The 63,312-nt window shown below is 41.3% G+C and overlaps 1 protein-coding gene across 2 annotated transcripts; it reads left to right on the top strand.

The window, feature by feature from the left end:
• Nucleotides 1-5,271: 5,271 nt before the first annotated feature.
• Nucleotides 5,272-35,339, top strand: HECTD2 (HECT domain E3 ubiquitin protein ligase 2). Of its 2 annotated transcripts, XM_060274865.1 has the most exons (20): nucleotides 5,272-6,684; nucleotides 9,153-9,291; nucleotides 10,855-10,957; nucleotides 14,386-14,475; nucleotides 15,369-15,433; nucleotides 17,671-17,716; nucleotides 19,753-19,862; nucleotides 20,343-20,491; nucleotides 21,375-21,498; nucleotides 23,044-23,140; nucleotides 23,943-24,050; nucleotides 24,988-25,120; nucleotides 26,277-26,365; nucleotides 26,762-26,920; nucleotides 28,013-28,087; nucleotides 28,945-29,032; nucleotides 29,223-29,329; nucleotides 30,130-30,245; nucleotides 30,350-30,493; nucleotides 32,386-35,339. In XM_060274865.1, exons 2-20 carry the CDS (start codon nucleotides 9,227-9,229, stop codon nucleotides 32,504-32,506), a joined length of 1,989 nt encoding a protein of 662 aa, XP_060130848.1. In that variant the 5' UTR covers nucleotides 5,272-6,684; nucleotides 9,153-9,226; the 3' UTR covers nucleotides 32,507-35,339. The 2 variants fall into 2 exon arrangements, with proteins under 2 accessions (XP_060130848.1, XP_060130849.1); XM_060274866.1 differs by lacking the exon at nucleotides 5,272-6,684 and having other exon boundaries at nucleotides 9,174-10,957; nucleotides 14,386-15,433; nucleotides 17,651-17,716.
• Nucleotides 35,340-63,312: the final 27,973 nt, after the last annotated feature.

The following is a 63,312-nucleotide window of genomic DNA, read 5'->3' as shown; positions in this document are numbered from 1 at the left end:
TACACTGTGAATGAAAGCTTGAGGTCATTAATCAGGTAGCAGGACAAATTAGGGGAAGCACCCAACACCCTTTGAAAAGTAACTCCAGGGGGTTGTGTTTTGAACTAGTGTTTTACCATTCTAACGGGGCACAATTATGGTATGTACTTGTATTTAGAATGCATTAATGCTTACAACATTCTCACCTTTTAACCTTATTTTCTCAGCTATAGTTTCATAGTTTGATAGCCTTGAGAGACTGGAGATTGCTTTTGTTGTTGTTTAGTCGTATCTGACTCTTCGTGACCCCATGGACCAGAGCACGCCAGGACACTCCTGTTTTCCACTGCCTCCCGCAGTTTGGTCAGACTCATGTTGGTGGCTTCGAGAACACTGTCCAACCATCTCGTCCTCTGTCATCCCCTTCTCCTTGTGCCCTCCATTCTTTCCCAACATCAGGGTCTTTTCCAGGGAGTCTTCTCTTCTCATGAGGTGGCCAAAGTATTGGAGCCTCAGCTTCACGATCTGTGCTTCCAATGATCACTCAGGGCTGATTTCCTTAAGAATGGATAGGTTTGATCTTCTTGCAGTCCATGGGACTCTCAAGAGTCTCCTCCAGCACCATAATTCAAAAGCATAAATTCTTCGGTGATCAGCCTTCTTTATGGTCCAGCTTAGAATAAATGCTTAGAATTGCCTAACTACAAACAAAATCATTGGTCAAATCTTGGGGGGATCGATAAATCCAGGTTAAAACACCCACCCATGCCATTCACACATGAAAACAAAGACCGCCACAGCCAATCACAAATGAACAACCACACCCTATGCCAACCCCAACCTTTCTCACCACCAAAGGAACACAAGCAAACAAAAGAGAACCTACACAAGCAACACTGACAACAAACTCTACATATATTAAGTAAAATAGAAGCATCGTCACCCAACCCCATCCAACCTCCCCTGCCCGTCTACCTCTCTTCCCCTCTTCTGCCCTATGTCTCAACAAATGAAACTGATTTGTAAAAATGATAAATGGAAAAAATATGAGAGAGAGACATTGCACATACTTTTGTAAATCAAAAAAACCTTTAATAAAAATACTTTTTTTTTTTAAAGTGCCTAATAAGGGCCTGGAATGTCCCCCAAGATCTTCCATGTATTAAATGACATCTAGCCACATTTCCATATACTTTATCCTGATTATACTGCATCACAAACAGTGAATGAGGCACCCTATACTTATTGGGGTAGGAAATACATGATCCACTGGATCTTAAATGTACACCTGTCAAAAAACATTAACAGCAACAAAGAAGGGGCAAAAGGAAAGGAAAGTAGACACTTTTTAGAGAAGGAGAGGGTTATCTTTTTATTATGCATCACTCATTTGTGTTCAAAAAGCTATCTCCCTCACTTGAATGGTAGAGTGGGAGGGAGTGCTCAGCACCTAGAACTTTTTCAGAATGACTAAAAGAAAACTTTTTAGACGTGCAAAATGGCACATGCAGGAAGAAAAGTTGTTAACCAAAGATGGGCACTGATATTTTGGCAGCCTCGTTCTATGGAAGATTTTATGATCCCAATAGAATCACTAGCTTATGGAACAACATCCTGTATTTAAAGTGTCAGAATATTGTGGTTTATTGCTGAGAACTTTACTTCATTCCAACAGATGCCCTACAAGGTGAAAAAGGCATATGGATCTTCACAGCAATTGAGTTACAGTGTGTATTTGCCAAATCTAACTGAGCACATTATGGTACTGCAGAAGAGCCTGTTCTAAATATCTTAATAGGCCAAAAGGCTCATCTGAGGAGAATTTGAAAAGCTATATTCCATGTATCCATGGCCCCTGTGCTGCATGGCAGCAAATCTCATTCTGCTTCCTGCTTTCTGTTCTTCTCCTACTAGTGGAAAGTGCAATTTGCCATCTGGAGGAAAAAGCAGCAGGGGGTGAGAGTCAGCCCTTCAGCTAATACCAAGCATCCTTTTTCTTCCTAGCAAATAATTCTAGAACATTCATAGTAAATGTAGACCAGAGTAGAAAATTATAATCAAGCACATTTGTGGAGATGATGACTCAAGTCCTAATTGAGTGAAAGTCTTTTGTAAACTCATATTGAAGTTAGGTGCCTAAAAATTAAGAACATAAGTGCCCTGCTCAGATCAGGCCAGTGGCATTTCTAATCCAGCATCATGTTCTCACAGTGGCCAATTGGAGGCCAAATTAACTGCACCATCCCAAGAGGCCAATATTGAGGCTAGATTCTTAACATTTGAGGCCAACTGTAACTTTTAAAAGATGTTTTAAGCTAATGGTTTTCAGAATGTTTTCACTCTGTTTTTCTTTCATTTTTAAATTCTGGATGTGTTTGCCCTGGGATTCCTTCAGGAGGGATACAAATTCAATACATAAATACCGGTAGTACTTGGGATCAGGGCTGTCTTTATCAAGGGTGCAAGGGGTGCGGAGCACCCGGGTGCTGAATTCTGGGGGGTGCCGGGGCGCCCGCCACTGAAGCCGCCTAAGCTCTTATCTACTTGTTATGAAATAATAAATAATTTTGATCAAGCTAGAAAAATAAGATACATATATACCTAGGTATTACTGAAATGTATACCTATTGTTTCACTAAAGGACTTTCGACTTTGTGTGCTCATTTACCAAAGATGTGCCGCGCCAGTGGTGGTGCTTGTCAGACTCAATGACGGCATTTGTCATTCACAACGGCGCCATGCACACAAAATTAACTCTTACATCAAAATATTATGTTATGTATTGTATTGAGCTGCTATGTGTCAGCGGGGTCAGCAGCACCTTTGACACGACTGATGTTTCTCCTAAGTAGGTGCCTAAACAATACTTATAAATTTAAGTGTGGTGGTATTGTATACTTAAGTATAAGTAATTAAATGAGCAAATAAAAAAGTTTGATTCTTTTCCTCCCTTCTTTCGTAAACAAGAGATAAGGCGTAAGCGTGGTATCTGACATAAGCATAATAAAAGTTAATTTGGGGGCTAAACTAAATTTGGGGGCGCTGGGCAGATCTTTGCACCCCGGCAGCCTATATGCTAAAGATAGCACAGCTTGGGATTGTTTACAGTTGTGTACAATGAAAGTTATGTGCTGAAGCTCGAATAATTAAAAGGCTTACCTATGCATTTAACACTGAAATCTTTGTTGATTGTCTTGTTTTGTGTGTTACAGATATCTGTAACGTAAGGAAAGCCAGTACATCTATTTTAGAAGAATAACAATTGTACGTCTATATTTATTTATCTGAATGGCTTGGGTGGAGCAAGTAAAAAAGGATGTGTTAAAAATATAACTACCGTATGTTACAGAGATGCTTCATTGTATCTAGGGAAAGTAACAGATGGAGAAGAACACAATGATATTTTGGTAACAAATGTCAAGGCTTATAAAACATTTTGAAATGAGAAAAGAAGAAAGAGCTATTGAAGTGGAGCCCATTTATCACAAAGGAGTTTTTATTTAGTGTTCTAAATAAGAATTTATGCCTTAATTGTTTAATGTATAGCAACAACCACTCAAGCGGTAGATCTTTGAATTAATAGACAGGCATGTATTTGACATAATTCTGTGGAAGCACAGAAGAACCATAGAATGTGGTTATGAGTAGAAAATCAATTTCTTGAGAATCTCTGCTTTTTAAAATAAAAGACATGTTTGTAGCCCTTATGGATGCAGATATATGTGGGGAACTGGAGTAGAGCTTCCTGAGAGCCCTGTAACTAAATACTGTGGTACATTGGAACTTAATCCGTTCCAAAGTCCGTTCTTAAACTAAAGCATTCTTAAACCAAGGCGTGCTTTCCCATAGCAGCGGGGGACTCAAATTTACAAATTGAACACACTCAACAGGAAGCAAAACATGTTCTTATTCCAAGGCAAAGTTCACAAACCAAAACACCTACTTCCGGGTTTGCAGCGTTCTTAATCCAAGTTGTTCATAAACTAAGCTGTTCTTAAACCAAGGTACCACTGTACAGGGTGGATTTGATTTAAATCATAGTTGATTTAAATCATAAAGACTAATTCTTGCTGGTATAACTTTATTATGCAAGTAGATGAAGATTTTTAGAATAACAACTTTTCATATTAGTTTTTTTATCCCCAGTTTAATAGGTTAATCATTCATATTTGGACAACTTTACTGTTGTACTTAGGAAGGAGAAAAATAATCATTACCTTAATAATAACAATTTTAATAGATTTATTCAACTGAAACAATAACATTTCAGCAAATGTTATTTGCTTAAACAAACATCCATGTTTGTTAACTAATTTGGCTAAACAAAAACAAAATATATATATTTTAAGAAACTTAGACTGTCAGCCCAGCCTACACATGAAAAACTTAAATACTGTCCAAACAATCAGAAAAATATTGTTTCTATTCTATTCACTGAACTTCTTGAAACTTAGCACTGAAGGGGTTGCTTCTGTATTCATAGGTTTGTAGAACAATAGGATTAAGGTCTTTTTCTCAACTCTGTTCATGTTATAACATTTTTGCTGTGAAGAAGAGGCACGTGTGATCTCTGTTGAGTCAAATTCAGTTTTGAGAACTGCAAAAGTAAACCAAGCACCTGTGATAATATCTTGTGGGCAGAGAAACTGCCCAATAATCTTACAGAAACCTCTGGAAGAGGTGAATGGATTAATGGAATTTATTTACCCCAAAAATTAAACATATACAACCTTATACTACATAATTAAAAAAACTAATCTTTATTTCATGATGGAATAACCTTTGGATGGTAATATGTTTTCCTCAAAAAGCATTTTATTTTAAAAAATCCAATTTAAATCAAAAAAATCGATTTAAATCAAAAAAATCCGATTTTTTTGATTTTTTTAAAAAAATCATTGATTTTTATCCACCCTGCCACTGTATGCTTAAAATATGTGAGCAATGACTGCTGAAGTCTTGGGAGCAGTAAAGATGGCTAAATAAGATTTTCAGTAGTTTGGATGTGGGGATTTGCCTGTTCTAATTGTACTTTGCAAGTACTTTGGCCACAATATGTAGGACAATTTCTTTCTCATGAGTTCCTTCTTTTGGTGACTGGACCCAGATGCACTACTTTTCATCATCTTCCTCTGATCCTGCCGGTTCTCTCCTTTCTCTGATATAACAACTTCAGATGCAGCTTTGGCCAAGCTGTTTCTAGAACCTGAATAGCTTTCACAAGAGTATAAAAACATGTATTGTGCATTCTGTAGATACTCCAGACCCACACATTTCAGCATCCTATATTTGGCTCAGAGGCACTGAATTAAGAGAGGACAGGGAAGTGCCATATGGCATGCTCTAAACCATTTTTAAGTATGCGGGGTACAATTCTATTTTTTGTACCAAAGCAATCCTTTTGTAATTAGTATATGAGAATCCAGGCTACTAATATTGGCTAAATAGCTCTTAATTTGTTATAAAATCAAATTGATAGGTGTTGCACTGTAGTTTTTGAGAAAGAAAGTACATTTATTTTTGTAGCTATTTTTAATGGTGGGTGATGTTATTGCAGAGCTTGTGCAAGTATTCCCTCTGCCCAATATATAGGTGTTTTTTTTCTGTCTAAGAACAGCTATCTTGAGTATATTACCGTACATTCTTTTTCTGTCATGCTTTATCACTGTACTAATTATCTGCCCTAATTCTTAAGTAGTTGCATACAGCAAATGATATGGTTTTATTCTAACCAGATTCCTTGGTGGCAAGGGAAAGGATATCAAGAATACTGTCAGCACAATATAGGATAAATGATAGTCACTAACATTTTATTTCTACCGGTAAGTAGATTGTCAGCAGGTGGTGGGATGAGTCATTGGCTATTTGATTAGATAGTGACAATATTGTCATCAAAAAGCTCACATACAATTATTTACTACGTGGAAATACTACAAAAAAAATATTCAGCTCTAAAAATACATTCCAAGTTGAAATATGAGATATCTGTTATTCAAGCTTTATGCAAAAGAATGTTCTTGGGAAATACAACTTCAATACAGAACAAAGCAGTTATGATTAGAGTATGCCATTCAAAGTATATGCTCCCTTTCTGGTTAAAACAAAGCAAATGGTTAATGAACTAGTCAGCCAAGTATCCCAAGTTTAGAGAGTGGCATGTTGTGTGCAATATTTTTGCAAATGACGTTAATCTGGGCTCATCTAGTTCTCATGGTTCCACCTTTAGCTGTGCTTTAGGAGGAGAGTTCTGGTCCAGGGGTTCTTCCATAGGTGGTCTCTTGCACATCCAGGCTCCAGATAATCCTCAATGAGTTTGAGGACTTAAGATTTTCATATAGATTTTAACAACTACCTTTAGAGAGAAAAGTGTTTGCATATACTACTTTAGGGTAGAACCCGGATAAAATTTGGTGTACCTCATAACTCCACTTGTCACATTTTTAGTGTATATGCACTAATAAAATATTACAGATAAAGCAATTTGGAAAGAGAGGTATATGAACGTAAACATGTGTCAACACTGTGTCAATGGAACTTGCATGTCACAGTATTGAATTGTTTTTTTCTAATTGCAGAGCTTGGAGACGGGACCAAAAAATGATATTTCACCATTCAGCAGTTTCATTTCGACCATCAGCCAGAAACAAGAAGATACTGGAAGTGGAAGCTCACCTACAGAATTTGTTATTGCAGATATAAAAAACGGTAAGAGAACAAAAGCTTCATTATTTAGCCATTTGTGACTGCAGGAGCTACTTGGTGTACTATTGTTAGAAGATGTATTGTTTTTTGTTTGTGTTGTGACAGTGCCTTGGTGCTTGCTAGTAGAACTGTGTTCGTGCAAAGTACTCTAAAGTCATAATAAATGACACAGCACAGTAAGAGCTAACAGTCTAACAAATGCAAGTTAGAACAGATAAATAAGTCAGTAGGGAGTTTGAGGATGAAATAGCTCCAATGAGTGTAACATTGACAGTGTGCACTTTGTGCATGTAGTAAGCTTTTCAGTGGCAGTAATCATAGCCTGCTCCCTGCTTAGCTGTTCTTAAATGTCAGGATTTTTTTTCCTATTGGCAATATAGAAGAAGTGGGATTGTTGAAAGGGCTTGAGTAAACATAGTTTGGATGCTTTGGAAGGCCTTTTTTTGGAAAAGTGTGTAAGAATAGTCAGGGTTGAGTTGCCATCACAGGCAGAGAGCAGTGGCGGGGGAAGCCGCTCAGGCGCCTGGGGCCGCATGCCCAGGGGCAGCACAGGCTGCCCGTAGGGGCTGGGCACATTGTGGGGCCCCCCACTCAGCCGCCCTACAGCTGGGGGGGGGGGAGGCAGCGGTCGGATCACTTGGGCAGTACAGAGCCTACCTGCGCACAAGCCACATCTTTCCCAGGAGAGACATGTGGCTCGGGCGCGCTGCAGGCCCCGCAGTGAGTGCTGCCCGGCATTTTGTACCCCCCCCCTCAGTGATGATACCCAGGGTGGTCTGCACCCACCACACACCCCTTCCTCCATCCCTGGCAGAGAGGACTATTAAATTTAAAATCAGAACAGTATGGGTGAATATGACTAACATTGGGGCAAGTTATTATTTTTTTATCCAACAGGATCTGTACTGCTAGTTAATGTTAAATACTATACATATTTGCTGTTGCTGGATATGCACTTACGTGTCTAACATAATGTGAACCTGTCAGTGATGAAAGGACAGCTGAAAAAACTGCCACAGGAATTGCAACTGTGTTTATGATAACACAGGTTTTATGACAGCTTTGCCCATTTTGAGTGTAGAGCAAAACTGGAAATTGACCCTTAGAATTCTGAACTAGAATTGTACCATGTCACATTGTGACATTTGTATCAGTCATTGAAGAAATGGCACTGTTTCATACCCATTCTTCATTTCCAGTTTAATGCTCTAATAATCTAGTCTCTTTTCTCTTATCATAAATGCTTTGTTCATCAGATTTTTCATTAACATTCTTGCCTCTCATACATTGGTTAAGTGATTTTTGCATAATGTAACCAAGCAACATTCTCAAAACCATTATTCAGCACTTTACAAATCTTACCATCTCTTAAACAGTTCCAAGTATTTTTAGAACAGAGTTCAGGAAGGATTGTAATTATTTTTATAATCAATAGTTTTCAGTGTATATAGACTTTTTTAAGGTGCTGTTGTAAACTGCACCACTGATACAGCTATTTAAAGTTTCTTAAAGTTTTTACTAGTTAATTTAGTATGTTACTGTTTGGTGCTTATTTCTAGATTGTTCAAAGATAATGCTAGAAAGGGTGTTGCCGTGTTTAAAATCAGTGACACTGATGTTCAGAAGCATAAGGATCTTGAAACATATTATTTATTATTTTAAGTCACATGAACAAAACCTTTCTTTCCTTTTAAAAATTGTATTATCCCACTCAGATTAGTGATTTATTCAAACTTTTAATAAGCTCCCATTTAAATTGGTCTAGTAGAAGGTTTCTTTTACATTTTTGGTCTTAGAATATGAAAGAGAGCAACAGCTCCAGTTTGAAAGGAATTTGAATGTTACTGTGTGCCTCAGGTGCTGGAACTTCATAAGTGTTAACTCTATGACTGGGTTTAGACATAACACTAACCTATGGTTTAACATTATGAGAACAAGCCTCAGACACATGCACTCCTCTCTCCTCCTGAATAGCCACAGGAAGGATATTGGAAGCTTTTATTTCTGTAGCTTGTCATTATTTCAATACTGGGACAAACTGTGATTAATTATAACTATGGTGTAGGAAAAAACACCAGATTCAAGAACTACATGGAAACCACCTGGCTCATGGAAAGTGCTTCTGATCAGTTTTTGGTGACTTCTTTCCTCCTCAGCTCATCCCACCCCACCCCATTGCATCCCATTCAGACAAGGTTTTGGAGAAAGAGCATCAGTCCCTTCCTGGTAGTGCTCCTCTAGATCCAAACAAATTATATATTTTTAATGTATCTTTTATGACTTGCACAAATGTATGAGCATGAGGTATCACTGCAACCTAATCCTAGCTGTGTTTACTTGGAATGCCAATGGTAGTTCCTTTCAAATATGCAGATAGGTTCAGGTAGACATAGTGTCTATATTTTAAGATTACTTTCGAATTAATTATTTTTGCAGTTTATGATTTTTTAAAACTTTTGCTTCTGAATCAGCAAAAGAGCTTCCATCCCTTGGCCATGATGTTAGGCAAAAACAGCGCACCTCTGTAGATATACTTACAGCAGAAATGAAAGTTTCAGTCCCACCAGAACATCCTCTTCCCATCCAAACAAAAACTCTAATAGACTTCCGGTAAGTAGCATTATTTTGTGTATATGTACTGCTAATAGATTTATTGATATGTTCTATTTAATTATTCTAATTAAAAATTTAGATGTTGTATCCAGCAACCAAACAAAGCTTCTAATATTTATACTAAACTCCCAAATGGGTCACCTTCTATTGGAAAATACATATTTTTCCATACTCGTAATTTCCTGCAGCTATATAACCTGTGAATGCATGCAAATAAATAAATAATTCACCTCAAAAATTTACTTAAAATGAAGGTATTTTTATCTGGAGGCAGATGCAGGAGATGCTAGAAGGGAGCAAATATGTTACATGCCTTCCTCCCAGTTCCCAGGGATTCCAGCTGCCACTTTGCTGGAGAATCTCTGGGCCACAGCAGGTGAAGTAGGAAATAATCCCATCTCAGACATGACTGCCTGGGTGGCTGCTGCTGTCTCTCACAGCCTGGTGGCAGATGGAGGTGGTGCTGGGGGTGTAGGGGAGCAAAGACATGACATGCCTTTCTAGCTGTTCTCAGATGTTACAACATTAGGCAGACACCTTGGGCACATTGTGATTGAATGCTTCATGGATTAGCTATGTTTGGTGCCTGCTGTTGATGCTACTTCCTCGACTGTGCTCCCTTTTGTGATCATGTGGCTTGTCCCATCGCAATGGATGTCAGGTCTGGCACTCTGCCTCTGCTACTGACCCATTATGACCTCGCCTGGATAACATGCAACTTAGGGACAGGAGGCCTGGCATGCATTCTCTGCTTCTGTGATCTTGTTTCCTAATGCAGATGGTTCATGAGGTAGCTGGCTGGCTCACTTGCTCAGTGGCTGTCTGCTGTGGCATGCAACCTCTGCTGCTGTCTTGCTAAGGTGACATGGCATGGCACACAGTTGCCATCTTGCTGCTACACATGGATTACCGGTATGTTCAGGTTGGAATGAAAGGCCAGCTACACTGGTGTGCTCCTTGTGCCAGACTGGTGGGTAAAAGATGAAGAAATGGCAATCTGCTCCCAAGCACTCTGGAGTGAGCACTGGAGAAGATGGATCACTGCTTTGAGCATATCAATTTGTACCTAAAGAACTAGCTTAGGTTTTCAAAGGGCAGAAGCTTAACTTTTAGCATTTTTCTTTTTAAAGAACTGACAGTGTGTTGAATCACAAGCTGCTTGTGAAATTTTCCTTACTAATAAAAGCAGCTTGCTATGTAACATGGGGAGCTTTTGTTCTAGCAAAACAGAGCTGCCTTGGAATATGTGGAAGAAGCAGTGCATTTCTTTGGATCTCAGCTCCTTAGTCCCTCATTATTTCATGCCTAGCCCTAATGATCCAAAGTATGTAAGGTTCTCTGCTTTTAACTACATTTATGAATGCTATTTTTACATGAATATAATTACACCTACATTTGAATGTAATTTGGATTTTTAAAATTTATGAAAAAGAAATTAAATACAACTATGGGATACAACTTAGTATTTATATTTCTGGGTGTCTAAAATGTATTGAAAGCTGTTTGTGTAAAATATTCTGCTAGATGTATAATTGGTTGCATTTTGTGCTTTCTGTTTAGGGAAGACATAGAAAAAGCTAAATTATCAGGAGACTGGAAAACAGTGTATGATTTTTATTCAAAAACGTTTGATTCTTTTCCAGAAATCAATACTGCGTTTAAGGTAAAAACCACCATTATCACCACAAACACATCTTAATTCGCTTAAACATTAACTAGCAATAATGCAAATATGTGTTTTATCTAATATATATAATTAAAACAAAGCAACCAAAAGTGGAAGCTAGATCAATTAAGGAAAATGGCATGTTTAAAATCTAATTTTGTATAAGAAAATAGTAAAACTGGCTTTTTATATTGGTACATGAAACTGATTGTTAGACCATTTTCACATTGATTAGCAGTGATATACTGCATTTTTCATCTATGACAAAATGACTGAAACCCTACAAACACCGCAATCCAGGAAGAGTAATATATATGAAAACAGCATGTACGCTACACGCAAGGTTTGAAAACTGTACCTACACCACTAGATAGTGCTGTTACCAATCTTTTTGGGCTTACAGGCACAATTAGAATCTGGAATGTGTGTTGTGGGAACACAGCCTGCTCTGGTTGCTTCTTTCCCCCCTGGGTCACCCCACTCCAGATAAACAACAAAGTTCACACACAAACCCTTTTTGCCTTTGAATGTGATCTGGGCAAAAGTTTAATTCAGTAGAATTCATACAGTTCCTCTTGAATTTGCATGATTTTACACAGGGTCTCCCAAAAAATCCACCATAAAATTAAAGTTTATATTGATACAGTAAAAAAAAATAATCTGCCTCTGTCAAGCACTACAGAAAACTTTAGTGAAGGTGTTGCAGGCACAGATCCTGATGGAAAATCACAGAATCCATCTGTAACACATGTGATCTATGATTTGACGGTGATTTTCAGGGGATCTCATGGAAAAATTATGATAATCCATGTATTGGATCCCTGTTCTTCTAACACAGCAACACTGGAAAGCACCAGATTTGTAATAGTTATTGTTCAATCAATGGTGGCATCTGTGATTTGATGGATGTGGGCTTGGGGAAACCCATGAAAAATCAGGCAATTAAAAGTTATCAATTGTATTGGTTGTGATATGAGTATGTACCCATGCTTTCTTTCACTCTAACCCCCCATAGCTCTCCAATTTCCCCCAGTGTCCCAGACTGTATCTCTTTCCTTTGTATGCTTTCAGTCACTCTACTTTCTGTTCAACTGCTCAGCTGGTTTTGAAAGGCACATAGAACTGAAGGTGGGCGTAGGAGAGAGCATTACTCTCCCTACTCTATATAGTGTTTCATGCACCCCAGTCTCCACTGGCAAGAGACTCCAGTGGTTCCTGCCCTTACCCAACCAAGGTTTGGTTTCCTTGGAATGAAGGTCAATGGAGACTGTGGTGTCTTTAGGATATATGGTTTATTTACACATGTATACAACCTGAGCATAGGATGGAACTGCTCTCAGCATTCTCCAACAGATCTTGCTTCCCTGTTAGGTTTCCAGGGAAATCCCTCCAAAGCCATAGCTTTGGTATTCTGCCTGCAGAAAAAGTCAAGCCTCTGTGTCTCCAGCATCCAAGGCAGCTGAAAAACTCACACATGTGAGTTGGCCTTTTGTTCTTTGTCCTATGATGACATAGCATCCAGCCATGTGAGGTTGGAAAAGATTCACCCATTTGTCTCTATGGCAACAGGGGTCACACTTTAAAATGCTGATGATGGTATTTAGCTGAGTGGGCTAAAGCCATTAGCTTAATAAAGAAGCTGGTCTGACTGGTTCTGCTAGATTCTAAACCTCTCAGATGCAGAATTACAGGCCTAGAAGTGGCCTATGAATAGAATGACACCCCCCCTTAATTCTGTAGCAATACTTTTCAAGGGAGAAAAGTAACCATACCATCACCTCCATGAAGAAGAGAGCAGTGAGCAGATGAAGGCTCAGAGTCTTCACAGGTGCCAAAGGAAGTTGTCAAGGGAGTAATTGATGCTGCCATGTCTGACAACACTAATGATCTGTTCAGCTCATAACTGTCAACTTTTCCCTTTTCTCGTGAGGAATCCTATTCGGAACAAGGGAATTTCCCTCTAAAAAAGGGAAAAGTTGACAGCTATGGTTCTGCTGGTGTGGGATTTAATCTAATCACACCTACCCCTTTACAGGAAACTGCCTTTGCATTTTTTAAATGAAACATGCTTGCAAGCAACCACCCAGTTTAAGTCTGGTCAGATGTGATGTTAGCAGATTCTGTTATCAGCAGCTGTCTCCACACAAGGGCAGTGCTGGTGGCATTCCATTGCATTTAAAAAAGAAAGGACAAGCTGTGGATAGAATGCCTTAATCTGTATGAACTTTAGTTCCCATTGGCTTATTATGGGATAAGGGTCATTACTACCGGTAAACGTGAGGCAGTGGAATCAAGGCAGTCTGTTTCAACATCTGTCTTATGCCCATTAAATCTATTTTAATTAATTATAGCATTTCAATACTAATGGAAGCTATAAATACCATACATTTAAAAAATCAAATAAAAGGATTGCATATGGATAGTTTGTTATACTGCTGAACAAGCTGTAGAACTTTATCTAACTTTTGACACTATGTTAGGGAGAAAATAAGACCAGAGGGGCAGGGCATAGAGTAGTGGATCCTTGCCACATTCCCAGTTCTGCTGGCCAGGGTAGAGAGTTATTATTATCTATTTTCAGCATTTATACCTTGCCCTAAGGCCAAAAAGCTCTCAGAGTGGCTTACATCAGTTCTAAGATCGTCTCTTCCTTCAGTCTCACAGTTTAAAATAATATGACACATGAAGAAAAAGGAATGGGAAGGTGGAGGGAAAAGCAGACTCAGTCATTGCCAGTGTTAGTGGCAGCTCTGACTGTCTTGCTCTTGATGAAGAGCAGATCCACCCCTGATGCACCAAATTGGATCCAGGAGCACAGCTGGATGACAATGTCCAGGCCTGGAGGGCAGGCAGCTGCTGCCCCACAGTCCTTCCTCAGACAGCTGATTTGATGGCAGTAAGAATAATCAAAGGACTGGGCTTGATGGAGTTACCTTCTTTGTCCATGTCAGTGGTAGTGGAGGAAGGGCAGGTAATTCTTTTTTGCTGTCATCTCTCAGGCAGAAAGTGGGCCAGCTTTGGATCCAGAAGCACAATCACCCATTCACCCTTTCTCAGAACCTTGCAGCAGCAGATTGCCCCTGCTTTATACTAAGCCCTACCAGCAGTGTGGATTAAAGGTTAGGATCTCTCTCATACAGCCAACATGGCATTGGCCATGTAGCTTGTAACATGCCTATGAGCTGGCATTGCACCAGCAATTTGATGTGGTTTCCAGGAGAAGGGTTGTGTCAGTGTAGTAAGGTGTGCCATTTGTATCAGAACACAAAGATTTAATGAAAATATCAATTTTAAACGTTAATTGTTTTATATTGTTTTATAAATGATGCTATTACAGAATGTGCATTTGTAACGCAAGTTTGAAAATACCTCTGGCATAACAAATCTCATGAAACAGCTCTTTAATATATTTTCACAATTTGCAGAAAAATATTGATGCCCCTTTTAATTCCATTGAAGACTGTGGAGTTGATGCTAAATTTGTGAATGCTGTTTATGATGCCTTACTAAGTTCAGTAAGTAAAACGATAGTGTATTTTTTCCACATTTTGTACATTGAATATACGGTTGTGTTTATGTACAAAGTGTAGTATTTATAATATACGAGCAACTTTTAGTTCAAATATAATCTGTGTTTTCCATACACTGAATAAAAAAATGTTTATGTTAGTCCAAATGTGTAGCACAAACAATGGAGCAACAGTATCATACCTCTTTCTTGTCCTTGTGTCCCAGCCTCTGTGCTTTTACCTTAAATCAAACAGTTGATGGGCATAGGATGCTATCTGCATTTGCCAATAATGTGCCAACCATTCACCACCAGATAGGGGAAGGGGTAAAAGCTGCCTGTTGTTGCCAGTCATGTGATAGCAAATACATGGGAGACCAGAAACTACAATGAACCCCATGGTACGGTTAGACCAGGCTTCCTCAAACTCAGCCCTCCAGATGTTTTTGGCCTACAACTCCCAAGATCCCTAGCTAGCAGGGCCAGTGGTCAGGGATGATGGGAACTGTAGTCTCAAAACATCTGGAGGGCCAAGGTTGAGGAAGCCTGGGTTAGACAAACATATCTCTGATAATCCCTGTTAGAAAGAGATATAAAGACATGGAAACAAAAGAGATAGTTTGATGGGGTTCATATGAGAAAAAATAGGAATTATCAATTTAGGAGAGAGACTGCCAACAGACGATTTAAGCAATAAATTTATAAATGGCTTGAAAATACTGAGATTTTTTCTGAATTTTAAAATAATCACTTGTGTTTTATTGTAAGAATGAAAACTATTTTGATAAGAGCATTGTCTTGTCATCATTCAACCACAGGACTATAATGATATCTGTAGAATTTGCTTCTGTGACAAAATGCTGGTTGTGGGTTTTCTCTCTCTTTCTTCATTTGTTCTAGCCTCAAGATATCCAGAAGTGTGTCCTCAAGGGAATAATTAATGGTTTATTACAGGAATGGAAGGGGTAATTATAACTTCTATATATGTTTAAATTGTGCAAGTCATTTAGAGTTTCTGCTGAGATGGAATTTTGGAAAATTATTAACTTGTAGCCCAAACATCAAAGTCCTAGGTTGAGCATCTTCATTTAGGTTTTGTCAACAAGAACTCTTTTGCCAGATGCATACCATATATATGAGGGCAGAAAAGGGTTTGTAAATTGTAGGACTGAAAAGGCATAACATGCTGCCATAATAATATACAGTACTGTCATATTTCTTTGTACTATCCATATGTATACAGTGGTACCTCTGGTTGCAAACGGAATCCATTCTGGAGGCCCGTTCGCAACATGAAAAGCCCGCAACCTGAAGCGCCGTATCTGCGCAGGTGCATGGCGCAATCTGGCGCTTGTGCACATGCGCAAAGTGGCAAAACCCAGAAGTAACCCATTCCGGTACTTCTGGGTCACTGTGGGACGCTGTGGGACACAACCTGAAAAGTCATGACCCACAGCGGACGTAACATGAGGTATCACTGTATAATAGTAGAATGAAGTGACCCATTCAAAACAAGAGTCAATAGTTTTTCATATCATAATTTTATAGTGCTATGCTAGATTCCAGGATACTTTTACTGACCTCAACATTACCATTCTTCATCCAAACAATCATACATACAATTATTTTTTTAAATGCCTAGATAAACTAGGTGAAGCTTAAAAATAAAAACTTGGACATAAAGAACAACAAAACAACCCCCTCAAATGAAGATTCCAGTGAGAAATTATACTATATTAGAAAAAAGAAAAAGGAAATCTGTTCTGTGTGGACTTAATTGAGATTGAGGATATCCTTCCATTACAGAATGGTGTATTATCACAACTTAAATATTAAAAACAGAGGAAGAGCTCTGCTAGATCAGACCAAAGGTCCATCTTGTACAGCATTCAGCTTCCTAAAGGAACCAGTCACATGTTTTACATGACTAATGACTCAATGGGAATGGAATTAGGTCCAGGGGCTGTTGGTGTGCTTGGCCTCAGACAGATGCCTGAAATGCCCCCAGGACTCAACGAAGCAGAAACAGATACCAGTGTCAACTCATAGCCATTAGAAAGTGTGTTATACTTGGCATCATTATCAAATCCTTCAGCCCCTTAAGGCACATCTCAGGTTTGCCTCCTTGTTTGCCACCATTTGCCATTTTGCCACCCATTCACACAGTATGGAGAGATCCTTTGGGGGCTCTTCTTTATTTTGGTGTGATCTTCAGACTGCACACCATAACTCAAGAAAGTTAATAAACGTTAAATGGTACCACTCTCAATGCATACCCCACCTCGACGATTCTGGGTGGGATTCAATTAAGTTGTTGCACAAGCAAAATGAGGTCCACTTAGGCAAAGGGACATTCCTCCCTCTCCTTCCTCCCCACATCTCCTCCTTGCACCCCCTAAATCTGCTCTGAAGTGTTGGGGGAAACCCCAGAAGATGTTTAGGATGAGCAGACATGGGGGAAATCTGCTTGCACCTATCGCTCTTAACCTTATGTTGAATTGCACCCTCTATTTCTTTTTGAGAACTGCTGTTTGTCAGTAAGCCCTGCCACTTCTGTTTGATTTGGTGCTTTAGACACTGTCCTTGAAAACAATCTTTCACATATCTGTCCTACATTTTGGCCATTCGATTTATTCCTGTTCTGTCTTGGCCTTTTGAGCTACAGTTTACAAACTGATTACAAAAGGTACTATTTTCAAGCAAGCATGAAATGAGTACAAAATATTTTCCTTAAGCAAGAAATCTCCATCAAGTTTGCATTTTGTGCACAGAACTTTTAAGTTAGGAATCTGTACACTTGTAGATAGGTTTGTTCCAAATATAGGTCATAATGGAGAGAACCACACAACTAACTTTGGGACTTGTGTTTCTCAAACAGCAACCTGACTAATGCTTTATGTTAGCATATAATTAAATGCAAACAATGCTGCGTCTTCTAAAGAGTTCTTCATATGTAACTAATTGGAACATTTTTTTTCTTAATTTTGCTGATATAGTAAAACTTTAACAGTTTAGAAGTCATATTCTAGAAGTTATAGGCTGTTGTATATACTTAAATGTAGAAAGACTACATGGTTTTTGTGTATGTGCTTGCATGTATACATCCTGACAGGTGAAAAAGGAGTGCATGTTAAATAAATTTATGGCATGCACACATGCTGAAATTGTATGTTTCATTCTAGGACCGTTTATTTGCTTTCAGGCCACGTACAAAAGATGATCTTAGAGCATATTTTGTACTAATACAGGTAGGCAAAGAACCCTTTATTCATTACAAGGGAATAAGTGCACCATTGAAGCCCTTCTGTTGATGTTCATTTTGTTCTATGCTATTTTGACTTGCCCCTAATTGTTCCTGTGCAGCTCTTTTTATGTTTGCAATGCTCACGCGCAAAGCGTAACACAGCAACAATGAGGAACAAGAGACCCAAGGAAACACAAACCAAGTCAATTTTGCTATTTGAAAAGGCATATTGGCACATCTGCTTGTAATGGTATTTGTAAGTGGGTAGGCATTAAAAAAAATTATTGCTTGAATTAGCACATTGGTGTCCTAGTGAGTGAAATTGATTTACAAGTAATCATTTCTTCCTATATACATAAAAATATTAGACAGTTATTACACAGTCATTAGAGGATTTGTAGTGCCTCATCAAAATCCTGGATTTGCAAGAAGTCAGAGTGCAGCCCTCATTTTAAGCAGATTTTATCTGTGTATATTGTTTTAACTCTATTGATGTTTAATTGTATTTCAATGGTTGATTTTTCTCTGTTTTTAACAGTTATTGTTTTATTTGTAAGTTGCCTTGAGTCCTATCAGAGGAAAAGGCAGGGTATAAATAAATATATAACAATAATAATTGGAGGGTTTGTAGTGCTTTATCACAAGCCTGGATTTGCATGGGGCAGGGGAGTAAAAGAGAAGGCAGGTTGCGCAACACCAGTCACCATGGCTTGGGAGTGGGAAGGGAGGGGCACTGACAAGGGAAAAAAGCAGCAGAACTTCCTGCAAAGCAGGGGTGGTAGGGACAAAGAGAAAAATAACAGTTTTAAACAACAGCAGAGGTTTGAGTAAAACATGGATGGAGACAAACTTAGAGAAGAAATGTGACAATTTTAACAATAGATGTTTGAGAAGAGTGAGCAGGGGTAACATGGGGCTGTTGAAAGCAGTGTTTAAGTACAGTGAGAAGGGAGTTGGGAAAGTCTTGATCTGTTATCTTTTTGATGTTAGTTTCTATGTTGTGCCCATCTCTGATGTTTGTTAAAGCTGGTTTGTTTTTTCTCCCCATTCCTCCTTTACTCAAGCCTCAGCCATTGTTTAAAACCACAATTTTCATCTCGGTTTTCGTCCACCCCAGCTTTACTCAAACTTCTGCTGTTGAATGGTCCATGGGGTCACAAAGAGTCGGACACGACTAAACGACTAAACAACAACAACTGCTGTTGAATGAGTTCAGCAAGGAGGCTGAAACACTGAAAAAGGGGGAAATGGCACATTTTAAATGACTCCGTCTTCCATTCCTCATCTGCCTCATGTGAGAGAGATAAAGGATGTGGAGCCCTCAAATATTCCATAGTACCTTTGCACAATCATATATTTCACTCTTGCTACCATGTGTTCCAGATTCAGTGCAATTCATTCAGTATTTCTACTGAATGTCTACACTGAATCTGGAACTTTGTGTTGTACACCCATACATGTACAACATCCATCAAGCGAACTTAAAATTTTCTAACTGAATAAGCTAATGGACAAACTTGCTTTTAAGTGTCTATTAATATTAAAGATACAGTACCATATATGAATATGATGTGTGTGCAAAGAAGCTGCAGAAAATGAAAGAGGCGGCGGCATAAAAATGAGGCTGGTATGTGTACAGGTGGAGAGAAGGAGATAGAAAAGAATGGTTGCAGCTGCCCCATCATAATTATTTCCGCCACTTTCCCCATGAAAGAGTTTTTTTATGTTTGGTCAATAGTCCTTCCTGGTCAAGGGTTCCAGGACTGGTTTCTTTAGGAGAGGCCCCACCACTGCCTCTTTCAAGGCAGCAACGACCACCCACGCACACAATGAAACATTAGCCACACACTGGGCCCAATCAGTCAAACCATCATGCTAGCTGCACAACAATGCCTTGATATATTTTATTATATGGTGGTATAAAAATACTTTTATGAATAAAGAAATAGAAGCAATCAGTTCTTACTATGGTGATTTTTGTAATAGTATAAAAATAAATTACAACCAAAATACTAACAAAGTGTTTTTACTCTTTTACAGAATCCTCTATTTAGTACCACATCAACATTTGTTATTTATGCTCACTTGCTAAGGCAGATTGCTGCCTTAACAGAAGGCGATCATCACTTCCTAATTCACTGGTTTAAAAAGTAAATCATTCTCTATTGTCTACAGTTAGAAAATGTGTGCTTCCATTGCTAATGGGATTATTTTTGGTAATATGTTAGTTCTGATTAGGTCAGCTGTTTAATTTTTCTTTTAAAAAAACCTTTGGAATACTGGCAATCAATGGAACATGGTTCAGTATTTGTAGCAACTATAAAATACACAAATTATACTATATTTTTCTATGCCTAGTCTACTGCAGAGTTCCATCTGATACCTACTAACAGACTAGAACTGGCCCACAGAAAAAGTTAACAGTTCTGCTAACACACTCTCACTCTCTCTCTCTCTCTCTCTCTCTCTCTCTCTCTCTCTCTATATATATATATATATATATATATATATACTACAGTTCAATAGAAATCTGTCAACTATTAAATACTTTTCATAAAAAACTATGAGTTCCACTAACATTCTACAGTTTGCTTCCTATCATAAAAATGACTTCAGTATATTTCTTACAGGATATCACAGAAGAGATTCAAGCAAGTGCTAGAAAGGCTGCTACAGTTTATTTCTCTACGACTTTTTCCTGCAAAGCCTGAAGAATTGCCTCCTCTGGAAAAGTGTTCTTGGTGGATTCCATCAGCAGCCAAAGTGTTGTCTTTATTTAGTAGGTTTCCATAGATTCAATTAGTTTGTGTTCCTTTTTCTAATACGATGCTTTTCTTATATAATGGGTGGTGTTTTTTTCCAACCAGGCAGTAAAACTAGTGATGTGCAGTCAATTACCTGTCTATTAAGACAAATCTATGTTCTCGAAGCCACCAACATGAGTCTGACTAAGTTGCGGGAGGTAGTGGAAGACAGGAGTGCCTGGCGTGCTCTGGTCCATAGGGTCACAAAGAGTCGGACTAAACAACGTTTTACATAATGTCTCTTTGGCCTTTCTTGCAAGAGTAGCCCAGTCATCTGTGTCAGGACTCCCTTGTGCCAGCAGCAGCAGCAGCTCTGGCATCCCTGAACCCATTAATCACAGACTCCTTTGGACATAAACTTTTCCATTGGAACTGTCTTTTCACGTCCCTCACAGAATGTGCACTTGTTGTTAACATTCTATTGCTAACACCTTCCATCTGAACAAAAATTGGGAACTTTACATGATTATGGTAGCAGGTCAGCAAATGGCTTGGAAAATTTACAGACTGGCAATGCTTAGCCTATTGTATAGAATACATCTGAAATAAAAAATGAATGTCAGCATAAGTAAATCACTTCTATTACTGCAGTGATTTTATTTTCTGGTTGTTGTTTAAGAATATAAAACTGAAAACTGCATTAATCTTTGTGTAGACATCTTGTTCTAAAATAAGTTTATGTTTTCCTAGCAACCATAATTTTACTTCCGTAGGTTAAGATCTTTTCAGGGGCTGACTGGCCGTTTACTGTATATTTTACTTATTTTTGTTGTTGTTTTTATAAAAAGTCTAATTTCATTTCTCGAAAGAAAGCTGGCCGTCATTTCTGAAAACTCATATTTAAATATATCTTTATAGATACTTCAAATACTCTAGCTAATCCTTCTATTGTTCCATATATGGATTTTTATAATTCTACACTGGATCATATTGATCTCATGGAAGAATATCATAATTGGCAATGTTATGGAAATTCTCAAAGGTAAGAATTTTTTAAGAGTTTAGTACCATGGTTGAAAGGCTACTAAATGCCATAGGTTGTGTGTTATCAACTGCTGGCTGTATTTTTGTTACAATATTTTCAGGGTTTCAGTTTTTACTAAAATGAAGCATTCTATCCATTCTAGAGTGGGCTGGAGAAACCCAGCCAGATGGATGGGGTATAAATATATTATTATTGTTATTAATAATAATAATAATAATAATAATAATAATAATTTCTATAGTGGTCAAGCTATCATTTTCAATTAAAGATATTTTAAAAACAATGTTTTTTCAAAAACTATTGTCTTCCAATAATTTATAGGTAACGTTAGGTTATCAAACTCATGTACATTAGACAAAAACTTTTCATTTCCCCCAATTTTAATGTGCAGTTCTTCACCCATTTATGACTCAAATGTTTTCTGAGTAGCTAGTATTGTACTTTTCTGACATATGCCCATTCATAGCCTTTCAAAAGACCTCAGGCAGTCCTGTTCTTCATCATTGTTCACCTTAATGTGGACTACTTTGAAGCATTAAGATCAATGTGCAACAGTTTGCAAACACTGAAATCTTAATAGAGCAACAAAGTCCTATATCTTGCATACTGAGGCCGACAATACTTCATTGCAGTGGCTGGGCTAATGCAACCAGCATGTTGCATTTCTATTCCATGACTAATTTGTTGCTCCTATAAAATAAAAAAATTCCTTCAGTAGCACCTTAAAGACCAACTAAGTTTATATTTTGGTATGAGCTTTCGTGTGCATGCACACTTCTTCAGATACACCAAAGCTCATACCAAAATATAAACTTAGTTGGTCTTTAAGGTGCTACTGAAGGAATTTTTTTATTTTGCTTCGACTCAGACCAACACGGCTACCCACCTGTAACTTGTTGCTCCTATATATCATACATATTGCTTTCATGTTGTTAATAGATGTTTTTCTTTTTTAATTCAAAATATCATTTATGCTGTGCTAATCTGGTACTTATGCTTCCTTTTGCCTTCTTCAACAAACTTTTCCACACAAACAAAAGTGTGTTCATAGCTAATAGTTTGGGAAATCATAGCTTCACTAGTTTTTGGAGAAACAGCTGTATAGTACATTGTCTGACTCATGGTTTTCCGATTCCATGTTTCACGGATAACAGGAATATTGGGGTAGGGTTGCAGTCTGAATCAATATTGTGGCAACAACCTGGGTGGATGGGTTTTCAGTTTTTCTGGGATGGCAGGAGGTAAGATTCAGATTGACAACTTTCTGCCACAGGAGAGGATTCCTCACAAACCTGGTATTGTTCCTTCCCCCAAGAAGACAGCAGGACCTTATCCAAGCTACAGCGTAGCACTTTAAAGCAGGGCTGGAGAACCTGTGGCCTCCATATTTTGACATCGTGGTCTTGATATGGGTGGTTGTTAGGCAGTCCCTTATTGCCTTGCTTTAGGACTTTTGTTTGTTGTATTTGGCTACTCTAATTCATAGTGTTTAATATAATCACTTTGAAAGTGATATAATTAATGCTTCTCTGTCTGTTTCAGGTTTTCCTTCTGTCAATATCCATTTATTATTTCTATAGCAGCAAAAAAGGTTATTATTCAAAAAGATTCTGAACAACAAATGATAAATATTGCACGGGTAAGTATTTTTAATTATTAAAATATATAATGTATTAAAACAGGTTCATAAATATGCCCACAAATGTTACCAGGCTACCAAAAAATTCACTAGCCCCTTGGGTGCTGATAAAGGAGAGAGTCAGAGCTCCTTCTCCCCTGAGGCAATTTACTGCATTTTATTCTGGACATGGAGAAGGCTTCCACCCTCTGACAAGCTACTTTGTTTCTATGCTGGGTGCAGAGGTGGGTCAGAGTTTCCCCTCCCTTCTCCATAGCGTGCCAACTTGAAAAAAATATGGGGAGGGCCAGGTAACAACCACCCCACATAATCGATCACATGACGTGACACACGTACACCATTTGAATGGCAATGCCCATCAACTTTGGGAGAGCCCAGCCCCTCAAATATTTTAGGGGGCGCAAAGGAACCTCAGCCCCTAGGAGTTGGCTCCTATGCTTCTCCACCAGCCCACTCACTCACCTACATAGAATTCCATGCTCTTGTTTATGGCTATGCTCTTGTTTATGGCTATGAGGCTAATGCTTTAATTCAAAGCTGTATTAAAATCAGTATAATGAATGTTCTATATTATTGGACAATGACTATGAGAAAAAATAGAATTTGCAGGATTGCCCAATCTAAAATTGGCAGTGGAAAACACTGTTCTATTATTCTAAGTGTTGCATAATTTAGTCTGCAATATTTTGTAAAAAACACAGTGATTCAGAAATGAGTTTCATTAGTTCAGAGTCCTACATAAGACATAGCTGATAATATACTGTAGTTAATTCTTTTGTTTTCTGTCTTGGATTCTAAACAGCAAAGCCTTGTGGACAAAGTCTCACGGAGGCAGAGGCCTGACATGAACATGTTGTTTCTAAATGTGAAAGTGAGGAGAATGCACCTAGTTAGCGATTCACTAGATGAGGTATACAGAATTATTTCTATATTGATTCTTGAAAGATGCCTCTAAGCTGCACATGCTTATAATCTACCTGAATGTACTTGTCTGGTTTCATAACCTGGTATATAATCCAGTATTAAATAATTTTCCCATTTCAGTTGTAAAAGGAAACTCTGGTTTCGGCCAATGTTCAGCTCTGGCATTCAAGTGAAGGTTGGAGGGGAGGGGAGGGGAGGGGAGGGAGAAGTGCATGGTCTTTTCCACCAGTATATTGACGTTTATCTCTGCCAAATGATCTTATGCTGCTTATATAGATCACACATTGTTACTGCTTTTAAGTTGTATTACAAAAAATGTTTTTTATATATATTTTGTTTCTTTTTAAGGGCAGAGTAGAAGTAGTTTAAATAAATAACTAAATCATAAAATATGTTTGCAGTTTTGCAAAACATTGGCAGGGGCTTCTTTTTAATTCAGTTCATAGGGCCTGACTCAGAAATGATGACTGTACTGTGCAATCAACTGTGACAAATTTTTTAATCCGCTATCACTGCAAGCCAGGCAGTGGCAAGAAAAATCTTCCATATACTAATAATTTATTTCCATTTGGAAATTATATAGTGACCCCCCACAAGAGAAACAATATGAAAATGTACACATTCCATTCCTGCCTTCACTCTCTTACACTTCTAAGGACAGACTATCACAATGCTGTTCCGATAGCATTCAGATATTATCAAAAGATTCAGCATAGGAATAAATGCAGTTCCTCATTCATGGACTATTGATTCCTCAAAGACTAAAAAGATGTGTTTATGATGTCTGAGTTTTAACTCACACAATAAACTGATGAAACATGTTAAATAAAAGGCATTACATTAAAATGTTTTGTTGTCCACAAATAATGCTAAAAAAAATTATGTTTCTTTTTACTAATTTATATGTGTGTGCTTTTAAACAGCTGACAAGGAAAAGAGCAGATTTGAAAAAGAAATTGAAAGTTACATTTGTAGGAGAAGCTGGTCTTGACATGGGTGGCCTAACAAAAGAATGGTTTCTTCTTCTAATTCGACAGATTTTTCATCCAGACTATGGTGAGTGTTTAAACTGAAGCTCTTCTATCACTTACACAAGTCAGACAAGAATTAAGAATTGCAAAGCAGAGAGGGTTTAATTTAGATTAACCCCTCAACTTGGTGCCAAAAATTCATTAGTACTAACTAACTCATCTGGGACCTCATAGATCTACGCTTCCAGTATGAACCAGCCTGCATACTTAGGCCTGTTTCATATTTCTCTACTGTGAAAAATGTGGAGGGTGAAATGGAGGGTATTTTCAGTGGTTGTAATGAAGCTGTGGTATTCTGCAAGTACTGTGTTTCTCCGAAAATAAGACACCATCTTATATTTATTTTTCCTTTTAAAAAAACCCACAGTGGCTTATTTTCAGGGGATGTCTTATTTTTTTATTAAGCGTCCAGCCTCGCCTCTTCCTTGGGGCCCTCCAGAACTGCGAACTGCACCTATCACTATGTCTTATTTTCGGGGTATGGCTTACATTGTGCAAATGCTTTCAAATCCTGCTATGGCTTATTTTATGGGTATGTCTTATTTTAGGAGAAACAGGGTAGGTTCACTTTCTCTTTATTAGTATTCCGATTTTGAGTAAGAATGGTTTATTACAGAGGGAATTGTAATCTATTGAATTATTGAGGGGTGTCTTTTTTGGAAAAAATGTTCTGTTTTGTCATTCAGTTTATATTAATAATGTATAAACCTGTATAGCTTTTTTGGTCTTATTGGATGTTGTTGATATTGCTGTTCTTTGTTATCATTTTGTAACCCATTTATGGACTTGCCTGGGTCAAAAAAGAGCTCTGGTAGAAATTAAATTAGTATGTTGCTGATAGCTTCATGGTTTGTTAGATTTATGGCACTCTTTTTTACATTTCAGCTTCCAGCTAAAATTTTCATAATGATGAAAAGTAATTATATGAAAGGGAAAGACGATATCAGAAATGGGCAGAGAAATTTGTTTTAAGGAAATTGCTTTCTAATGCTCTAACGACACAGTTAATGCAAGCAAACATTTGAATAAATTTGGAAGCAGAATCCGGTTAAAAATGCATACTTCTAAGTCTATTTGAAATCAACAGGGCTTCAAGAATTCTTGATCATGGCAAGATCACACTGTATTTGGGGCACAAGTGATAGAATTTTAATACAAAAAATATTTGTTCTATTCTACAGGCATGTTTACATATCACAAGGACTCTCACTGTCATTGGTTTAGCAGCTTGAACTGTGATAATTACTCTGAATTCCGATTGGTTGGTGCTGTATCCTTTCTTGCCCACTAGAAGGTGCTGTGTACACAGCAGATTAACCATGTCACAAATATTTGAACTTTTAAATGAATTGTTGTTTTTCCTTTCATAGCAAATCATTAAAGTTTTCTTATATTGTTTATGTACAGTGGATGTTAACATATATTTTTGTGACGAGAGAGAGAATGCTCAGCTAAACCAGTTGTTGCTTACTTCAAATCAAATGGCAGATTGCAAGGCTGAATTTATCAAATAGCCATACTTTCTGTAGACTATACATTATATTTTATAATTTTGCAATCAGTTTTTTCAAGTCCTCTTTAAATGTTTCTGTTCACACACAACTCAAACTGTACTGTGATACCTTATGACAAGAGTATGATTTTCAGCTTAACATCCAGCGCCTAGCTAATGGGACTAGCTGTCTATAACAGTATCACACTGGATATTCGATTTCCACTATGCTGCTACAAAAAGCTACTTAGTCCTCCAATTGTACCATGTGACCAGAATGCACCTGTAGGAATTGGTAGCGTTACTATTGATGACCTATGCAGGGTAATGCCGGTAGGTAGAAAACAATGCTTTAAAAGAACATTTGCAAATAGTAATTCTTGTGTTATTATTTTCTAGGGTTTCCTAAGCTTCCAACCACAGTCTATATTCGTTAACACTGATTTTGACTCTGCATTTTCAGATTGTACTTACATAGTGGCAATACAGTTTATATTCTGCAAGCATAGACAAATACCAGGTTGCTATTAGAAAATTGACACATTATGCGGCCCACGTTATGATGTTAGGAAACAGCAACTTTCATACACCAGTGGTGAGGGATGATACTGTACTTAAAACTACTGCTTGTGTCTTATAGTAGCTTTATGCTTGTCACAAATGGGCCATGTGACATTTTAATCATAAGCTAAAGTTGCAATTTAGATTTCAGCCATGCTTGGAAAGTTTGCATTTGAGAGCCATATGACACCTTATTTGTGATATACCATTATTGTTCACTGTGAGAACAAGATGCTGGACTAGATGGGCCATTGGCCTGATCCAGCAGGCTCTTCTTAGGTTTTTAAGCTGTCAAGTTTTAAAGTGGAAAGCAGCAATTCATACATATACAGTCATACCTCGGTTTAAGTACGCCTCGGTTTGAGTATTTTTAGTTTAAGTACTCCGCGGACCTGTCTGGAACGGATTAATCCACTTTCCATTACTTTCAACGGGAAAGTTCGCTTCAGGTTAAGTACGCTTCAGGTTAAGTAAGGACTTCTGGAACCAATTACACTCATACCTGGGGTTAAGTACGCTTCAGGTTGAGTACTCCGCGGACCCGTCTGCAACAGATTAATCTACTTTCCATTACTTTCAATGTGAAAGTTCACTTCAGGTTAAGTACGCTTCAGTTTAAGTACTTCCACGGACCGTCTGGAACAGATTAATCCACTTTTCATTACTTTCATTAGGAAAGTTCGCTTCAGGTTAAGTACACTTCAGGTTAAGTACAGATTTCCGGAACCAATTTTGTTTGGAAACCGAGGTACCACTGTAGTATACAGTATGCGTTCCCAATCGATCTGTACTTTTTGTGTTGAGATTTAGGCAAAAAGGAGGACATCTTATGTATTACAAATGTTACTTTTTTCCTGCTTGCAGGAACTGGCTCATGGACTAAATGAACTTCTTTCCTATGAAGGAAATGTTGAAGAAGACTTTTATTCAACCTTCCAGGTATAATAGAAAAACAATTATTATAAAATAGGAAAAGGTAGCTTATGTCCTATTTCTAACAATATCACTGAAAATTAGCTTTACTAAATAGTTCTGAAAATTAGTAACTTCATTTAAAATAGACATCTGACATGTAAAATACCAGCAAGAGCTTTTACAGCACTTGATCTTCATCATTCTTTCTTAATGGATAGCCATTATATTCCTGCCCAGGAATAGCCAATTAATTTATTGTAGCCCTCAGCAGCTTGAAATACACGGTCCTCCTGTCATCTGCATTCTGTTTATCTGCCTCTGTAACTCATGTGGTTACTGAAGCTCTTCCTTTCTAATTTTTCCCATGATAGTAGGGGACTGAGGTTTGGGACTGTGATAGCAGGTCGAAAGAAAGAAAGAAAATACATCCATTTTCCTTTCTTACAGTGGGCGTCCAGGTGAAGTGTAGTATTTGCCCTCTAGTGCTCAGGTCATATACTACCGTATTCCCAGAAACCATGGGCGTTTCCCCCCAATCTTACTGATGAGCCATCCCAACCTTTCCTTAACTGGGATCCAGGTAGCGCTTTAATTATGCAGCTATGTGTGTGCATTGAATGAAAGCCTGCACTAGGACTACTGTATACATACAGCTGTTGTATAGAGGGGTTTTTATTTCATACTCACCCTGCCTTTCCTTCAAGGAGACAATGTACACAATACTCCCCTCCAAACCTGTGTAAGTTAGGCTGAGAGATACTGAGTAGCCCCAAAACACCCGGTGAGCTTCATGACTGAGTGATTATTCAAACCAGGGTCTCCTAAGTCCTAGACTGGCAGCCTAACCACTGTAGCACACTAATGCTGTTGTTTCTAATCAGGTATTTCAAGAAGAATTTGGAGTCATAAAATGTTACAACCTAAAGCCTGATGGTGATAAAATCCCAGTTACAAATCAGAATAGAAAAGGTAATTTGATTTCATAATTAAACTTGTGAATATTAAGGTGATTTTCTTAAATTTAGCTGGTTTGTAAAAACACACCAGGTTATAATATAGTAACTCTGCATATTTTTAATGTAGTGCAGTTTAAGATACAGGGCAATAAATGTTAATGATGAATGTGTGGCAAAAGAAATGAAAACTCCTTTCTTTTCAGAGTACGTTCAGCTTTATGTAGACTTCCTTCTCAACAAATCAATCTACAAACAGTTTGCAGCATTTTATTATGGATTTCATAGTGTCTGTGCTTCATATGCATTAATGGTAAGAATAAAAAGCAAAAAAATTTTGGAAAATGTACTAAACAAAAGTTTGAAGAATTTAATATATTCTCTAGAGATTGTGTAATATGTGCATGGAGTTTGCCCATGAATAATACTGTAGAAATGATAAACTTGAAGTGCCTTGTGCCACAAAATGCTAAGTAGTGAAGATATATAATGCCTTATGCTATTGAGTAATCACTAGTTAATAGTTTCAAGACATCAAAGCATCTAATATATGAAGAGGTTTTGTGTGCTCACTGAGTTTCCACATTGTTGTTTCTGTACTAGCAGACTTCCTCCCCTACACCTCTAAATTCCAACTCACTATAGAAGTCAGTGTAGATTCTACAGAATCATTCATCTCAGACATTGAAAACCCATGCTGAATGGGTACAATAAGCACCTCAGAAATAGGGCAGAATACATACCGTGTTTCTCCGAAAATACGCCATACCCCGAAAATAAGCCACCGTGTGTTTTTTGAGGAAAAATAAATATAAGACGGTGTCTTATTTTTGGAGAAACATGGCACAGTATATGCAATAAATGGAAGGATCATTGTTGAATGATCAACAATTTCCAGGTGCTTTTCTTTTTTCTTGCTTTGTACAGGAAAGTAGCAGTGGATTTAATGACACCTTAGTAATATACCTTAACTCACAACCTGATCAATTTGTTCAGTCAATCTGGACGTGATTTAAGTTCATAACAATAAATGGGACTAAATTAATTTAAATCCAGTGCTTAATTATTTAACTAGTTTGTGTGATCTAGTTTTCAAATTCAATAATTTGGCAGCTGCTTCGTCCTGAGGAGGTTGAAATTCTAGTTTGTGGAAGTCCTGAACTGGATATGCATTCTCTTCAGAAGCACACGCAATATGACGGTTACCAGAAAACTGATCTTACTGTCCGGTAGACATATTTTTTCCCCTTGATTCTTAATGCTAATTTCTACAGAATTCCAATAAAAACCAATGGTCAATGGGGACTGAAACTGGGTTTTATGCCTATTGTAGGTATTTCTGGGAAGTAGTACTTGAATTTCCTCTTGAACTTCAAAAGAAGCTCCTGCATTTTGCTACAGGAAGTGACAGAGTACCTGTAGGAGGAATGGCCGACCTGAATTTCAAGATTTCAAAGAGTGAAGCATCCACAAATTGGTAACTTCTGTTTCCGTTTTCATTATTCTGACTTTAAATACATTGAGGCAAATATGGGAGCAAACCTTCTAATTGGCCCTGCACTTGTGGAACTGTGTTCCTGATCAGGGCAGTCTCGAGCAGGTTGCACGCCCTGGTGCTGAGGGGCGGAGATCGCTCCGGTGTCCCCGCCCTCGCAGGGCGCGGCCCGGCGCCCTGGTGCACCGCACCACTGGGGGTCTACCTAGAGCCGACCCTGTTCCTGATTTTATTCTGATTATAATGGCTGTCCTGGGCAAGCCATTGTTTTAATGTACTGGCAATTTTAATGTTATTGATTGTTTTCAATTGTGTATGCATTATTATTTGCTTTAGTTTATATATTTTGGTTTACAATCTTGTGTGGAAATCATTCTGAAATGTGGAATATAAGTATCTTAAATAGATAACTTTGTTTCATTAATGTATCATTTTGTTATGTTAGTTGCATAGCTTTTTTAAAACCAGAGTTCCTTTTTAATAAACTTATTCCCCCTAGATTTAAAGCTGTAAGCAAACACAATTGGTTTAACTCATGTAAGCCAAATAACCACATAACCTTATTAAGGTTTGCTTGCTGAAGACTATATCCTAACACTGGTTATTTTAATAGGCCAGCTTTATAGGCCATAGTTTTCAGCTGACGTGTTCTGAAACTTACCAGTTTATTTGAAACAGGACCCCATAATGCTAAGCTGAGATTCTACAAAAGTGACACTAAACTCTGCCGAAGTCCTCCCAGCTGTGTGGGAAGAGAAAGAAGAAGGAATGTGCAAGTCCAATGCTTTGCTCAGGCACATTCATGCTTGTCCATAGAGCACTAAAACAGGATTGGGGAGCCTCTGACCCACAGGCCAAGGTAGGGCTGCCAGGCCTCCCTTTTGGCCTGTGAGGCCATTTTGGCCAAACCATGCCCACCTGCCCTACAAGTGAAAACAGGTACAAACTTGGCTCGGCCAAAAGGGGGTTTGCAGGTACCATCAGCCAGCCTGATTGTGAGTGCCTGCAAAGCCCAAAGGGATTCACGAGATAGCACTTTGAAAGGGGCTTCTAAAGACCCCTGTGGCCATGATGATGTCAAGTGACCTTTTTATTGCAATCAGGTGATTAAAAGGTGGGTGGCTCTGCCTACCCATCAGTCTTGGCCCACAACAGATGGGAATGATAATGATCTGGCTGCTAGCCAAATCCAGTACCCCACCCCTGCACTAAACCTTGGCTTAGCATTACAGCCACTGGGAGAGTAGATCGATTGCATCAGAATGATGGCTTAGTACTGTGTTCCCATCTGTGGTCTAGGCTATTCCAGATTCCACGCCCAGTGGTTATAAAGGTAGTTTACCCTGTGCTGCTTCATCAATTGGAGCTGAATTAGGAAATTTCTTAAACCAGGGGTAACCAAAAAGCGCACACACACCTGTCAACTTTCCGAAGTCTGTCCAACTTTTTAGCTCATTAAAAATAAGCAATTTCTTATTGCTTCTATCCCAAATTTGGTATGAACCATATAACATATACTGTACCTCTCACCCTATTTCTCATTATAATGGCAGAATGTGATTCAAGGGGCACACCCTTAACATTGGGCTGCAGCTATAATTGTGTAGCCCAATTATATTGGCTTTCAGTTCCTCATGTGTGGCAGTCCCTTTGACTAGAATACCTGTTTCTTAATTTAAGTGCAGAGAACTACTTTGTGTGAATTTCTTTCAGCAAAAACCAGTCCCTCTATTAAAAAGAATGGGATCTGACTCACTCCCAGCACTTACATACATATTTGCACACATGGAACAGTGGATTGTAGCAGCAGTTTAATTTAGTCAGTTGAGTTATTTCTTACTAAAATGTGTATGTTCTCTCACAATTTTTTTTAGGTTACCTGTTGCCCACACTTGCTTCAATCAGCTCTGCCTACCTCCTTACAAGACCAAAAAAGAGCTGAAACAGAAGTTGACAATTGGAATTTCAAATGCAGAAGGCTTTGGTTTAGAATAAGAACACTTGAAAAGTATAGCCAATGTAGCACTCGCTTTCCTCTGACTGTGCCTTTAAAGCTTTTCATTTTGCTTTTAATTCTATAACAGTCTTACCTAGAACAGTGTGGAATTGTTTGTTTGTTTTTTTAAAGAAAAAGTGCACTCTTTTGTGTATAGAAATATACTCTCTTGCTGGAAAAACAATTTTGTACAGTATTCATGTTAGTTTGTTTGTTTTTACAATACTCGATAGAGGAAAGATGTCAGGACTGTCAGATGGGAGGATGTATATACAGTATTTGCCTTTGTCTAAATGAAACTGCCTCTTACTGTCTTCACAAGGGGAGGTGACTTAAGAGAGTCAGCCTCTGTCTCCTCAGGTTGCACAAGCTACAGGCAAAAGCTATAGACTACATCACTTATGGATATTCCCCAGGGAAGTACAGCAAATAATATGTATTTTAAAATACTTTTATATTGTAAGTCGCCTCAAGACTTTTAGTAGTAAGCATCTAAGAAATTAAATGGGGGGATCTTGATTAATTAAACCTGATGAAAGATTATCTCCAAACAATATAGCAGAGCTTATAACTGCCATTGACCTGAGGCATGTGGTGAGGCAAATAACAGTTTTAAGGTAGAGCAAATATAGTATTAATATATATTGTTAATATTTGGGCTTTCATTCTCAAATGAACTACGGTATTTTAAAAGCATGTAAATAATTGCCTGTAGGCCAATATGATTTTGATGGTGCAATATAAAGCTAAAGATTTATTTTTACAAATTTTAGGGTTCAGATGTTATATATTAAGCCTTTACAGATTAACAGAGCTGATTGTACAGGAATGTAAAAGCTGCTGTTTTAAATTTATCTAGATTCTTAGACCAACTTTAAGTATTAAATCAATTGCATGATTGTGATATTAAGCTAGACAGTTTGGCTGTTAGTGTACTTTTGTAAATGTAATTTTAAGAAAAGGAAATTTAATGTATTATAGTACATTTGAATTTATTTGATGGTAAACAAGTCACCTCTCAAAGCAATGAAAGGTGTAATTTTGATATTTTAAAATTATACATCTTTTCATTAGGAATTTCATACTGTCTTTTACACAAGATTTAAAATAAATTGAGCAAATTTTTATACAGTTGTGAATGTTATAAAATTGTATCAGATATTCTAGCTTTTATTTATGTCAATGTCACAAGCTATGGAGATGACAACTAGCCTAGATGTTGATAATAACAGATTAGACAGACTTATCAATGACACATCTATCAATGGCTAAGCTGTGAGAGATATATGGATCCTCTATTTCCATAGACTCCATAGTGCTGATTACCAGCTGCTGCCAGATACTACTGGAGAAGAACGGTTGCCTTCATTTTTTTTGCAGGTATCTGGATAACATCTGTTGAAACCAGGATGCTGGACTTGATGGATCTGTGGTTTGATCCAGCCATGTTTCTTCCTTCCCTTCTAGGAGAGATTTAGACCAGATAACCCTCAGTGAGCATATGGGGCTTCTCCGCATGCAGACTGCCTCATTTACATCCATAATAGGAAGTGAGCCCTTTTACATTAATTAGAGAATGTTGACCACTGCTGGTCTTAGTGGCAACTGATACATGACTGCCGTTCATATTTATATATTATCTGTTAGGATAAATTTGACATTGCCTTGTTCTGCTTCACACAGCTGTGCATATCAAGTATTTGAAACCCTTCTGCTGGAACGCCTTCCTGATCAACTCTGGAACGTCTGTAGAGCATCACCATTATCAGATGCCTAAGCTAATGCTGAAGGCATCCAGAGAATTTCCGCGAGCCCAGGGCATGGCTATATTTCTATACCTCTAAGCCATGTCTCCTTATAGTTACAGTGCAAGTGAGCTCAAACCTGGGGTAGTGATTGCAGTTTGTCATGTCAACAACACTGAAGACCTTGTTATCAATACTTCACAAATGTATGATCTTAACACATGGGAGACCAACAGAGCTTATTTCTCACTGTATGCTATATCTATCTAAATCTCAGAAGAATCCTACATATCCTTTGATGATAGTTTATGTGATCTAAAATGCAGTTGATTGGTGCACAGGAATGCTACTTTTTAAGGAAGCATCTGCCTTGTTCAGTCAAATGCTTGGCATGAAATGCACAATGCAGCTAGAGAACATTTTTCATTGTAAAGTGTGTGTCATGCCATCAGGCAATTTGGCTCTCTTTGCACTAGTGCACTGCTCCTTGAGAGTGCATTAGAGGATCCCAGTCTTGGAGAGAGAGATTTGCATTTCCCGCTTTCAATTAAAGCAAGCCATGATATACTGACTCTCTGCTTTTGAAGTTATATCTTGAGTGCTCTCAAAATTGCATCCAACATGGTGCCACTCTTCTAGCAAATCCTTCCTCAAAAGCCATGTCTTCCACACAGGGTTTGGCTCAGCATTTATTCCTCACCTACAGAAACAAAGCCTACATATATTTAGAGTTCTGCATATCCATCCTTACTCTTGCCTCTGCCTTTCCTGCGCTACCTTTCTCCATCACCTCTGCTGTCTCCCCCTCTGTCCAATTTTAGCACAGGAGCTTCTCAGGGCCATGTACATAGATGAGGCTATGTAAATCAGTGTGTTTTTTTCTGGGGAGATGCAGGGGTACACATACCCCTAAACATTTTGTGAATCTTTGTACTTTTGTCCATTTGCTGTATTTATTTTCCCCGATTTGAACTATAAAATGGTGATTTTCTTGAGTCAAAATGAGAGTACCCCCAAACATTTTTATAAAGAAAAAAAAAGCACTGACGTAAATAATTGCTACAACCACTGCATGGAGTCCTTCCTTTACATGAGCTGGAAAGATTTTTTTTTCCTTAGAGAAATGTCTAACTGCTCAACTAAAAGATATGAACAATGAAATGATCATTCCATCTCAGGCAAATGATATTGCGCTATTCATTTAAAATTAATTTTCTGTCTGCCAGTTAGGGTTGCCATGCCATTTTTCCTGGCATGGATAAACAGTGAGCAGATAAGAATCTAGCCAGGAGCAGAAAGCAAACTAGAGCAGTCTTTACCAATCTGGTGCCCTCCAGATGTTTTGATCTACAACTCCCATCAGCTTTAGCCAACGTGGCATTGGCCATGCTAGCAGGGATAGATGGGAGTTGTAGTAATCCAAAACATCTGAAGGGCACCAGGTTAGCAAATGGAGCATCTTCTCTCTCTGCTTCTCTACCCGTTCTGTCTCACTGCTCCCTGTGTCCAGGAAGCTTTCCATTGCAAAAGTCAAAACAAACCTGTCAGAAAAGGTAGTGTCCTTGCTCTTACTTTCCTATTCAATTCATGAATTGTTTTAGTAATTTTCTAGAGGAAATGGATGCATCACACGCTTGCCAGGCTGATTCTTTGTGGATAGCGAAAACAGGCATGCCTCTTTCCCATTTGGACAATAAAAGGTAAATGTGTTACCTGGACACTCCATGTGGAGGAGATCACAAATCAAGTCAACATAAGGTGTCATCAATTCCCACAAATGTTAAGGTAGCGACAACATACATCCGCTAATCCATCATGCAAAGAGAAGCATCGGCAAGTTGTATTCTTAAACACGCACACACATAGCCTAAAAACAGAGGACTAAATTTAAGGGGGCTGAAGTCCAGAGATTCCTGAGTTTAATTTCATCCTTATAACATGAAAGTTACAGGGGAGATTGTAAAGCCCATGGGTTGGGTTACCAACTAAACGAGAGTGGAGGGAAAGCCTGACATCTTCCGCACCCATAAAAGCAACATCACCTGAAGCTATTTATTGGCTAGCAACCCCCTAGCATGGCTGAACAAGCAGTGATGAAAGGCACAAAAGCCATTGCAAAAGCTGGCAGCTTTAGTCCCAAGGTTGCCACTTGTCCTCTCTTTCACCTTCAACAGGACCGTGACATGCAGATTTCACATGCAGGTGAAACAGAGATGGGGAACCTGTGATCCCCTAGATCAGGGGTGTCAAACTCAAATTCATCGGGGGCCGCATCAGCAGTTTGGTCACCCTCAAAGGGCCGGTTGCATCTGTAGGACTATGTGTCCACTCTTTATTATCATAAATTATTGTCACTGCATTCAATTATTACTGTTTTTTGTAATAATGTAAGCTCATTCCCGCCCCCACGCGGATCACATTCCTGCGTCGTGGCGTGTGTGTGGGAGGGGATGTAAACGAGGGAAATTTGAACAAAAGGTGGGGATTGACGGCTTCCGGGGGCGGGGGCTCAACTAAACCTTCGGCAGGAAGGAGAAAGCCACTGCTGGGATTAAAAACCTGCAGATGGAAAGAGGGCTTCCCTTTCCCACCCTGCGCACACCCAAACCCCGCTAGGCAGGATGCCACACGCTGCAACCCACCCCATGCTTTGGAGAGGGGCAGGAACATGCGGTGCAGCACCAACTCCCTGCTTTGCTTTTGCATCCTCCTTCCTCAGCGCCAGAGTCCCTTCCCCTCGCGCTGAGGGAGGGCAGCGGATTTCCTGAGGAGGAAGGCGGTGGCAGCCCCAGCGGACGTGCATCTTCGCCTCAGAGCTGCTCTTCCCCCCACCCGCGCTGTTGTCGTCTTCGCCGCCGCCTCTCCCTACCGGGACTGCAGGCAGAGGAGGCTTGAAAACCTCCCCCCCCCAAAAAAAAAAATTCCCTCCCACCTACTCAAACCGTGAGGCGACTCCATCTGGAGCCCTACATCACGAGGGGCTGAGAGGAGGAGGCGGTGGCAGAGCGGGAAGAGCAGGAACCCGTGCTGTCGTCGCCGCCTCCCTCCCGGCCGCCCCCCCGGGGAGCAGCTCCGCTGGAACTGAGAAGCCAAAGGGCGGCTCGGGGGTGGCGGGCAGAGCAAAAGCCAGGCACCCTCCCGAGTGTCTATGAGGAGAAAACGGGGGAAGAGGGAAGAGAAACCCGGCTCCATCAAGAGAGCGGCTGTTGCGCTTCGCCTACTTCCCCCTCAGGCTCACTCCGCGTCCCTTTCGCCCGCTCGCTCGCCCACCTCCCGGATGCAGCCGAGGAGAGGAAGGGAAGCGGCGGGCGGCGGCTCCCCATTGCCGCCTCACTCGCTCTCGGAGACAACAGCAAAGCCCGCCAAAAAAAAATCCAGCGCTGCTCCGTCCCGGCACCAACTTTGCCGGCGGCGCCTGTAGGGCTTTCCTACCTCCTCGGCGGGCTTCCTCCTCCTCCTCCTGCATCTCACTTTCCCGTCTGGCCGCTGTGCCACCGCCTCCCTCAGCCTCATTCGAAATTGAAATTCCCTGGCCAAGGCCGTCAGCGTGGCTCCAGCGCCCCGGCCTCCGCCTGCAGCCCCACCCCCGGTTTTGACCCTCGGCCAATCGCAGGCTCCAGAACTACTGTCAGCGGATAATGTCTTCGGCGGCTACGCGGGCCACATGACGAGGTCTGGCGGGCCGGATTAGGCCCCCGGGCCTTGTGTTTGACACCCGTGCCCTAGATGTTGCTGGACTACAACTGCCACCTTCCTTGACCACTGTCTGAAATCACACAGACTCACCACCTCTCTGAATAAAGGTAATCTGAGAATGGAGGGATGGTCAGAAACCTTGGCCAGGAGTGGGGCAGTAATATAGGGCCCTGCAACTTACCTTTTTGTTTGTTAACTGAGTTCAAAAAGATGTCATTCTACTTATTTTGCCCCTCTTCCTATAAAACAGGTTGATTATGCTTCAGGTTGATTATTTTATACAAAAAAGGGAAAAACCTTGAGGTCTGTTGTTGCTTTAAGTTTTGGGGGGGGGGTTGTATGTTTTGTTTTTAATCAAAATACTTCTGACCAGAAAGCAGTTATTTCCAAATGTTGTCCATCAAGCAGGCAATAAATCAGTCCCTTCCCACCAACATAGAAAAATATGGCTCTGTACTCTTCCGGTAACCTCTCTTGCTTCATTTTTTCCATTGACTCTGCTCTGCAATTACTATCTTCAAGCTGATGAAATCACATTCTCTCCAGCAATGACAGTGTCGGGCTCTAACCTGGGTCACATTGACCCACACTCAAGCCATCTATTTCTGAAAGTATTTGGAATCCAAAAAACCTGACATTCTCCCCAGCGGTCAGTGACTCTTGAGAGGACTCCATGGTGCCTGATATTTAATAATGATCTCCTCTCCACCACCCCCATCCAGCATTTTCTACAAGAATTGTATGGCAACTGCCAATATATGAGATTGCCAGTTCTTGATTAGTGTTATTTCTCCCATGAGACCTATGCTAGGATTCCTGTATGTATCCTGTTGATTACTGAAGCTGGACTGAGTTTAGCAGTAGCTGCCTTGCTGGCTTTGGATAAGTAGTTCTATTAATATTTGTCCTTCCCATTTGCTGGATACCAAAGAAGGACAATGAGTGCTGTTTGAAAACAAAAGTTTTGCGTTGTTTCTTCCCCTACCAAGAGCACAACATCAACTGTTCATACCCTACGATGAAAATAGGGACATCCCATTACTATTTAGACCCCAAACATCTTACTGGGTTGCCACAGCTACTCTGGGCAGCTTCCAACATATTTAAAAACATAATAAAACATTAAACATTAAAAAAACTTCCCTTTACAGAATTGCCTTCAGATGGCTCGGGGGTTGGATAACTCCATATCCTCCAACATTTCTCCAATGAAAATAGGGACATCCTAAAGAAAGGTGAGACATTCCAGGATCAAATCAGAAACTGGGGTCGCTTCTCTAAATCAGGGACGTCCCTGGAAAATAGGGACACTTGGAACGTCTGGCCTTTACTGTCTGCCAATAAGCGTGTCTTTGAATTCAAGCAATTATTCCAGCCCAGATCTAGACTCTTAAGCATGGAAAGTCCTCTCATTTTCTGAAACTGCACAGGTTCACTAAGGTTTTCAAATAGCAAAAATGTGCTTTTTAGAAAGATTTGAGAAATTAGCAGACTCTAGATTTCATACTTTCCATTCAAACCAAGGACCTGAACAAGGTTCCTGTAACTTTGAAAGGCCACAGATAGGGATGGGTGGTAGAGCATCTGCCTTGCATACCTACATACAGATGATGGTCCCATGCAAGGGACCTCTGCTACCTGTAGGTAAGGCTGGGAAAGACTCCCCGCTGCCAGACATCCTGGAGAGCCACAGTCCAGTCAGTGCAGTCAATACTGTACTAGCTGGACCAACAAGTCTGACTCGGTAGAATACAGCTTCATATAGTGAGATCACCTGTTAGAATTGTGTCCTGAACCCCTGGCCTACCTGGCAGCAAGTCAGTGTGCCGTCCAAAGTTCAAAGTTCAAGGGTCAGTCCACACAAGTAAAGGTCAGGAAACACAGTCTAGGGTCAATCCGAGTAGCCATCTCTGAAGTCCAGCAGTCAAGATGTAGTTCAGAGTCAAACCCAAAGCACGGTCCCATGGAGGTCCAAGAGCATCCAAGCCAAGGTCCATCAACATGGCTGTTGAACATGTGGGAATGTTGTAGATACCAGGAGAGGATATATTGATTTAATAGTATCCTTAATAACTCCTGCTTGCGAGTCAGCAGCAGAGTGCATTCCCCAATATATAGCAGGAAGCTACACCAGTTGATAGATTCATTTGAAACTCTTTACTTAAGCAATCCAATCTGACTTTGTTCAGATTGGGTTTTGTTCCTGGCAAATCCCCTTTTATCCCTCCTAAAAGGAATAAAGACACAAGAAGCTTCTTTTAAAAGTAATAAGAAGTTTACTCACATTCAGTTCACAGTTGGATCCCTGAAAGCAGGCTTTAACTTAGAGTTACAGAAAAGGGTCTGAGTTCATCCCATATGGGAATGAACCCATGTCTTGGTGACTGAGAGCCAGCAGACAGCAAAATATATCCGTATCAAGGAAGCATGGCATCAAGAGGAAGAAGAAGAGAAGGTGGCTGCATGACCAGCCCCCTTTTATGGGGTCTCTCAGGGTCACGCCCATCTACCTGGTCACACACAGGGGAAGGAAGCTCCAGACCAGGTGTAACAAGAAGTCCTCCTGGCTGGGATGTGAGGGCGATCTGGCTGCGACATCTGTCACCCCATTGATCGCCAGGGTTGATTCGGCTGATCTGGCTGGCTAGGCGGGTGTCCCCTTCCTCCCTCACCGCTCCATGTGCGTCCCTCCCGAAGCTGCGCGCTCGGTGGAAGAGGACGCCCTTCCCAGATAGAAGGAGTGTACCGTTCTTCGGTCAAGGGTATACGATAGCTGCGCTCCCCTGCTAGAACCTCCAAACAAGCTCAAGAAGTCCTCCTGGCTGGAGTAACACACACACACCCCACATGTCCACTCTGGGCAAACAGGAAGTATTGTACTTGACTGCTTATGTTACATCCCACAGAACAGACATGGCTGCTGCCCTTTTGCACTTTGCCTACTGATTGCAGCATCTGGGCTTGATGAGACACGTGACCATCACCTGTTCCAAGCCTACTCCAGCTGAGGAATCACACCTCTCCTCCCAGAGCTAGCGAGCCCCACCTGGCCAGCTAGGGAGCTGGGCTGTGGGCCCTTGCCTGCCTCTGCCTCCTAGAGCTCTCCTCCCGCTGCTCCCTACGCCTCAGAGCTCACCATGTTTGGAGACAGGGACCCTCTGGCTCAGGTGATGGGTCCTGCTGCTCTGGTTCCTGTGCACTGACCTTCTCACCATCCTCTGTCACCCTATGAGTAGTCCCTTCCCTGTCCCCTGCTTGCTCCCATGTGTTCCCAGTCCCGGCTACACCCCTTGCTGGGATCCCCTTCCTCCTCTCCGTCATCCTGCTAGTTCATAACAGGCACCAAAGCTGGGGGTGAGGGGAGCCTCGCAGGGCCAGTGCAGCTCTTATTGGAGCCTGCTCCGTATTCAGACCAGGGAACTGTCGACTAACTGGCAAAGTGTTTTTTAAGTAACTACTGCAGTCATATTCCAACCAGAACTGTTTCATGCCAGGTGTCGAAGAGCACTTCTAACATCACAAAGAGTCTTTGTTCAACTGCCAACATGCAGAGTATGAGAAGGAACAAAACTTTAGGTACGATCCTCTTCGAGACGAGCTAGAGTTCATGGAATGGAGGGCGGTTGAACGGTGGAGAGATGCTTTTGCTTGGAGCGAATTACAGCTCTCTGAACTTGCTGCCTGGCCCAGACGTAAGTCAGAAGAAATGGCACAACATTCACACCAAAAAATGACTTTGTTTCTGGCACAAGTGTGCTCTTGTCCGCCTCTCCATTATTTCCAGCCACTCTTCACCTACTGCAGGCTGAGACAAATGATACCCGGTATGACCATGGGAGAACAGAACAGGTGAAGCTGTGGCTGCATTTTCTCTTGCAATTTCCTACTTTTAAAGGGGAAAACCTCTTGAGCTACAACACGGCAATCATAGCAGCAGGGTGGAGTCCGAGCATGTGGCAGGCGCTAGTGCACAGGGCAAGGCAGTAGTCACCAATGGCTTCTTTGGTTGTGTGGGACAGCCACCATGTGAAAGCCATTTTGAGCTTCTCTCTGAAAGGGCGGGGAAGTGTTTAAAACCTGGGGAAACAGAGGTTTTATAACCAAACTTCTTTATTAGTGCAAATTGATTTGGTCTTGACACACAATTATGAGATGTAATCGGCGTAATGGAAAAGTTTTAGAAGCATTGGCAGGGTCTCCCATGGGAAATGTGTGTATGTCTATATAATCAGCTGTCTGATTCCATTAACATGCCAGAATTGAAAATCACTTTAAAGCTGTTATTCCCCGTGCTTCTTTTTTGTCATGTACATGCACTTAGTATAGTACAAGCCTCCCACAGACACTATGCAAATCATCTACAGTACTTGGTTAAGTCACTTGCTCTTCCTTTATTTAATAAATCATCTACTTGCATCTCTCTCACCCTGGGAATATGGGAAGCACAATGTCTTTTTTGAGCTTTCACCCTCAATCCAACACAGGCCTTGTTATTTATTTATTCATCCGTACATTTGCGTGGGAAGGTTAGATTTCACTTTATTCCTCAAACAAATTCGAGGCGGCTAACAGTCGGAAATCACAACACGCAATTCAACTGAATCATAAATCAAAATATTAGCAAAAAGCAAGACCGCATAAACAATTCAAAAGTGACATTGGACTCAAAACTCCATGTAGGCATGCCTACATTTTGGCGGCTTAGCTGCGGGGAGGCCTGAGACATGGATCTGTTCCCAATGCCCATTAACATCCATAGGAAGCCATTCAGAGCAACCGTCAGGAGGTTTAGGGCACAGTGTCCTCAGCATGCAGAGAGTCACAGTCCCTCCTTGGCACTCTCTTAGGTGGAGTTAGCAAACTGAGGTGCAGCCTGTTATACACCAAGACCTCTCCTCCTTCCAGAGGGGGGGAGTTGCGGGCGGAACCCGTTTTCCGCACTTGCGGGGGGGGGGCGTATTTGGCCCCCTGCATCAGCCCCTCCTCGTGGCCGTGTTAAGCCCCTCGGCCAGCCAATAGGGCGCTGCTGCGGCGGGAATTCTTTACTCTGCTCCCTGCTCACATCGGATCTTCCTTCCTCCCTCCCTTTTAGGCTTTGCTTTGACCTTGCTATGGAATTCAGTTGGTCGCCTTGGTTGCCCAAGGGGCCTGATAGGAGTTTTTTTATCCATGTGGCAAATTGGCACTGGCCTCTTGGTTTTTCCCGCCTACCTCATAGCAATTCGTCACAACTTTTGGTCTTGGTGGTTAGGCATTGGATTATTCAATATGTGATGTATCTGTGTTGTGTGCCATCACCTACCTCCTTTGGGTATCCCATTAAAAGGATCCAGTGGTTGTGGATCCTGTCCAATGCCCCGATGGCACAACCCCCGGTGACGTCAGGGGAAGCTTCCAGTTGTATTTGCATCAACAAGCTCCTCCCACTGTTTGTTAACCTTTAAGTGTCTCCACACCGGTCAGGTGCAGTCATGTGTTGCATTCCTGTCCAGTGCCTAAGCCAGGCATCCCCAAACTGCGGCCCTCCAGATGTTTTGGCCTACAACTCCCATGATCCCTAGCTAACAGGACCAGTGGTAAGGGATGATGGGAATTGTAGTCCAAAACATCGGGGGGGGGCTGAAGTTTGGGGGTGCCTGGCCTAAGCCAATACCATTCACATGCTATAACCAATAAAGTTGTGGCCTTATTTTGCCCATTAACCTAAAATCATGTGTCCTTGTGTCTTATTTACTCCACGCGAGTGGCGGGTCATCGACTCGCAACCATAGCACCGTTGGATCCGGCACAGAGGCAGATGTTAGAGACTCAGGGAATGTAGACTAAGGAACAGAGGTGCAAACAGGATTTTCTGGCTCCAGTTTATGCATGTCAATTGGGCTCCCCCCACCCTACAGAAAAGGACACAAATGTGCATGTTTGTGCCTTCATTTGTGGATAGGCCAGGAAGAAGCTGCTAGCATTACCTGGATGGAAGGAAGACAGGCATCTTTCAAAGTTTTTTGCCCCGTCTTTTGATTGAGGTGGTGGCTTACAATGCTTGCTAAAATTGCTTCCCCCAGTGTAACATTGCTAAGACTGTTTCACTAAATCGAAGTGCACAAAACAATATAGCATGGCACAATTCCATCCCTCCACCTGACAGTGGGGTCAATCGAAAGGCAAATAGGATGGTAGGGAGCAGGGCTGTTTGAAAAAATATTATGTAAAAGCAATGACTAAGATAATTCTCAATCTGTGGTTTGGAGCTAAAAAAAAAGCTACATATTGGACTTGAGCAAAAAATTACTTGAAGCAGAAATAAACTCCTACTTTTCTTTTTTTCCTTCCTTTGAAAAGCATAGGCAGGTGCCAGTAATTCCTGGCTCATTTACTAGATTTTATCTGTCTTCTCCCACCCCTTCAAACTCATTTTTATCTTTAAGATTCCAGTATATTTGCTTTGGCTTTATCCCAAGGGAGGCAGGCAGCTTCGCCCTCTTGTCTTGGCATGCACTTAGTTAATGAAACTCCAGGCCTTCCCATTGGTAACACCTTTTATGTTGTAGTAAGAAGTGGGTCAACCTGAAAACTGTCCATCTCCGTTTGATTTATAGCAAAAGTAATAGGGGAAAAGACTGAACTAGCAGAAGAGGGTTGATTGCATACTCAGTCCCATTAGCACTGGTGAACCATTGTTTTTCCACAGTTTCCAAACACCACTATTTTTCTCTTATAAAATCCAGTCTTGCTGATTTCACGCTTTTAGCAGCAGCTCCCAGTTCCAAATCTGTTCCCGAGAAAGGACACACAAAATACTGCTTTATTCTTCAACATCCATCCCTGTGCCAAAGACCCTCCTGTAATTTTATTTAGAACTCAGTCTCGTTTGGTAAAGATCCCCTGCAATGCTAATTAAAAGGTTCCTCACAACTTCTGATGTTTTGGTTGTTTCTTGCTGAGAATGGCAGTGCAGTTTCTGTGAGTAGCTTAATTTGCCATAAACAGTATATGTTGCCTCTCTGTGTTAGTTCCTGTTCCCATGAGGAAGGAGAGACTTTGATTTCCAATTCCTTCTTGCTATTGTTTTTGCAATACACCCCGACAAGAAAATAATAATAATACAGGAAATTGGGAATTAAAGCTCCTTCTTCCCATTGCAAACATGGTCACTGCAAGAAGAAGAAGAAGAAACAAACAAACAACAACTTTGGCTACACCTGCACCATACATTGAATACACTCCAAAGAATCCTGGGAACTGTAGTTTGTTACTGGTGCTGAGATTTGCTAGGAGACCCCCAATTTCCCTCACCGAGTTGCAATTCCCAGAGTGTCCTGGGGAGAGGGATTGACTGTTTAAGCCACTTTGGAAATCTGTGCTCTTAGTATAGGCATATGTAAAGAAACAAAAACAAACACCAGTATTCAAAAGAGGTCATTCCCATGGGTGATTCCTGCTGGTTTCAAGGTCCTTCATGATGATGATGTGGACCTTGGTACGAAAACACTGGAAGCTGGTGTTGTTTCCTGGCGTATTTCCATTTGTGAGTCTCCAAGTCAGGTGACCACATACAAAGACAAGGCTCTTCTGTTTTTTAACTGTTGTGTATAGAAGAGGGAACTTTGTCAGATGGTGTTTTTCTCAACTCTGCCTGAACAGCTGATCCTGCTAAAATTCTTCTTCTTCTTCTTCTTCTTCTTCTTCTTCTTCTTCTTCTTCTTCTTCTTCTTCTTCTTCTTCTTCTTCTTCTTCTTCTTCTTCTTCTTCCTCCTCCTCCTCCTCCTCCTCCTCTTCCTCCTCCTCCATATTAAAGGTACATGGCTCCCACCTTCCTTTGCACCCGATCATCCTAACTACTTGGGCACGAGTCACTGGTGTTTTGCTGGCTCTGCAAGAGATGCAGACACCATATTGATTATTCTGCTACCAGGATCGGGTCTGATGCTCAAAATACCATACTGGAAGTCAATAGTTGGTAGAGATATTTTTTGCTGGTGTTTTGCTGGCTCTGCAAGAGATGCAGACACCATATTTATTATTCTGCTTCCAGGATCGGGTCTGATGCTCAAAATACCATACTGGAAGTCAATAGTTGGTAGAGATATTTTTTGCTGTTGTTAAAAATCAAACTCCATATGAAAATGAGAATAATGCTGATTTTGTACAAGGTATGTGTGATTGATATCAATATTCATATAACAAATCAAGGAACTAGGGTTTCATTGCCAGTTTGACTGGCAAGAATGAGTGGGTGTCAAAGAGAGAGCCAGCAGTAAATCACACCGCTGCAAGCTAGAGTTCACTATTAGTAAAAACAGGAGGTTCACAGACTTGACAGAATGTCAGGCCTAATGAGCACAGCAGTTCATCCCCAGTGGGTCTCCCCCCACAACCCATGAACCAGTTGCCAAAACTGAAAGTCCCTTCCTCCTCACAACCAGTGCTTTCCCCCTAAAATAATGTTTAGGGGTACTCTCATTTGGACTCAAGAAAACCACCATTTTATCATTCAAATCAGAAAAAATAAATACAGTAAATGGACCAAAGTACAAAGATCCACAAAATGTTTAGGGGTATGTGTACCCTGGCGTCCCCCCAGAAAAAAAGCACTGCTCACAACCATCTAAGTCTCCTCCTTTCCAGAGCTTTTTCCAAGCAATTGGAGACTGCTTCCATGAAGCCAACCTTTCCTCTACCCTTTTCATGCCTCTTCTGGTTCTGGGAGACCAGGAGGGAGAAGAGCTTGTCAAAGCAGGAAGGGGAGACACCCATGACTCTTCACCAGTCTGCCTTCACTCTCGCCTGTTCAGCTTCTGCCTCTGATTCTAGACTGTTCTCTGCCACAAACTCTCCAAGCTCACTAAACCCTGTTACCTCTTCAGCTTCTGACACCTCCTGCCCCCAGTCTTCTCCTTCTCCCTCTGACCAACTCATCATTGTCCCACCGCCATTCCCCAGGCTCTAAGCCTTCTTCCCTTGGTGGTCCGCCCCACCATTCTTCTGTGTCCAACCAATCCATGGCATTGGAACGGAGGGAGTTTATGCTGTTACGTAATTCTCTCCATGCCAAGCGCCAAAGAACTGTTGTGGATTCTACTTCTTCTCATTTCTGCCCAGGTGCTGCAAATGAACCTGTGTGGTAGAAGCACAAATATCATTCTACCCACTGCCTCTAACTCCATTGCTAAGGTGAAAAAGAAATGTGTCAAATTGTTTATGTGTGACTTAACTCAGAAAAATCAAGTGATGCGGCCTACAGTGGTATCGGATTTTAAACATATCAGGAGTTGCTTCCCAAACTAGCGGGATGCAGAATAAACTGGAGTGTGTACATAGCCAATGACGCATGTTTGCTCAGTGTTTTCTGTCTGCTGGCAATGAACAAGAAGAAAATACACACTGGGAAGGTTTCTACAGCACATGCACAATATGATTGTACTGGAAATTTCTATAGAAGACTGTCACTACAACATTGGTTTGTCTCTATGGGTAAAACTCCAAGGAATGTAGTATTTTATATTTATATATGATACACAGATTTGATTTTAGCTGATTTGATTAAATGCTTCTAATAATTTACAGAACCTAGCCAAATTGGAAGATTAGTCTCAAGACTTCACATTTAAAAACAAAACAAAACCCAAAGCAGCCCAAACAGGCTGCAAGTTTGAGCAAAGAGAGGGTGACCTGGAAGAGAGTCCTTAATGCTTTCCCTTCCAGGTTATTTAATTCCAACCAATCTATAGATCGCTTCATAACATAACGCCTTTGAAGTGGTGTACAAATTAAAAGCAGAATAAAATGCAGGTTCTAAGAAACAACCAATAACAGAACTCTAAAACCAATAAAAACAACAACAAAAATTCTGCAAGTAATCCCAAATGACTGGATCACACCTCAGGAAAAGCCTTCTTAAACAAATTTCTCCAGCTGATGCCTAAACATCAAGACACTAGGCGCCTGCCTGACATTGCCTGGTAACTGATTCCAGGGTGTGGGAACTGCAACACTTAAAGGCTGGTTTCTAACATAAGCTAAGTGCTTGGTGGGGTTAGCTCAAAATCTCCAGACTTCTTTTTCACTTCTGTAGGTGAAAAAGCAGCTGAGCTATGAGCTGGAAAAATGTCCCAAAGGTCAAGAAATAAGAAGGGCTCTCTCTTCACCCACGCTTCCTCTGCTCTGGTACAGTCTGCCCAGGCTGGTAATACAAATCACACAGAAACAAATCACGGGCAATAAATGCATGTAACATGTAATTTGAACCTGAGACTTATCTGGAAGTAGCTATCACTGAACCTCCGAATGTATAAATTACAGAAATGAGAGACCTGATTAGATCTGGGTCACATTAAAGAGGCCGTAAACTAACAGGTATTTAGCTTATCATTATAGTTTTAGTACCGCAGGCAAGGGGGAGATGCGCGATGAATTGGGATGCGTGTTGTTGTTTTTTAAACAACCCTCAGGTACCAAAACATTTTAGCCCATCTTTCCTCCATGATGTTCCATTTGTTCATATAAATGGGCATGTAAACAGAGCTAGTGATGGGAACAAATTCAGAATTAAGGGAGTTCAGAATTTGAACTCCCACAGTTCGCAAAGCTTTACCCTAACACAAGATGAATGCCAACCCTTTTGAATTCAAACTTAGCTTGTACAGTACTGGCGTTTGACTCTGCTAGCCTGCCAGCTCTCCTGCCCTGCCCTGCCCACCAACCCTCCCCTTCTCCAAAAACCTACCAGGCAGGGCAGGGCAGGGCAGGGCAAATGCAGTGGCATTGACTCTCTGGGGGTCTCCAAACAACACCTCCCCCCTCCCAATGCCACAAATCCTGCAAAAAGGGTACCCTCTGGATGTTCAATGACAACTCTCATCATCCCTGACCACTGGGACTAATAGGGACTGTAGTTCAACAAGATTTGAAGGGCAAGATGTTGGATACCTTTGTCCAGAGACACCATCAGAGGCGCCACGAGTTGTCCCAACTGGGAACTGGTCTTAACAATGTTTCCGGGGAAGCTTAATTCCAAATCAAGCCGAGGGCTGTTCACCCAGCAGAGAAAAAGGGAAGCAATTTCTGAACAAATGTATTAATGACCAACATTTACATATGCGCGTACACACAAACACTAAAATACAGAATACACAAGCATAAAAATAATATATTATTTATATGCCACCCATCTGACATACTATTTAATTCCTGAGCCCTTTTTATCCTTGTTTGCTGTGTATTATGGGCCTATGGCCGAAATAAAGTTTATCTATCTATCTATCCTGAGCCCTTTATTCTTGACCAGGATAAACATGCTATTTTTAAGCTATTTTTGTTTAGGTTTCATTTGCTTGTGTTATCCCAGTGAACGCTGAACAAGGCCACAGTTTTGTGAAACAGATCTAGGAAGCTATTTAATCATGATCAAAGCCAGCTTTTATCAGGCAAGACCATTTATATTGGCAATTTTTTGAAGGTCACCGACTAACCATTCACAAATCAGGGGAGCTCTCCAGCTAACTCCTTCTTTACTCTGGACATTGCTTCTGAGATTGCAACCTTCTGGTAAAAAACAAACTGTTAAACTTTAACTCACCTTCAAGGGACTTTTGAGTTTCCCTATGAAAAGCAAGGAAATATCTATATTTTTAGTGCTGTGGATGTTAGCAAACAACTGAAGACTCCCATCCCTTTGATTTGCAACACTTGGTTGAGGGGTAGAGTATTTGCCTCTAGTAAAATAGTCCAACTAGCCTGATTTCTGCTCTACTGTATTAAACTTGTTTACATAGTTCTATTATCAACAAGCTCATTAGTAATCTTAAATTAACTAAGACAGGAATAATTAATAGCACCTGATGTCTTAATTATCGAAAGGAAAGTGAGTGGCGGGCAGGTTTCTTTTTGGTTTCCCCCTCAGCCCTCCTCCCCAATTATGCTTGAATCTCTTTCTTCCTTTCACTTTGGGGGTTAACCACAATCAGCATTACATCTGCAATGGCATTTTTTATTTTTGCAAAGGACTGAACTTTGTTTGGAACTGCCACTGCCAATGCAGACGTTAACTCTAATAATGATCAGTTCCAAAATAATAACAATGATAATGATAAATGGGAGGAAGAAGGGGTTTGCTACCAACATGTACTGTTTTGCTCCTGAAAGACTGTGGAAGTGGCAGTTTCGGCCTGTGTGGCCATGGGTGTTTGTGAAAATTATTTCCCATGTGTGTCGCGCTGTTGAGCTGCATCGAAATGCTGGGGTTTGCCACAAGATCAAGAGGCACAGCCATTCACTTCAGCAGCTGCTTTGCATGCAGAAAGCCCAGGTTCAATCCTCAGCAGCCCAAGGTAGGGCTGAGAAGGACCCCTCTCTGAAACCCTTCCAGTCAGAGGTAGGTAGCCGTGTTGGTCTGATGTAGTCGAAACAAAAAATTAAAAAAATTCCTTCCAGTAGCACCTTAGAGACCAACTAAGTTTGTCATAGGTATGAGCTTTCGTGTGCATGCACACTTCTTCAGGTACACTGAAACAAAAGTCACCAGACCCTTATGTATAGTCAGAGGGTGGGGAGGGGTATTACTCAGAAGGGTGGTGGGAATGGGTGATTGGCTGATAGGAGTGGTAAACCTGTTGACGGCTGTTAACGACTGCAATTGGTCTTGCAGGAAAAAGCAAGGGGTGAGATGGCTAAAGAAAGCTTTATCATGTATAATGAGATAAGAATCCAATGTCTTTATTCAGACCAGGTCTCTCCATGGTTTTAAGCTTGGTAATGAGTTGCAATTCAGCAACTTCTCTTTCCAGTCTGTTTCTGAAATTTTTCTGTAATAAGACAGCTACTTTGAGATCTTGTAGAACACTTCAATCTCCCAGGACATTCTATACAAGATCTCAAAGTAGCTGTCTTATTACAGAAAAAAACTGTTTCAGTGTATCTGAAGAAATGTGCATGCACACGAAAGCCCATACCTATGACAAACTTAGTTGATCTCTAAGGTGCTACTGGAAGGAATTTTTTTAATTTTTTTGTTCCTTCCAGTCAGAGTAAGCAGTAGTCAGCTGAAAGGACACAGTTGCCTGCCTCATGCATCAGTTTTCTATGTCCCATTGCTCTGTGGATGAGCATCATGATGTGATTAGCAACTTGTGAACAACAGGCCTCTTCTTCGCACCAACTCTGCTTATGTATGTAGGTATCAGTTTGACTTGTCCAGGTCGATGAAGACTTTGATCATAATAAGAAGTAGATAATGCATAACTCAGAGGTACACTAAAATGGCTACATGCCCAGAGCAGGCCATTGCCAAGGGATCTATAAAAGGATCGTGATTACAGTTCTGCATGCATACCGTGTTTTCCCAAAAAATAAGACACTGTCTTATATTTATTTTTCCTCAAGAAGACACACTATGGCTTATTTTCAGGGGATGTCTTATTTTTTATTATGCGTCCACCCTCGCCTCTTCCTTGGCGCCCTCCAGAACTGTGCCTAACACTATATCTTATTTTTTAGGGTATGACTTATATTGTGCAAATGCTTAGAAATCCTGCTACAGCTTATTTTATGGGTATGTCTTATTTTCGGGGAAACAGGGTAGCGCAGTGATAACGTGCATACCTCGGGGGCAAGAGATCCCAGGTTGCGTCCTTAGCACCACCAGTTAAAAGTAACTCAGATACAAGGGACAGAATTGGAATGGGGAATACTCTGGATCAGAAAACACAGCATTGGCTGGGCTATGTGGATCATTATCCTAATCTGGGTCAGACCATGGCAGGTTCATACACAGGCTGCCATACATCCAGAATTTCCTGGACATATCTGGGATTCATCTGTCGGAAATAGTGGCTGGGCGGAATTTGCTAAGCTTGGTAAAAATGTCAGGGGAAACCTGGGCATATGGCAACTCATGTTGAAAGTGTTGATTTTTTGGCGAATTTCCTAAAAGAAACCTGGAGAATTTGCAAAAAATAAATAAATCTTAACAACTTTGGGCCAAAAAGAAAGAAGTAACTCTATGGTAACCCTAACACACACATCATTCTGAACAGAACTCCGTGTTAACCTGTTTGTGCACTGAGATTGCTGAATCAGGTAGAAGATACATGCAATGAATTGTTGTATGGGTCTTTAGCTGAAAGCCAAAAAATGGGGAAAGGATTTTTTGCATGAGTCAGAATTCAACTTTCCTAAAAGTGAATACCCGAAGGCAACTACCGATGCAGTCTGTAACAAATACTTCTGTACTTGTGGATTAGGACAAGCACGAATACTGGTGAGACTTCTTTTTGATGTTAGCTGCGTGCAAACTTCAACACCCTGAAGAAAATAAGCTAATGATTCACGTGCTGCAAAACAATTATTTGCGCTCCCCAACTGGGCCTCTCGGAAGACATTGCATAGGCATAACTTTCCACGGAGCTTGGCTGCTGTCCCAGTAGGACAATGAACTCGGAAATATGTGCCGTGGAGAGAGAGCTGGTTGCACTTGATCATTTTCTGTTACACAGCCTTGAACATCAAAAAAACTGCTCATGTACCCCAGAGGCAATGAATCTCGGCCTGCTACCAGAATTTAGACACCTGACATTTGCATTATTTATTAAAAATCAAAAAATCAAAGGGCACTTCCAGATGACCTGTTTATTGCATATTCATCCTGATTGGTTTGCAGGGAGATAAAATGACGTTCTGTCGAAGTCTTATCCTTCACTTCCCAGGGCTTTTTCCTGTCACTTCCCTTATAGCAAAAAGTCTGATCCTTTGGGGAAGTGAGTTTATTGAACAAGATCTCCCACATGACCTAGAGGAAGGGCCATAGCTCTGTGATAGAGAATCTGCTTTGCATTCAAAAAGTCCCAGTATCAATCCCTAGCATCTACAGGTAAGGCTAGTGGTTAAGAGAGGTAGACTCGTAATCTGGTGAACCGGGTTTGCGTCTCTGCTCCTCCACATGCAGCTGCTGGGTGACCTTGGACTAGTCACACTTCTCTGAAGTCTCTCAGCCTCACTCACCTCACAGAGTGTTTGTTGTGGGGGAGGAAGGGAAAGGTGATTGTTAGCCGCTGTGAGACTCCTTAGGGTAGTGATAAAGTGGGATATCAAATCCAAACTCCTCCTCCTCCTCCTCCTCCTCCTCCTCCTCCTCCTCCTCCTCCTCCTCCTCTTCTTCTTCTTCTTCTGAAACTCTGCTAAACAGACCGGAAGCATCCACAGACATGTGTATTTTGGGGGGTGGTAGCTTAACTCTGCAGTATTTTGGTCTACCCCCAAACGTGTTCCATGTGATAAACAAGAAAATATTTAAAGATCCTGTGTTCTCTGTAGCATAGATTTGTGATGTGCGCAGTATAAGTAGATCATTTTTCCCACCTCCATTTTAGGGACTCATTTGTGTAGGTGAAATAGCTTGCGATTTATGCTTTTCGTGAAAGAGGAAACTTAAAAATGCACTCCTTGGGGATTAATAACTAAGTGTGTTGAAAAGATTTATAAGTACAAGCATATGACAAGTATGCCTCCAGCAAGGCTTCTTGACAAAATGTTAGGCCCAGTGGGAACACAGCATTGTTACCTCAGAGGAGCTACAGCAACAGTGAGTATTCCATACAAAAAGTTCTACAGCCATACATCAGGAGTCCTTTATCTGTTTGTGTCATCCCCCAAGGATTGTCAAGCACCTAAAAAGACTGGCATGATAGATGATAGATAGATAGATAGATAGATAGATAGATAGATAGATAGATAGATAGATAGATAGATAGATAGATAAGAGATAGATAGATATGTCATAGCTACAGAGCCATGCAGATGTTTTAGGCAAATGCATTCTAGGTTCAGGCTCCTACTTGGAAATGATGCTGAGCCTTCATTTACTCCCTTAAAGGCTCTGAGATAATTGCTTCCTTCAAAATGAGATGTAATTACTCCCTCCCATGCCTAAAGAAACAGCCTGACAAAAAGCGAGTTATCCATGCTCTTCCTGCAAGAGCATTTCGTCATTCAGTTGGAGAGGTGGCTCCTCTACCAAGCGAGGCTGCCGCTCGCTTGCTTGAACAAGTGTGGCCAGATTTATTATTTTGTTCTGCGGGCTTTGCCTCACACCCCACCGTGACACGCCTTGGTCCCTTCTCGCCTCCACTGTGTTGGTGGCAAACTCTTAATCTGTTGTCACTCAGGTTGTTTCTACACAAAGCAGCTTCTCCCACAGGCAAAGCCGTGTCCAGGTCTGTTGGCTGTCACAGGCAAGAGGCCTGCAGTCCCTTTCCCTGTTGAAACCACACTGCTCTCTCTCACTTGTAAAGAAAGCATTTGACAAGTTATAGGGTGGCTTTTCTTCTCGTTTAAAAGCTGGGTGCAAAATAAATTTGATGTGAGAGTGTGCACAGACTATGCAGATCATCCACTGTATCAAATATGTGGCTTCTTGTTCAGAAATTCACTGACCTCCATGAGATGCTGAGGGGAGGGGAAAGCTTTCCCAGACTTTGCCTAGGATTCAAGTCCTCAGGTTCACCCATGAATATGTACTGAAGACAGGTTTGGGTCTGGATATATGCAAGCTCTCTTATTCTCCAAGGACTCCATGACCAGTTGAGGTCTACCACCACCTCAACAGCTCCTCAGTTTCCACAGAGCACCCCAAGAATGTCAGAAGCATCATGATAAAATTCTCAGTTTATATGAATAGAAAGAAAGAATTGAATAGCATAAAATTACACATTGCGTGCATATGGTTGCATACCTGGCCGCCCCTATATGAATATCCTCTTCTTTTTGTGGCATGAAGTAAGCCCTGGGGTTTAAATAAGGGGCTGCCAGCTCTGCAACTGTAGACAGCTGACCTCAGTTTGAACCCGACTTCTTTTTGCACATGGCGCTTGTAAAGTGATAACTGGAGTGGGTGAGGGTTAATTTTTTTATGATGCAGGCATGTTTTAAGTACAGATCCGCCAGTGCTAAATGCAGGAGGTGTTTTGAAATTCAGGGCTGCTGTGTTTCTGTGCCCCCCGAAATAGTATCTATAGTGTAGCCCACAGAAAAATGGCAAAGCAAAAGAGCTGAAAGTCTCTGTTCATAATATTAAAAAACAAACAAACAAACATTTATTCATGCCTGGCAGCCCGGTTCCATCCAGGGAGGAAACCCTGCCAAAGTAAATAATTCCAGAGAGCACCAAAGATAAGAAAGAGGCAAAGGAAGGGGTCTTAGCAGAAATTACTGGGCTATAAAGAATAACAAGAACTTCAGAGAGGTTAAATCTTACTTGCAGATATACAAGCCTCCAACAGACAGGGAGTGTGCTTAATTCAGGCAATGGGGAGGTATTGGAGACACCCATCATTTGACTCTCTTTGCATTCAAGTTTTTGGGGAGGGGGAGGAATGTCTAGACCAGGGGTCCCCAGACTACGGCCCGGGGGCCGGATGCGGCCCAATTGGCCTGCCAATCCGGCCCACGACGACCCCCGCCGCCCGCCGCCTGCTGTTACGGCGCACAGCGCGGCAGCGCTCTTCCGGGTCGGGAAAAAGCGCCGAAAATCCTTTGTGCGCATGCGTATGGGCCTCTCCCGACCCGGAAGAGGTCATTTCTGGTGCACTTCCGGGTCGGGGGAGGCCCATACGCATGCGCACAATGGATTTTCGGCGCCTTTTGCACCCTGGAAGCGCGCCGCCGCGCCAGTAAGCTCCCGTGCGCATGCACACGGGCGTGCCCTCCCCCGCCCGCCGGCCCGCACAGGCGCGCGCTCCCCCGTCCTCCGGCCCGCCGCGCGATCGGCGCGGTGGGAACCGGCCCAAACGCCGGTAAGTCTGGGGACCCCTGGTCTAGACTTATCAAAAGACCTCTGAGCTGTAGATGCAGACCTACACAGTTCCAGCAAAATTCCAGCTGCTGTTTGCATCTTTGTAACCTCCACGGTTACTGTAAGGATTAAAAGAATTAACAAAATTCCATAGAAACTTTGTCTTGAGGAATGCTGAGTACTGAGTTTCTTTTGGGGTGGGGTTCCTACTTACTGTGGATGTACTTATTAAAATGAAGGTAATTTAATAAAGATGATGAAAGTGTCCTTTAAAATATTATAATAAAGCAGGGTGAGAAAACTTGTTTTAGCAAGAGAGACGCAATCGCTTTTGGGCAATCTGTGTGGGTCAGGTGGGATGTTACATGCTAGCAAGGGGCAGGATCCAAACCAAAGGTGATGCCAGGGAGCAAAGGCTGCATACAACGTGCTTTCATAGCCACACCACATAAACACAGCTCATAGACACAAATTCACCTGTGCATCCACACCTGTGACCCTCTAGATCAGGCATGTCAAACCTGCGGCCCTCCAGATGTTTTGGACTACAATTCCCATCTTCCCCAACCACTGGTCCTGCTAGCTAGGGATCATGGGAGTTGTAGGCCAAAACATCTGGAGGGCCGCAGGTTTGACATGCCTGCTCTAGATGCTTTTGAACTGCTATATATGAACTGTGGAAGTGTGTCAACAGGATTGTGTTGTTTTTCTTCAGTGGTACTTCGTATATATATATATATATTGCTTCTTTCTGACTTAAAATCAGTTGCTTTGAGAAGGTGGCTGCAAGGCTGTTTTATGCGATAAAGCATGGAAAGGTCCCCATTCCCTGGACCTCACGGACTAAATATTCAGAAGACACAGAAAGCCAAGGCACAGAAGAGGAAGCCACAGCTCAGCAGCACCTGAATTTGAGTAGATAGTAGTCACGACATAATGTGGTACTTCGGCTGAAGCCACACAATAATTTCTGAGAGTTGGAAGTGGTCTGAAAGAGGTGTACTGTATCTTCTTCTGCATCCATATTTCATTTGTCCCACTGTCATATCTGATCAAACAGGGTTGGTAAGGTTTTAACCTGTTTAGCTGAGGGGCTCAGCATACCTACATGGTTTCCCAACAACACTGGGGGGTTGTTTTTTATCTAGTTACATTGAATCGCATTCTGTCGTTTCATATATCCCCCTATTGCTTTCCTCAAATAAATTCATTTTCTCATTCTTCTGCCATGGAAACAGTGGTTTTACCATTTCCAATACAGTACCTGCAAAGAAGCAGACTGCAGGGGGAAAGCACAGAGAAGGAACTGCAGAAAAAGAGACAGGTTTGTTCCCTACTACCATAACCTCCTGCATTGTTGATATAATTCATTTCTGTAAATTAAGCACTGGTTATAACACACTGTATCCCTTCAATGTATTTAGACACCAGGCTAACACTAGCAGGTTCTGCATACACTGCTGATGACAGAGAAAAGTTTTGTTAACTGTTAGGGAATTTTATAGGGGGAGGCACCCAAACGAGGCTTCATTTGGGAATCAAGATTGGCACAAAAGCCCTCAAGGGGACCCCGTCTGATCCTACAACACCACTCTAGTATCGCACCAACACGAACCCCTCAAGATCAAGCCCTGTGTAATAAAGGCTCCCTTTCCTACCCTTTCTCTGTTGCCTGAGACTCTATGTAACCATATTTCTTTATGAATGAATACCGTGTATCTTTATTTCTAAATGAAACCTCCTTTTGCGACTCTGGCCAAGGGCTCTCAGGGATGCAGGGAACAGCCATAATCCTTTAAGCAAGAGGTCAGGTAGCCAGGGTGGTGCTCCTCTGCATATCCATAATCCATTCAGGTACCATCTCCTGCCATTGCCGATCCTCTGAAGCCAGAGGCAATACACACACCTGGACCCATTGTTTTTCCCTGCCAGGTACTCAAGGATCCCCTCCCAGATACTTAGTAGTACTTGCTTATCAATGTCCTGGGACATCATGCATTGTTACCTTATGTTAATCCTGTTTACCTCCTGTTTAAAGGGTAAAGGGGCCCCTGACCATCAGGTCCAGTCGTGTCCGACTCTGGGGTTGCGGCGCTCATCTCGCTCTATAGGCCGAGGGAGCCGCCGTTTGTCCACAGACAGCTTCCGGGTCATGTGGCCAGCATGACAAAGCTGCTTCTGGCGAACCAGAGCAGCGCACGGTAACGCCGTTTACCTTCCCGCTGGAGCGGTCCCTATTTATCTACTTGCACTTTGATGTGCTTTTGAACTGCTAGGTGGGCAGGAGCTGGGACCGAGCAACGGGAGCTCACCCCGCTGCAGGGATTCGAACCGCTGACCTTCTGATCAGCAAGCCCTAGACTCTGTGGATTAACCCACAGCGCCACCTGGGTCCCTCCTGTTTACCTGTATGCTAATGCCCCTTGCACCTTCCCCTTTTCTGACGTTTTACCCTGTCACAAGTGATGTATGTATGATGCTTTTGATGTGCATTATGGGATGGTGGTGGGAACTTTTAAAAGTTCTTGCAGCCCTGTTCACGGTGTTCAGTCTGGCATTGAACCTGCTACGCAGTAATAAACCTGGCTGGACTCCTTCCTTTTATACTCCGCAACGACCACAGGCCCTTGCCTGATGAGCTGGGTGGCTGAGCATTCTCGCACCCAGAATTTTGCCCTAACATTCCTGTTCAGGCGCCAAATGTTAGGGCAAAATTCTGGGTGCGAGAATGCTCAGCCACCCAGCTCATCAGGCAAGGGCCTGTGGTCGTTGCGGAGTATAAAAGGAAGGAGTCCAGCCATGATCCGGAGCAAACAGCAAGGTTTATTACTGTGCATCAGGTTCAATGCCAGACTGAACACCGTGAACAGGGCTGCAAATGAGGGCATTTGTGCCAATCTTGATTCCCAAATGAAGCCTCGTTTGGGTGCCCCCCCCCCATAAAATTCCCTAACATTAACCACAAAAAAGAAGGCCCGGCCATTTTAAATGCCTTTCTAGGCCTCTAACAGGTGTGTGGTCTGGAGAAATCAGCCAGACAAACTTTTTACTACATAGAGATGCACACGATCGCCTGCTAACATCAGATCAAACTGCTGTTAAAGGCATTAGAACAGGTGACAGCTCCTCCAGTGAGGAGGCAGTTGCTTAATTTAGATTCTGCAACACTGGGCGGGGGGTGGGGGAAGTAGGGCAATTTTATGCATGAGGTTTAAATTAGCATTTGCTTAAGTTAGCGCACGTGGTGAACGTAAAACCTGTGTTGGCTGTAATGCACATGGACAGTGCAATCCCGTGTGTGGAAATAGCACTGTGTTCAACTGGCCTTACTACCTGGTAAGTGGGCTTAGCATTATAGCCTTATAGCACCACCGCCTACATGTTTATTTTTTGACTAAAATGTGGGTTGTTATTTTATTGCAACCCCTTAGTGTTTCTTGGTATTGTTGTTCACACCCCAGTCTTTAAGGTTTCAGCAGACCCAGCCTTTCTCCACCTACTTGAAACAAAGTACAGTTGTACCTTGGAAGTTGAACGGAATCCGTTCTGGAGGTCCATTTGACTTCCGAAACATTCAGAAACCAAAGCGCTGCTTCCGATTGGCTGCAGGAAGCTCCTGCTTGGCTGTAGAAAGCTTCTGCAGCCAATCGGAAGCCCTGTCAGGTGTTTGGCTTCCAAAGAATGTTCTCAAACCGGAACACTCACTTCCTGGTTTGCGGTGTTCGGGAGCTAAAATGTCCGAGTACCAAGGCATTTGGGATCCAAGGTACGACTGTACATAGGAGACTGATACCATTTCTGTGAGACAAGCTTTACAAAACATCTATACAGGCTGAGCATAAAATGGAAGGTTCAGGATTAACACTCCAACATGTTCTGCTCCTGCATTAGTTTTCTAGGGTAGTTATCAAAGATTTCTGACAGAAAGCAAGCCTCTGTGCCTGTTTTTTAGACTCCATATCCAGGACTGCCAGTCTTTTATTCTCTTCCACATAGAGAACCTTGATGTTGTTGTCTCCAGGAAAGGGAGGGGTAAGAAATACACCCTTCCAAAAGGATATCCAACTACCAGCTATGTGCAGCAACACATCACCTGTGCTTCGCTTACTTACTGCAAAGGCCCATTTTCCCTGCAAAAGGACACCTGGCAACATAAACGGCTATGTCTCTTTTTAAAACCTCTGTCACAATATTTTTTGGGTGGGGGAAGAGACCACAAAAACCCATTTAGTCCAACTCCAATCTCATTATGATATACTGTTTTAAGAACTGTGTACTGGTCATTAACCAAAATCCAATGCTTGTTTGCTTGCTTAGAAGTAAATGATTGATCCCATTGTGCCTAACTCTGAGGCAAGAATGTATAGGATTGTATTGTCCATTTCTCCTCAGCATTCCTTCATGTACAGTGGTACCTCGGGTTAAGAACTTAATTCGTTCCAGAGGTCCATTCTTAACCTGAAACCGTTCTTAACCTGAGGTACCACTTTAGCTAATGGGGCCTTGCGCTGCCACCGTACCGCCGGCGCGCGATTTCTGTTCTCATCCTGAGGTAAAGTTCTTAACCTGAGGTACTACTTCCAGGTTAGTGGAGTCTGTAACCTGAAGTGTTTGTAACCCAAGGTACCGTTGTATTAGCAACTTTCATAGCAGACAACGGTGTTTTAAGTGTGTCAGTGGTCAGGTGGCTCTTCTTAACTTCAGCGTAGGTAATTCTGTGATAGCTTGTGCTTACGCCAAAGCAAGGCAAACTTTTTTTGCACAGATTGCTATGGATTCTGTTTCTCGATCTGCGCGGCTCTGATCGCTTTGACGCAAGGCTTCTTGTCAGCTGCAAGGCAGCTTAATTTAGCAACAGAAGATGAGTCAACCTTTGTTTTGCTTTTTTTGCCTTTCTGGCTCTCATACAGCTTCTGACCACAGTTCAGCCGACAACACATTCTTGGAGGTAATTGCATTCCTGTTAAAGGGAGTAAGGGAAGTTCTGTGGTTAAGCCACAAAAATGCGTCAGGAGATTACTGTATCTGAGTTTGCAGTCCCCAGCACACTCGCTTCTCAGAACAATCTCATTGATGTTTTAGGGGCTTCTGTATAATAACAATGTCTCACCTGCTCCAGTTGAATCTATTCCCCTACTGGACAAACTAGGCTGGGTATGCTCTCTAAATCCCTAATGCATGTACGAAACATGTTTCCCCTCTCAAAGAATTGTAGGCACTGTAGTTTGTTAAGGGTCGCTTAGAATTATTACTCTGTGAGAGGTAGACTACAGGTCCCAGAATTCCTTGAGGGAAAGACTTTGTTGCAAATGTACTTTATAGGGTGTGCCACACGCCGAGTTTCTAGAGTTTGCCACATTTACACCTAGAACTAGCAGACTGCATATTTTTGTTATTGTTATTGTTATTATTAAAATATGCACCACTTCAAGAATGATATGTACTGCAACAATACAAATGCATACCTTTAATATACCTAAACATGGCGGGGGAAATTCATTTTATGCAAATACAGTGGTACTTTGGTTCTCAAACTTAATCCGTTCCCGACGTCCGTTTCATAACCAAAGCGTTCCAAACCAAGGCGCACTTTCCCATAGAAATTAATGCAAAATGGATTAATCTGTTCCAGACTTTTAAAAACAACCCCTAAAACAGCAATTTAACCTGTATTTAACTATCTAACAAGACAATTGATCCATAAAATGAAAGCAATAACCAATGTACTGTATTATACAATAAATAAGACAGTATTGTAGATGATAAAAATTAAAATTATTATTTTTTCTTACCTGTACTGATGATAGTCATTGTTTGTATGGGAGGCTTTTATCCATTTCTGCAGTCACACAATCAATCAATCAATCAATCAATCAGTAGCTGAACAGGGTTCCACACAGTCACAAAAACAAATTAACCGAAAAGCCTCAAAAATGCAAAACAATTAGCAAAAACAAAAGCGTCAAACTTAATCCATTCCAGAAGTCTGTTTGACTTCCGAAATATTCAAAAACCAAGGCGCAGCTTCTGATTGGTGCAGGCACCCCGGAAACAATAGCCGACAGCCGCATCGGATGTTTGGCTTCCGAAAAACGTTCGAAAACCGGAATGCTTACTTCTGGGTTTGGGGCATTTGGGAACCAAGGCGTTTGAGTACCAAGGTGTTTGAGAATCAAGGTACTACTGTACTATAAAAGTTCTTGGAGTGGGGTATACAGTGGAAAAGTCAAGGGAAAGCTCATTTACTACCGTAACAGCCTTAGAAACCCAGAGCAACTAAATAAAACAGAATAAAATCCACCCATAGTATTCACAACAAAGGGCATTACGTCCTAAGATCTCAGAGCTAACATTCCCAACAGGAGGGTCCAGTCGCGGACAATCTGGAGTTGTGGAGCTCATCTTGCTTTACTGGCTGAGGGAGCCGCTGTTTGTCCGCAGACAGCTTCCAGGTCATGTGGCCAGCATGACTAAGCCGCTTCTGGCAAAACCAGAACAGCGCACGGAAACGCCGTTTACCTTCCCGCAAAGAGCGGTACCTATTTATCTACTGTACTTGCACTTTGACTTGCTTTAGAACTGCTAGGTGGGCAGGAGCAGGGACCGAGCAACGGGAGTTCACCCTGTCACAGGGATTCGAACCGCCGACCTTCCGATCGGCAATCCCTAGACTCTGTGGTTTAACCCACAGCGCCACCCGCATCCTTAACAGGAGGGAAAGTGGAAGACAATTTCAAGGTGGGGGAAAACAGATAGTAGGAAAAGAATGGAGCATCTTCCTCCCCACCATTCCTCTCCCAATTTCAGCCTCCCAATGCCACCTTTTAATTTTTTTTTTAATCAAAAGAATGCAGTGCACATCATATGTGGTTTCAGCCTTTGTCACCAGGGCTAAATAGTAACAATGGTGGTGTTTGTGTAGCTAGCTAGCATTTTCTTCCCCTTCCCCCTCCTTCCTTCCTTCCGCTAATGTTTTTAGATCCAGCGTTGGCAGTTTATGATTTTGGCAAATTAGTTGAGTAGGTGGGTGAAGAATGGGGAAAAGGCAACAATAATGCAACAGGTATGATCCCCCAACTCCTGCTCCATAAATTATACATTTACTTTGGGAAGCGAGTGCCATTCTTGCAGTCAGTCAGTCTTCGATTTCATAAAGGCAGGTTTGTAAATAGACGCAAGCTGTGTAAAGAAGCAAAAATGTAAATTCTGTGTGAATAAGTTTTCCAAGTCCAGTTATATAGAAAGATGCAGATGAAACGGAGCTTTTTGTTCATAAAGATTTCTGCTCATGCAGGCCTGCGTGTAGATTTAACATTTAATTATATGTCTTGGGGGGGGGGTAAAACCACCCAAAAACTGTAATTAGATTCCATGTACAGGAGAGATATTTCTGGAGATAATCGTGTGGTGGGAGAAGAAGCAATTCATGCAAGGTCTCTGCCCAAATGTAGATTTATGAAACACAAACTGTAAGGGCAAAGGGACGTGTGTGCTATTTTCTGCCATCTGAATGTAATTTATATTCTTGCATGAATATTTTAATAGCATGCAAATATTGCGCTCTAAGCTGAAGCACCAAACA

The sequence above is a fragment of the Zootoca vivipara genome, chromosome 5 (genome assembly GCF_963506605.1).
Source record: "Zootoca vivipara chromosome 5, rZooViv1.1, whole genome shotgun sequence".
Classification (NCBI taxonomy): domain Eukaryota; kingdom Metazoa; phylum Chordata; class Lepidosauria; order Squamata; family Lacertidae; genus Zootoca; species Zootoca vivipara.
The sequence above is the reverse complement of the archived record's forward strand: the minus strand, read 5'-3'. Positions and strand labels throughout refer to the sequence as shown.

Coding starts and splice junctions, on each gene's coding strand:
- HECTD2 (XM_060274865.1), top strand. CDS start 9,227: ATGAAAGTTTCAGTCCCACCAGAACATCCTCTTCCCATCCAAACAAAA. Junction 28,088..28,944: donor ACTTTTATTCAACCTTCCAG/GTATAATAGAAA, acceptor GTTTCTAATCAG/GTATTTCAAGAAGAATTTGG. Junction 29,033..29,222: donor TACAAATCAGAATAGAAAAG/GTAATTTGATTT, acceptor CTTTCTTTTCAG/AGTACGTTCAGCTTTATGTA.